The following is a 72,089-nucleotide window of genomic DNA, read 5'->3' as shown; positions in this document are numbered from 1 at the left end:
ACATAGAATCCTTGATCTCATGACTAACCTCCTTCTTAATACTTTCCAAATAGAAGAAAATAAATTGCTCATGAAGGAACGGGGCATAACTAGAAGTAGGAGGGCGACATGCCATTACCTTTTGTGCCAAGTTGAACATCTTTTCTTTGTCTGTCTTCAATTCCAGCAATTGTCCTTCCAATCTTTCCACTTTGAGTTGCTGCTTTGCATACCTCAGCCATAATATGTCCACTTGTTCTATATACTCAAAGATAGCCTGGGATGATTGTTCTTGGACCCTTTTCACCTCATTCTTGTAATGGGCCACGACGGATTTCCAATTTTGAATCTTGGTTGTTAAAAAGAATTCACGACCGTCGAACAAGTGTTCAATAGAATCTGTTTGGGTGGCAGCAGAGGTTGTAGGCACATCATCTATCTATGTTGCTTCTTCAACCACCGTAACCTTAGGCTTCTTAGCCTACCGTTTATACTTTCGTACCTACTGCTTATGTCAATGCACATGTCTTCTCAGCCTCCAAACATCCGTTTTCAACTGCATCGTGTCTTTGAACTATAGCTGATATCTCTTTTTAAGGGGCGGTCTCCTCTACTCACACTGTTCTATCCATTCCTGCTTAACAATCAATTCATCTGGTCCTACAACTGGTTCAGAAGGTGGTGGATTACTTGGAGGAGTATCCAATAGTCCATCTACTAGGCTTCCCTTACTTGGTTCCCATTTCTTGGAAGCATTCACTTCTTTCTCCCTGTTAGTGTCGGTATCTTCATCCCTCCGTCAGAGATCAAATCCTCTTGTTGCATTTCATATTAGGTGTCCTGCCCAGTCATTTGCATTCCATTAGGTGTATGGATCATCTGATGGTAGTGGCATTCCTACAATTTCCCTCATGTTATCTACCTGCTGGCTCATGTTTGTTCATCAAAGCATATACAGTCATCTTTTTGTCTTAAAGATTGCAAAGGTTTTTGTTTTAGGGTTTCATTGTCATTAGGTCTAGGGTTTCATTAGGGTTTCGTCAAAAAATTGTTTCAAAGTGACTAATAACAACTAGCAGGCCATGAGGAGGTTTCAGCATCAATAAATTTCATCATCAAGTGTTCGAAAATGTGTTTTTCCTCAAAACTCTATTTTGAGGAAAAAACAGAGTATTTTGCTTTTATTGTACAAAAATCATGAAATTTTGTTTTCTTCATTGTATATCACTCCATCTGCAACCCTGGTTTCTTTCCTTAGCCCCAGTAGTTCCAACACCTGCAAAACAAGCAAAGCTCAGGTCATTTAGTTCATCACAAAGCTCAAATGAAGTGAAAAAGTCCAAAAAACAGAGTTTGAAAATAAAGTCATTTTCAAAACATTATGAAAGTGGGTTTTGCAAAATTAAAATTTAAAAGCTCCATGTATAAATCATGTCTCTAAATGTTTAAAGCTCATTTTCACTCCAAAAGCAAAGAGGAAGCAAGGCAAAGTGATTTTGGTGAGCAAGTGAGAAATTTGGGTGAAAATCGCTCCAAGTCATTGGGCGCGGTGCACTTGGTAGGAGGCGCGGTGCACATATTAGGCGCGGCGCATTGGGCCACATTTCTCAGTGCAAAAAGACACGAGCATGAAGCATACGCTGGGCACGACGCATTGGGTTGGATGTGCAGCGCACACAGCCAGAGAGCCTGAAAAACTGCCCGAACTTGATCCAATCACCCAAAATGCATGGATTCTCACTTGTCCAAGTAGGATGACCCTTTGTCATTGCTCTTCATCCAAATTTGATGGTTGTTTGATGGTGTTTGTTCCATGGTGAATGTTTAAAGGAAAACAAACCCTATCTCTTCAAAATTTTCAAAGGAGATTGCTGTTAGGGTTTTGTATTGGCTGTTTTGCTACCAAGTATCCCCTCACCTCATCACTCCCTTATTTCATATTTCCCTTGTTTTCCTTATTCCCTAAGTTCTCCTACCCCCTAATTCACTAATCCCCTATCCCAAGTTCCCTATCCCAAAATCCCAAAAACAAACTCCCAAAACCTAGCCTCTCTTAAATCATTCCCTAATTCCCTATTTCCCTAAATTACCCCTCCATAGTCCCTCATTTCACTGTTTTCCCTTGGTGGCAGAGGTCAAACACATCATCAAAGACAGTTCAAGACAATTTAACACGTCAGCACCTACAACTCCAAGACAGTTTATCCACCAGCAGACATGGCATTTCATCCTTCATATGATTATGAAGAGGAGACCCATAGTGACTCACCTACAGAGGGACATGCACCCAGGAGGCCTCATAGAGGTGGAAAACATATTAGAGAAGAACCAACCACTCTTGCTGAATTACAGGCCTGCCCTCTTGCCATCTCTTGTTTCCAACATCAGTCATGTTATGAATTTTGTGAGAAGGTTGCTAACATTCAGTTTCATCATGAGTTGGCTCATTTGTTTGTACTGCATTTACATGGTGATCAAGCCACTCTAGCTGGTGTCACTTTCACATTAACACCAGAATCCATTTCACTAGCAACCGGTATTCCCAAAATTGGAGAGAAATGGAACAAGAGGTAGAAAATTGACCAGCAACATTATGAACCACACATCAAGCCTGGCTTCTTGAGACAGCTCAAGAGAGTGTTTCCTTTTCGGTACGTCAAAGATGAATATGCTCCTTTAATGAAAATGATCATGAAGTATTTCAGCTGTGAGGGCCGGTTCTCCCATTTGTATGCTTATCATATTAGGCTGCTGACGCATTTTACCCAGGTACGGATGATGAACATCCCTTACTTCATGTGCTGAAACATAGAGAATATGACCACCCTAGTGCAGCACAAGACTCCTCAGCAGCAGTTCAACAATATTTACCATTTCTCTCTCATCAAAATTGTGGTCATTCATCAGCTCGGCTTATAGGGCATCACTTGGGAGGACTTCATCTCTCATGAGCTTTTTAGAGCTCAACAGGGACCTTCAAAGGTTTTGCATGAGACAGGTGAACCTTCATATCAGCATGAGGGCCATGAGACATAGACCGCTAGTGTGCCGGTGTTCATCACCTATCAGAAGGGCACTAGACGATTGTTTGTAACAGTTAAGCGAGTGTTATCTCCACCCGGGGTGGAAGGGGCCTCGCTTCTGTCATCGGCACAGTAGGTTCAGGACCGAGGCAAGAGGCCACTACAGGAGGAAGGACCATTAGGTGAGCGGGAGACTGATTTCATTCTCATTGAGGGTGATGATACTGATTTGGGCCCGCAAAGCACAAATCTTAGAGAAATCATTCAGGAGTAGTAGGCGGACATTGATGCCTTGTCTACCAACTTGGATAGAGCCTAATGCACAATATAGTACTTGGAGCAAAGGAATAAGCAGCTTGAGGACCAGCGGGTGATTATGGAGTTGCAAAACATTTGGGAGAATCACCAAGCTGCCCAAAGGAGGAGGGTGGAGTTCACTTCACTTGAGTAGGAGATTAATGCCGATAGAGAGTCATGGCTTGAAAGAGCCAATATCCACTTGTAGAGGAAGCTAGAAAAGGCCATCAATGAGAAGAACATGCTTAGAAACCTGTCGTATCATTACTTGTCGAGGAACATGGAGTGCCAAGCTAGAATCAGGAGTTTAAAGGCAAAGTTGAAGAGAGCATCAAGGAGGCAAAAAGAGCATGAAGGACTTCAGATGTTGGTTGAGGCTTCCTTGGCCCAACACAATGTTTGATGGAGAAGAAGCAACCCAAATTTCAAAAAAATTGGAGCAATTTTTGTATTTTTGAAATTTTTGGCACAAAAAACAAGATTTTATGCCCTATGCGCCGTGCCACATGGCGCTCGGTTTTGCTAGGAGCCTCCAAAGCACAAAAACTCAACATTTTTGGATTTGGCATGAAAAAATATGCTTTCCTACCAGTGGCCAAGAAATTTCGACAGGTTTTGAGCCCTCAAAAAGGTCAAAAACACTCAAAAAATGACCTCACTACCCCTATTTTGACACACAAGAAGCAGTGTTGGGAGAACTGACTTTTGGAGGGGCAAATGGAGGCCAAATTGAAACATTCCACTTGGGTTCAAAAGTAGACAGGCAGCCCTTTCCAACAAGCACACTTGGAGCTCATTTAGACATTGCGAAGCCCTCCAAAAGTGAGTCCAAACAGGCGTTACGCATAGAGAATCAGGCGCGGCGCATAGAGGAAAAATTGCCAGTTTGACCAAGTATTGCTCTGTTTTTCGCCCAGCTTTGCCCAGTTTGACTTTTTCACTTTCTTAATGGAAAATTTATGATGTAATCTAATTTACATTGATGGATCATGATGTAAATATGTCAAATGTTCACTTGTAGAGGTAGATTCATCGGTATAAAAGTTGTTTGAAACTGAATGAATCAGTTCCTTTGTTTCTAGAGGCATGCTATTATGTTGCCTAATTTCTAGTTCTCAGTTTAGAATTAGTTGAAATAGCTCCTAAACATGTGATATCGGCCCCTAGAGGCAGGGATGAGCTATGGTTATCTATATTATGTTGTTTTTTAGTCATTAGCATAGTTGGACTTTTGAGAAAGCCTTGAGCTTCATTGTACATTCATATCAACATTTTGGCTAAGGAATTGAGACTAGGGTTTGCAGCAATCTTTGGGATCCATGTGGCAATTTGTCCCGGTACAGTGCTTTTCTTTTTAATTGTGAATTTTCTTATATGTCATGTATGCCATTCTCTATCTTGTTTCTTTTGAACTTAACAAAGAAGAGTGTAAGTAGAATCCATTGAAATCACAGTGCTCTACTTGAAGTTTGCTTTAGTTTCTTGATGTTTTCAGCTATTAGGGGAGGATCCATGATTGCTATTTCCCTCTTAAACACCTCACCTATCTATTCCTTCCATCTCATTCAATTTTAAGTGCCGAAAACAATTGCCTACCTTGCCCCATTGAGATCTCTGCAGGACTGAGCCTCAATCCCCGCACCCAAAATCTATATTTCCATCTGAGCCAACAAAGCATTATTTTATTCAATCAAACTCTCTTTCACATATACCTAGCCTAAGATCATTATTTCTATCAGTCATCTCAAGCCCTCATCGATCATAATTTGCTGAGATTGACCCGGAGAGAGCCCTCTCCGGACCTGGTAGGGCTAGCTACCAGGCTGAGCATGGTTTGATGTTGGCCCTGGATCATACCTTTTCAGCCTGAGGTAAATCTAGGTGCTAACATAGTGGCGACCATACTGGGGAGAAAAGTTTATTTGTTTGTTAGTGATCTTGCTTATAAACTACAGATGAAGCCTGAAGTTATGCCAGGAAGCCTTCAAACTGCACATTGCTTTGCGAGTGCATAAGTAGATAAAAGTTGCTTCAGTCAATCTCCGGTCTAGTCTTATAAGCTGAACATCTGACTTGCAAATTGCCCCAGTACATGTATCAAGTTAGATCTGATTGTTGATGGTGGACAATGATCAGACATCGGAAAGGCTGAAATCATTCACCTGGCGATTCCAAATCAGTTTCAAGATCAGATCCAAGGACTCCATTGGAGGATGAACCTGACCAAAAGAAACATGAAAGGAAAATATGGAAAGATCAGGTATTCGAGTTGGAATTGCATCCAAGACATTTTGTTCTTTTTTCTAAATTATTTCTTCTCTTTTCTCGAGAATGTCAAGAAGGCTTTGCAAACTATACTATGCTTGAGAAAAGATCCCAGGCCTGCAGTTGATTCTTTCCCTTTGAAGATTGTGAATATCAAAGATTTGCATGCCTTTGACCTTTCTTCTGAATCTTGTGATGATCGTCTTAAAACTGATGAGCCCCAAGAGACCAAGACTGATTCTACACCTTTTGTACATACCCCTATACCTTGTAAAATTCCAGATCGATACAAGCCTTTGATTTTACCTCCTATATCCCATGCTTTCCCTAAAAATCATGACCTATATCTACCAAGATTTGATGGTGAACGCGACAACATCACTGCTGAGAGGCATGTATTGAATTTTGAGTCCTTTCTTGACCTTTTTGAAGTTGATAAAGAGGATGTCAGAATTAAGCTTTTTGCTCTTTCTTTGCAAGGCAAAGTCAAGAGTTGGTTCAAAACCCTGCCTGATGCGAGCATCTCAGATTTCCAGTAGTTCGTCAAAGTTTTCCTTGACAGGTGGGTGGTCAGAAAAAACTCTTTCTTGATTATAGAAGAATATAACCAGCTAAAAAGACTGCCAGGGGAGACAGTAGAAAATTTTTCTGCTAGATTTAACCAAGTTTACTTTTCAATACCGGTTAACATAAGACCTCCTCTTGGATCCGCTCTCTTGCACTACCTAGGTGTCTTTGATCCAGAAATGGAGTTTCAGTTGAGAGAAAGGAATCTTGCAACACTTGAAGAGATGCAAAATAGTGCAGTAGATGTAGAGGCTCATTTGCTAACCCGAAGGGCAAAGTTGAAGGAAGAAGAGGTGAAGAACATAGATCCAGAGGAATCGACATCTTTAGAGGTAAAGCTTGACATTTTGGCAAGTGCAATAGAAGAGATGATGAAAAAGATCACCACAAGGAATGAGTATAATGTTCAAGCCCATGGCTCGCTGATTGAAGAAGAACAAGTTGCTGCTCCAAAACATCTTCTTTCTTATCCTAGTTGTCATAGATCTGATAATGATTGTTTTATAGATCATCTTGGAGAAGAGAGATCTGTTGATATGACATGTATGCTTGATGATGTGTTTTATACTGATGATTTGCCTCAGTTTGATCAGTATGATGATGATTATGTTCTCCAAACAAAAGCTAATCTTGCAGACAAACAAGCAGCTAGTTTGTGGGAGGAGGAAGTTCATTTTCAGCAGCTCGAATACAGTGATCAGTCGATGCATATCAGCTATGACAGTGACAAGGAAAGTGCAGCAAATTTTGAAGTAAGTGAAGGATCTTTGCCTTTTTGTTTTGCTTCGTTTCAGTTCATTAGAGACAACATTCATGCAATTAGAAATCAACTGTCGACAAGTCTTGATTTGGACCATCTTGAGGGAAATGAAAACCTTGTTCAAGACTTTTCATATCCAACGTTGCAGCCCCCGAATCCCATTGATTGTCAAATTGTAGATTAAGACTTGGAAGCTGGACCATATGATCAAATGATGCAAGATGATTCCATACCGTTTTGTTTTGAATCATTTCAGTTTCTAAAGGGAAAACTCCATAGTATATCTTCAAGTGAGCAGCCTATAGGAAATCATGTAATCTCATCGAAACCAGTAGAAAATGGGTTGCAATAGTATTTTCAAGTTTTTCATGATCCAATAGCTGATGTGTTGGATGATGTTTGTAGTCAAAGTCCTTCTCCATTGACTACATGTGAGCTTGAAATGTGTGCTGATATAAACTTGATCCGACAGCTGGTTTCTTTGTCATTTTCAGCAAGAGTCTCGTCACAAAGCTCAGATCAAAGTTTGCATTCATGGTATGAAGAGAAGAAAAGTAATCCATTGGATGAGCTAAGTCCCAGTGTGCATGAATTTCAAGATCCTTATGCAGTGTTTTTGGAGGTGGATAGAGAATCCATAGTATTCAACGGAATTCACAAGTTTTCATGGGAGTTGCCTTTCAGTAGTTCTCTCTTGTTGTTCATAAGCAAGCACTTGCGGAGAATTCAAACAGCAGCTGGAGTACTTACTTGGTTGCATTGGTTGTTTCATTTCACTTGATTAGGTGATGAATGAAATTGTTAGAGTAGGTTTTGATGAATAAGCTCTACTTTGAGCATCATTTCCAGTTTGTCAGTTGTGTTTAAGTATCGAGTCAGTTGAGTGAGAGTCAGTTTGTGTCGTCAAGTCATCAGTTTTCAGTCATGCATTTCAGCTTGAGTTTTTGAATCCATTGCCCAATGGATGAAGGCACTGTTTGCTTTCCAAAGATCTATAGTTCTTAGCACCTCCAAGGAGCTACCGTCCCCATTGGAGCCAATGTTAGTGTCTGTATCTTCATCCCTCCGTCAGAGATCAAATCCTCTTGTTGCATTTCATATTAGGTGTCCCGCCCAGTCATTTGCATTCAATTAGGCGCATGGATCATTTGACGGTATTGGCATTCCTACAGTTTCCCTCATGTTATCTACCTGCTGGCTCATGTTTGTTCATCAAAGCATATACAATCATCTTTTTGTCTTAAAGATTGCAAAGGTTTTTGTTTTAGGGTTTCATTGTCATTAGGTCTAGGGTTTCATTAGGGTTTCATCAAAAAAATGTTTCAAAGTGACTAATAACAACCAGTAGGCCATGAGGAGGTTTCAGCATCAATAAATTTCATCATCAAGTGTTCGAAAATGTGTTTTTCCTCAAAACTCTGTTTTGAGGAAAAAAACAGAGTATTTTGCTTTTATTGTACAAAAATCATGAAATTTTGTTTTCTTCATTGTATATCACTCCATCTACAACCCTGGTTTCTTTCCTTAGCCCCAATAGTTCCAACTCCTGCAAAGCAAGCAAAGCTCAGGTCATTTAGTTCATCACAAAGCTCAAATGAAGTGAAAAAGTCCAAAAAACAGATTTTGAAAATAAAGTCATTTTCAAAACATTATGAAAGTGGGTTTTGCAAAATTAAAATTTAAAAGCTCCATGTATATAAATCATGTCTCTAAATGTTTAAAGCTCATTTGCACTCCAAGAGCAAGGAGGAAGCAAGGAAAAGTGATTTTGGTGAGCAAGTGAGAAATTTGGGTGAAAATTGCTCCAAGTCACTGGGTGTGGCGCACTGGGCAGGAGGCGCGACACACATATCAGGCGTGGCGCATTGGGCCGCATTTCTCAGTGCAAAAAGACACGGGCGCGGCGCATACACTGGGCGTAGCGCATTGGGTTGGATGCATGGCGCACACAGCCAGAGAGCCCGAAAACTGCCAGAACTTGCTCCAATCGCCCAAAACGCATGGATTGTCACTTGTCCAAGTAGGTTGACCCTTTGTCATTTCTCTTCATCCAAATTTGATGGCTGTTTGATGGTGTTTGTTGCATTGTGAATGTTTAAAGGAAAACAAACCCTATCTCTTCAAATTTTTCAAAGGAGATTGCTACTAGGGTTTTGTATTGGCTGTTCTGCTGCCAAGTATCCCCTCACCTCATCACTCCCTTATTTCATATTTCCCTTGTTTCCCTTATTCCGTAAGTTCTCCTACCCCCTAATTCACTAATCCCCTATCCCAAGTTCCCTTTCCCAAAATCCCAAAAACAAACTCCCAAAACCTAGCCTCTCCTAAATCATTCCCTAATTCCCTATTTCCCTAAGTTACCCCTCCACACTCCGTCATTTCACTGTTTTCCCTTGGTGGCAGAGGTCAAACACATCATCAAAGAAAGTTCAAGACAATTTAACATGTCAGCACCTACAAATCCAAGATAGTTTATCCACCAGCAGACATGGCATTTCATCCTTCATATGATTATGAAGAGGAGACCCATAGTGACTCACCTACAGAGGGACATGCACCCAGGAGGCCTCATAGAGGTGGAAAACATATTAGAGAAGAACCAACCACTCTTGTTGAATTACAGGCCTACCCTCTTGCCAACTCTTGTTTCCAACGTCAGTCATGTTATGAATTTTGTGAGAAGGTTGCTAACATTCAGTTTCATCATGAGTTGGCTCATTTGTTTGTACTGCATTTACATGGTGATCAAGCCACTCTAGCTGGTGTCACTTTCACATTAACACCAGAATCCATTTCACTAGCAACCGGTATTCCCAACATTGGAGAGTAATGGAACAACAGGCAGAAAATTGACCAGCAGCATTATGAAACATACATCAAGCCTGGCTTTTTGAGACAGCTCAAGAGAGTGTTTCCTTTTTGGTACCTCAAAGATGAATATGCTCCTTTAATGAAACTGATCATGAAGTATTTCAGCTGTGAGGGCCGGTTCTCCCGTTTGTATGCTTATCATATTAGGCTGTTGATGCATTTTACCCGGGTATGGATGATGAACATACCTTACTTCATGTGCTGAAACATAGAGAATATGACCACCCTAGTGCAGCACAAGACTCCTCAGCAGCAGTTCAACAGTATTTACCATTTTGCTCTCATCAAAATTGTGGTCATTCATTAGCTTGGCTTACAGGGCATCACTTGGGAGGACTTCATCTCTCATGAGCTTTTCAGAGCTCAACAGGGAACTTCAAAGGTTTTGCATGAGACAGGTGGACCTTCATATCAGCATGAGGGCCATGAGACACAGACCGCTAGTGTGCCGGTGTTCATCACCTATCAGAAGGGCACTAGACGATTGTTTGTAACAGTTAAGCGAGTGTTATCTCCACCCGGGGTGAAATGGGCCTCACTTCTGTCATCAGCACAGTAGGTTCAAGACCGAGGCAAGAGGCCACTACAGGAGGAAGGACCATTAGGTGAGCGGGAGACTGATTTCATTCTCATTGAGGGTGATGATACTGATTTGGGCCCGCAAAGCACAAATCTTAAAGAAATCATTCAAGAGTAGCAGGCGGACATTGATGCCTTTTCTACCAACTTGGATAGAGCCTAATGGACAATATAGTACTTGGAGCAAAGGAATAAGCAGCTTGAGGACCAGCAGGTGATTATGGAGTTGCAAAACATTCGGGAGAATCACCAAGTTGCCCAAAGGAGGAGGGTGGAGTTCACTTCACTTGAGTAGGAGATTAATGCCGATAGGGAGTCATGGCTTGAAAGAGCCAATATCCACTTGGAGAGGAAGCTAGAAAAGGCCATCAATGAGAAGAACATGCTTAGAAACCTGTCATATCATTACTTGTTGAGGAACATGGTGTGCCAAGCTAGAATCAGGAGTTTAAAGGCAAAGTTGAAGAGAGCATCAAGGAGGCAAAAAGAGCATGAAGGACTTCAGATATTGGTTGAGGCTTCCTTGGCCCAACACAATGTTTGATGGAGAAGACTCAGCCCAAATTTCAAAAAATTTGGAGCACTTTTTGTATTTTTGAAATTTTTGGCACAAAAAACAAGATTTTCTGCCCTATGCGCCGTGCCACGTGGCGCTCGCTTTTGCTAGGAGCCTCCAAAGCACAAAAACTCAGCATTTTTGGATTTGGCATGAAAAAATATGCTTTCCTACCAATGGCCAAGAAATTTGGACAGGTTTTGAGCCCTCAAAAAGGTCAAAAACACTCAAAAAATGATTTCACTGCGCCTATTTTGACACACAGGAAGCGGTGTTGGGAGAGCTGACTTTTGGAGGGGCAAATGGGGGCCAAATTGAAACATTCCACTTGGGTTCGAAAGTAGACAGGCAGCCCTTTCCAACAAGCACACTTGGAGCTCATTTAGACATTGGGAAGGCCTCCAAAGGTGAGTCAAAACAGGCGCTATGCATAGAGAATCAGGTGCGGTGCATAGAGGAAAAATTGCCAGTTTGACCAAGTATTGCTCTGTTTTTCGCCCAGCTTTGGCCAGTTTGACTTTTTCACTTTCTTAATGGAAAATTTATGATGTAATTTAATGTACATTGATGGATCATGATGTAAATATGTCAAATGTTCACTTGTAGAGGTAGATTCATCAGTTTAAAAGTTGTTTGAAACTGAATGAATCAGTTCCCTTGTTTCTAGAGGCATGCTGTTTTGTTGCCTAATTTCTAGTTCTCAGTTTAGAATTAGTTGAAACAGCTCCTAAACATGTGAGATCGACCCCTAGAGGAAAGGATGAGCTATGGTTATCTATATTATGTTGTTTTTTAGTCATTAGCATAGTTGGACTTTTGAGAAAGCCTTGAGCTTCATTGTACATTCATATCAGCATTTTGGCTAAGGAATTGAGACCAGGGTTTGCAACACTCTTTGGGATCCATGTGGCAATTTTCTTTGGTACAGTGCTTTTCTTTTTAATTGTGAATTTTCTTATATGTCATGTATGCCATTCTCTATCTTGTTTCTTCTGAACTAAACAAAGAAGAGTGTAAGTAGAATCCATTGAAATTGCAGTGCTCTACTTGAAGTTTGCGTTAGTTTCTTGATGTTTTCAGCTATTTGGGGAGGATCCATGATTGCTCTTGCCCTCTTCAACACCTCACCTATCTATTCCTTCCGTCTCATTCAATTTTAAGTGCCAAAAACAATTTCCTACCTTGCCCCATTGAGATCTCTACAGGACTGAGCCTCAATCCCCACACCCAAAATCTATCTTTCCATCTGAGCCAACAAAGCATTATTTTATTCAATCAAACTCTCTTGCACATATACCTAGCCTAAGATTAGTATTTCTATCAGTCATCTCAAGCCCTCATCAATCATAATTTGCTGAGATTGACCTGGAGAGAGCCCTCTCCTGACCTGGTAGGGCTAGCTACCAGGCTGACCGTGGTTTGATGTTGGCCCTGGATCATACCTTTTCAGCCTGAGGTAAATCTAGGTGCTAACATAGTGGCGACCATACTGGTGATCTGAAAATGGAATGTACTTGTTTAAGGGTGCAAGGTATCCATTTCCAATAATTTCAACTGTGAGCTAGACACTCCAAATGACCTCTAAAAATGTATAAACTTCTTATTTCTTATACAGAGATAGACTGTAGGGGCATTCACTGGACATGTCACCTCTAAAAAGAGGATGAGTTCCAGATGCTACCTAGCCCTCTACAGGCTCTGCCTAAAGAAATAAACAAGTAAACACTTAGAAGTCTTTGACATACACAAACTTGAAGTTTAATGTCCTTGCGGAATAAGACAAATAACTTTCTGCAGCTGAATAGGTGATTATGTGTGTATGCAAGTTATGTATATTTTCTGTTTAATACTTTATATCAGTTTTGTTTAGCATATCATATTCAACAAATAAAGACATCAAAATGATAAAGCAGTTCACCCCCTCCTCGGCTACATCTACTGGACCAAGCCTCTCCAACTAGGCTTGTCCTCTTGTATTAAAATTGCCACAAAGGCTAATACAAGAATATGGGTGTCTCAAAGGACAGATCTGATAGTAAATACAGAATCAGAAGATAGGAATTAGCCAAACATGCTCTTTCCCAAACACTAAACAGTGAAATTTGTACCTTATACAGTACTTTCCCTAATTGGCCCTAGTGGTCCTTTAAACTTGCATGGATAATTTCGACGTGAAGATGACCTCAATTGATTCTGAAACCTCTGCCATTAGACTCAGAAGGTCGAATATAGCAGACATAGCCTTTTGAATCACCAAAAACGGATGCACATAGCCTCCAAACAGCTCAAGCACTGAAATGGCCCTAGTGGCCCTGAAAGCTTCCCTAAAGCTAAACAGTGAGAAGAATGCCTCAGAAGGAAAAACAAGCTGTAGAAATGGATTCAGAATGCTGAAAACCTTCAGGAATGACCTTCGTTCCACATTCAATGGCTGCGCAATTCCCAATGTAGCTCCCAAACTGATTTGGCCCTGGTGGCTCCTGGAACTTCCACGAAGCTAAAACACCTACAAATGACCTCAGATGGATGTGAAACCTGTGCCAATGGCTTTAGAAGGTCGAAGAGACCCAAAATCAAATTTTTTTTTGTCCAAAACGGACTTTCCTAGCCAAAGTTATGGCCATTTAATGATCCCCTCCAGTTTAGCCTAAAAGAACTCCAGCTAACTTTAGTTAATGTCCAGTTAGCTCCGCCAAATCTGGCGCCACCGCCAAAAAATCTGCCAGTCTAACTGTTACTTAACTGCCCACAAATTCCGCATGTGACCACATTGCACTTATTCTTGGATTGCGCATTGGTGGTTAGGTTTGGCCCACGGTTCTCGGCCCAAGGTCATATGGTATGGGAGGGGCTGGCTGCTTTCCTTTCCAGCCAATGAAAATTTAAAGTTTTTAAACACATAAATCCACCACATCACAAAGATCGCCTCCATAGCCTAACGGTAAGGCGGAGGGCTTGTGGCAGGCAGGTCATGAGTTTGAACCTTGCCCATGCCAACCAAAATTTTTTACAACGCGCCCATATGTCTGCTGACGTCATCTGAGGGCCACGTGGCGGCCTCCGGGCCTGCCACGTGGTAGATTTCTATTGGCTGTGCAAAGGGAATATTCCCTAGAATATTCCAAGGAATATTCTATGGAATATTCCTTTTTAAATTTTTTTTGAAAAATTTCAAAATTCCAATGTTATTGACAAATTCTTCTTTTTGCCATAACTTCCTCATACGGCGACCGTTTTTCGAACCGTTTGCGGCACCGGAATCAGGAAGATGAGCTCTATCTGGTTTTTTAGGTTCCAATCAGTTCTAAAAAATTTTATTTTTGACCATTTTACGACACTTGGTACTGAGCCCCTGATCACACCTCCCAAATGAGAAGGCTTTTGGTCCCCAAAAGCTCACTGAATCTCTGAACTGAACTGTACAACACTTGAGGAATAGAAATATCCTCTTCCATTCAGCAAAAAGAGCATACTGATGCCAAAATGTCCTGCCTTATCAATTGTCGTCATGGCGAATGTTGCTGCATAAACCAAGTACTTGTCGAATCCCGACCAAGCTTGTTCGCCAGACAAACTGAAAGTTTGCAGAAACTAGCAATGAAACTTGCTGATATGTGAGCTGAAATATTCTCCTAAACATGTGGGCTTGCCAGTTGTCATGATGCCCATCCATGGCACCTCTGCTCCAAAAGAAGAGCTGCCTCCCAAATGAGAAGGTTTTTACAAAGATGAAACACTTCATCATTTCTCCTCTTTACAATCTTGGAGATCAAATTAACTTTTTCCAAGTCAATATTACATTACATGCATGGTTAAAAACAAAGTAATCAAACCTTCAAGTTAATCACACATACATGTTTAAAATACAAGGAAATCATCATGATCCCTGTGCTCATGCATATCATTCTCATGCATGCATTTTATTCTTCAACTTTCTCTTAAGTACAATCGTAAGTACAAGATCCTCGATCACATGTACATGTACTTTCAAAGTTGAAATGAATATAACTTTCGCTGCGATAGAGTGAGTCTCATACTCAGCTTTCCATCCTGCAACTTACATTCCCTTAACATAGAAATGCATTCAATCAAAAGACATGCAACTTTAATTGGATAAGAATTCTAACCATTTCTTGCCAATCCATTTCAAAGGCGCTTCCTTTAACTGCACATCAATATCAACATGTGTATCATCCTGACACATATCAATAATGGAAACTTCCTTCCCATTCTTGCCATACTCTTTCTCCAATTTCTTCAATTTTCGTGGAAGCATTGTTGGATTCAGAGTCCAACACCTTTCAGCAGTATGTCCTTGCTTATGGCAATAAGTGCAACACATGTTCATCTTTTTGACAGCATGATTTGCATTGTTCATTAGAACTTTGGCTTCTTGCCTCCTTTCCTTCAAAAGTTTCCTGTATGTTGCCATTCTTTTCCAACATCTAGAAACACTGTGGTTAAACAAACCACAAAAAGAACATGCAATTCTTTTCCAATGCTTGTGTGGAAATTTTCCATGCTTTACATGATCAAAGGAAATATGATTGAAATCAGATTTATACTTTTCCCTTTCACCTTCATTACCTACATGAGGAGGTGAATCAAACGAAGAAGAAGCTCCTTTTGGAACACCATGAATCCCTTCAATGGTTTTAGAGCTTTCACAATTCTCTTGTTCAAGTGCATGCTTATGCACACCTTCTTCCTGCAAAGCATGTTTCAAACTATTGCATTCCTCAAGGATGCAACCTCTACAACCTTGAGATAGAGAACCTGAAATGAAACTCCTTCTAGGAACTGTTTCAATTGCCTTCATGGCTGCTTTGGAACATTCTCCATAAGATTGTCCATAACCAAGACCCAAATTCTTAGGCCTTACCTCAACCATTATTGGCTCAACTATACCCTGTGCATGTTTTCCCAATCCTTTTCCTTCATATCCCATTTTGGACATCAACTTGGACCCTATGCCCTTGGTATGTTTCTCAAAATAACCAACATAAACATTCTTATCAGAATTTGAAGACAAACTAGAATTGTTTACCTCTTCTTCAAGCTGATACTTGGCTAAGGCTTCTTTGGCAACAAGGAGTTGTGCCTCCAAATCATACATCCTTTCCAGCTTCATGTTTGCAATATGAAGTTGGCCTTCCATTTCCTGCAATTGGTTAGAAAGCAACTGATTCTCTTCCCTCATGGAATTCAACTGCTCTTGAAGTCTAGAGCTCTTTCTTTCATCCTCATACATTTCTCTCACCATATTCATCATGATGAAAAATTCTTGCTTCAAGCCTTCATCAAAGAATCTTATGAAGGAGGATGATTTTGAGAACTCACTTATGGAAGTTGTCATTATAAAAATGAACAAAAGAGCTTCAGCAAACTCAAACAACAAGTAGTTTGCAGAATAATAAAGCAGTCAATCTTCAACACTGCTTAAGACACCTTTCAAGCTACACAATCAAGCTAGTGATGTCAGTCAAGCAAACCTAGTGCTCTGATACCATCTGATCTAAAAATGGAATGTACTTGTTTAAGGGTGCAAGGTATCCATTTCCAATAATTTCAACTGTGAGCTAGACACTCCAAATGACCTCTAAAAATGTATAAACTTCTTATTTCTTATACAGAGATAGACTGTAGGGGCATTCACCGGACATGTCACCTCTAAAAAGAGGATGAGTTCCAGAGGCTACCTGGCCCTCTACAGGCTCTGCCTAAAGAAATAAACAAGTAAACACTTAGAAGTCTTTGACATACACAAACTTGAAGTTTAATGTCCTTGCAGAATAAGACAAATAACTTTCTGCAGCTGAATAGGTGATTATGTGTGTATGCAAGTTATGTATATTTGCTGTTTAATACTTTATATCAGTTTTGTTTAGCATATCATATTCAGCAAATAAAGACATCAAAATGATAAAGCAGTTCACCCCCTCCTGGGCTACATCTGCTGGACCAAGTCTCTCCAACTAGGCTTGTCCTCTTGTATTAAAATTGCTACAAAGGTTAATAAAAGAATATGGGTGTCTCAAAGGATAGATCTGACAGTAAATATAGAATCAGAAGATAGGAATTAGCCAAACATGCTCTTTCCCAAACACTAAACAGTGAAATTTGTACCTTATACAGTACTTTCCCCAATTGGCCCTGGTGGTCCTTTAAACTTGCATGGAGAATTTCGAGGTGAAGATGACCTCAATTGGTTTTGAAACCTCTGCCATTAGACTCAGAAGGTCGAAAATAGTAGACATAGCCTTTTGAATCACCAAAAACGGATGCACATAGCCTCCAAACAGCTCAAGCACTGAAATGGCCCTAGTGGCCCTGAAAGCTTCCCTGAAGCTAAACAGTAGGAAGAATGGCTCAGAAGGAAAAAAAAGCTGTAGAAATGGATTTAGAATGCTGAAAACCTTCAGGAATGAGCTTCGTTCCACATTCAATGGCTGCACAATTCCCAATGCAGCTCCCAAACTAATTTGACCCTAGTGGCTCCTGGAACTTCCACGAAGCTAAGAAACCTGAAAATGACCTCAGATGGCTGTGAAACCTATTCCAATGGCTTCAGAAGGTCGAAGAGGCCCAAAATCAAAAAAAAATTCGTCCAAAACAGACTTTCCTAGCCAAAGTTATGGCCATTTAATGATCCCCTCCAGTTTAGCCTAAAAGAACTCCAGCTAACTTTAGTTAATGTCCAATTAGCTCCGCCAAATTTGGCGCCACTGCGAAAAAATCTGCCAGTCTAACTGTTACTTAACTGCCCGCAAATTCCGCATGTGACCACGTTGCAGTTATTATTGGATTGTGGGCTGGTGGTTAGGTTTGGCCCACGGTTCTCGGCCCAAGGTCATATGGTATGGGAGGGGCTGGTCCCTTTCCTTTCCAACCAACGAAAATTTAAAGTTTTTAAACACATAAATCTGCCACATGACAAACACCGCCTCCATAGCCTAATGATAAGGCGGAGGGCTTGTGGTAGGCAGGTCATGAGTTCGAACGTTGCCCATGCCAACCAAAATTTTTTACAACGCGCCCATATGTCTGCTGACGTCATCTGAGGGCCATGTGGCGGCCTCCGGGCCTGCCACGTGGTAGATTTCTATTGGCTGTGCGAAGGGAATATTCCTTGGAATATTCCAAGGAATATTCTGCGGAATATTCCTTTTTAATTTTTTTTTTTAAAATTTCAAAATTCCAATGTTATTGACAAATTCTTCTTTTTGCCATAACTTCCTCATACGGTGACCGTTTTTTGAACCGTTTGCGGCACCGGAATAAGGAAGACAAGCTCTATCCGGTCGTTTAGATTCCAATCAATTCTAAGAACTTTCATTTTTGGCCATTTTACGACACTTGGTACTGAGCCCCTGATCAACTGGGGAGAAAAGTTTATTTGTTTGTTAGTGATCTTGCTTATAAAATACAGATGGAACCTGAAGTTATGCCAGGAAGCCTTCAAACTGCACATTGCTTTGCGAGTGCATAAGTAGATAAAAGTTGCTTCAGTCAATCTCTAGTCTAGTCTTATAAGCTGAGCATCTGACTTGCAAATTTCCCCAGTACATGTATCAAGTTAGATCTGATTGTTGATGGTGGACAATGATCAAACACCGGAAAGGTTGGAATCATTCACTTGGAGATTCCAAATCAGTTTCAAGATCAGATGTTGGAATCATTCACCTGGAGATTCCAAATCAGTTTCAAGATCAGATCTAAGGACTCCATTGGAGGATGAACCTGACCAGAAGAAACATGAATGGACAATATGGAAAGATCAGGTATTCGAGTTGGAATTGCATCCAAGACATTTTGTTCCCTTTTCTAAATTATTTCTTCTCTTTTCCTGAGAATGTCAAGAAGGATTTGCAAAGTATACTATGCTTGAGAAAAGATCCCAGGCTTGCAGTTTATTATTTCCCTTTGAATATTGTGAATACCAAAGATTTGCATGCCTTTGACCTTTCTTCTGAATCTTGTGATGACCGTCTTAAAACTGATGAGCCCCAAGAGACCAAGACTGATTCTACACCTTTTGTACATACCCCTATACCTTGTAAAATTCCAGATCGATACAAGCCTTTGATTTTACCTCCTATATCCCATGCTTTCCCTAAAAATCATGACCTATATCTACCAAGATTTGATGGTGAACGCGAAAACATCACTGCTAAGAGACATGTATTGAATTTTGAGTCCTTTCTTGACCTTTTTGAAGTTGATAGAGAGGATGTCAGAATTAAGCTTTTTGCTCTTTCTTTGCAAGGCAAAGTCAAGAGTTGGTTCAAAACCCTGCCTGATGCGAGCATCTCAGATTTCCAGTAGTTCGTCAAAGTTTTCCTTGACAGGTGGGTGGTCAGAAAAAACCCTTTCTCAATTATAGAAGAATATAACCAGCTGAAATGACTGCCAGGGGAGACAGTAGAACAATTTTCTGCTAGATTTAACCAAGTTTATTTTTCAATGCCGGTTAACCTAAGACCTCCTCTTGGATCCGCTCTCTTGCACTACCCAGGTGCCTTTGATCCGGAAATGGAGTTTTAGCTGAGAGAAAGGAATCTTGCAACACTTGAAGAGATGCAAAATAATGCAGTAGATGTAGAGGCTCATTTGCTAATTCGGAGGGCAAAGTTGAAGGAAGAATAGGTGAAGAACATAGATCCAGAGGAATCAACATCTTTAGAGGTAAAGCTTGACATTTTGGCAAGTGCAATGGAAGAGATGATGCAAAAGATCAACACAAGGAATGAGTATAATGTTCAAGCCCATGGCTCGTTGATTGAAGAAGAAAAAGTTGCTGCTCCAAAACATCTTCTTTCTTATCCTAGTTGTCATAGATCTGATAATGATTGTTTTATAGATCATCTTGGAGAAGAAAGATCTGTTGATATGACATGTATGCTTGATGGTGTGTTTTATACTGATGATTTGCCTCAGTTTGATCAGTATGATGATGATTATGTTCTCCAAACAGAAGCTAATCGTGCAGACAAACAAGTAGCTAGTTTGTGGGAGAAGGAAGTTCATTTTCAGCAGCTCGAATACAGTGATCAGTCGATGCATATTAGCTATGACAGTGACAAGGAAAGTGTAGCAAATTTTGAAGTAAGTGAAGGATCTTTGCCTTTTTGTTTTGCTTCGTTTCAGTTCATTAGAGACAACATTCATGCAATCAGAAATCAACTGTCGACAAGTATTGATTTGGACCATCTTGAGGGCAATGAAAACCTTGTTCAAGACTTTTCATATCCAGCGTTGAAACCCCTGAATCCCATTGATTTTCAAATTGCAGATTAAGACTTGGAAGCTAGACCATATGATCAAATGATGCAAGATGATTCCATACCTTTCTGTTTTGAATCATTTCAGTTTCTGAAGGGAAAACTCCATAGTATATCTTCAAATGAGCAGCCTATAGGAAATCATGTAATCTCATCGGAACCAATAGAAAATGGGTTGCAACAGTCTTTTCAAGTTTTTCATGATCCAATAGCTGATGTGTTGGATGATGTCTGCAGTCAAAGTCCTTCTCCATTGACTACATGTGAGCTTGAAATGTGTGCTGATATAAACTTGATCCAACAGCTGGTTTCTTTGTCATTTTCAGCAGGAGTCTCGTCACAAAGCTCAGATCAAAGTTTTCATTCATGGTATGAAGAGAAGAAAAGTAATCCATTGGATGAGCTAAGTCCCAGTGTGCATGAATTTCAAGATCCTTATGCAGTGTTTTTGGAGGCGGATAGAGAATCCATAGTATTCAACGGATTTCACAAGTTTTCATGGGAGTTTCCTTTTAGTAGTTCTCTCTTGTTGTTCATAAGCAAGCACTTGCGGAGAATTCAAACAACAGTTGGAGTACTTACTTGGTTGCATTGGTTGTTTCATTTCACTTGATCAGGTGATGAATGAAACTGTTAGAGTAGGTTTTGATGAATAAGCTCTACTTTGAGCATCATTTCCAGTTTGTCAGTTGTGTTTAAGTATCGAGTCAGTTGAGTGAGAGTCAGTTTGTGTCGTCAAGTCATCAATTTTCAGTCATGCATTTCAGCTTGAGTTTTTGACTCCATTGCCCAATGGATGAAGACACTGTTTGCTTTCCAAAGATCTATAGTTCTTAGCACCTCTAAGGAGCTACCATCCCCATTGCAGCCAATGTTAGTGTCGGTATCTTCATCCCTCCGTCAGAGATCAAATCCTCTTGTTGCATTTCATATTAGGTGTCCCGCCTAGTCATTTGCATTCAATTAGGCGCGTGGATCATCTAACGGTATTGGCATTCCTACAGTTTCCCTCATGTTATCTACCTGCTGGCTCATGTTTGTTCATCAAAGCATATACAATCATCTTTTTGTATTAAAGATTGCAAAGGTTTTTGTTTTAGGGTTTCATTGTCATTAGGTCTAGGGTTTCATTAGGGTTTCGTCAAAAAATGTTTCAAAGTGACTAATAACAACCAGTAGGCCATGAGGAGGTTTCAACATCAATAAATTTCATCATCAAGTGTTCGAAAATGTGTTTTCCCTCAAAACTCTATTTTGAGGAAAAAATAGAGTATTTTTCTTTTATTGTAAAAAAATCATGAAATTTTGTTTTCTTCATTGTATATCACTCCATCTACAACCCTGGTTTCTTTCCTTAGCCCCAATAGTTCCAAATCCTGCAAAACAAGCAAAGCTCAGGTCATTTAGTTCATCACAAAGCTCAAATGAAGTGAAAACGTCCAAAAAACAGACTTTGAAAATAAAGTCATTTTCAAAACATTATGAAAGTGGATTTTGCAAAATTAAGATTTAAAAGCTCCATATATAAATCATGTCTCTAAATGTTTAAAGCTCATTTGCACTCCAAGAGCAAGGAGGAAGCAAGGCAAAGTGATTTTGGTGAGAAAGTGAGAAATTTGGGTGAAAATTGCTCCAAGTCGCTGGGCGTGGCGCATTGGGCAGGAAGCGCGACACACATATTAGGTGCGGCGCATTGGGCCGCATTTCTCAGTGCAAAAAGACACAGGCGCGGCGCATATGCTGTGCGCAACGCGTTGGGTTGGATGCATGGCGCACATAGCCAGAGAGCCCGAAAACTACCAGAACTTGCTCCAATCGCCCAAAATGCATGGATTGTCACTTGTCCAAGTAGGTTGACCCTTTGTCATTTCTCTTCATCCAAATTTGATGGTTGTTTGATGGTGTTTGTTGCATGGTGAATGTTTAAAGGAAAACAAACCCTATCTCTTCAAAATTTTCAAAGGAGATTGCTGCTAGGGTTTTGTATTGGCTGTTTTGCTACCAAGTATCCCCTCACCTCATCACTCCCTTATTTCATATTTCCCTTGTTTTCCTTATTCCCTAAGTTCTCCTACCCCCTAATCCACTAATCCCCTATCCCAAGTTCCCTTTCCCAAAATCCCAAAAACAAACGCCCAAACCCTAGCCTCTCCTAAATCATTCCCTAATTCCCTATTTCCCTAAATTACCCCTCCACAGTCCGTCATTTCACTGTTTTCCCTTGGTGGCAGAGGTCAAACACATCATCAAAGATAGTTGAAGACATTTTAACACATCAGCACCTACAACTCCAAGACAGTTTATCCACTAGCAGACATGGCATCTCATCCTTCATATGATTATGAAGAGGAGACCCACAGTGACTCACCTACAGAGGGACATGCACCCAGGAGGCCTCATAGAGGTGGCAAACATATTAGAGAAGAACCAGCCACTCTTGTTGAATTACAAGCTTGCCCTCTTGCCATCTCTTGTTTCCAACATCAGTCATGTTATGAATTTTTTGAGAAGGTTGCTAACATTTAGTTTCATCATGAGTTGGCTCGTTTGTTTGTACTGCATTTACATGGTGATCAAGCCACTCTAGCTGGTGTCACTTTCACATTAACACTAGAATCCATTTCACTAGCAACCGGTATTCCCAACATTGGAGAGCAATGGAACAAGAGGTAGAAAATTGACCGGAAACATTATGAACCGTACATCAAACCCGGCTTTTTGAGATAGCTCAAGAGAGTGTTTCCTTTTTGGTACCTCAAAGATGAATATGCTCCTTTAATGAAACTAATCATGAAGTATTTCAGCTGTGAGGGTTGGTTCTCCCGTTTGTATGCTTATCATATCATGCTGTTGATGCATTTTACCCGGGTACAGATGATGAACATCCCTTACTTCATGTGCCGAAACATAGAGAAGATGACCACCCTAGTGTAGCACAAGACTCCTCAGCAACATTTCAACAGTATTTACCATTTTTCTCTCATCAAAATTGTGGTCATTCATTAGCTTGGCTTATAGGGAATCACTTGGGAGGACTTCATCTCTCGTGATTTTTTAGAGCTCAACAGGGACTTTCATAGGCCTTGCATGAGACAGGTGGACCTTCATATCAGCATGAGGGCCATGAGACACAGACTGCTAGTGTGCCCGTGTTCATCACCTATCAGAAGGGCGCTAGACGATTGTTTGCAGCAGTAAAGCAAGTGTTATATCCACCCGGGGTGGAAGGGGCCCCCTTCTATCATCAGCACAGAAGGTTTATGACTGAGGCAAGAGGCCACTACAGGAGGAAAGACCATCAGGTGAGCGGGAGACTGATTTCATTCTCATTGAGGGTGATGATACTGATTTGGGTCCACAAAGCATAAATCTTAGAGAAATCATTCAGGAGTAGTAGGCGGACATTGATGCCTTGTCTACCAACTTGGATAGAGCCCAATGGAAAATACATTACTTGGAGAAAAGGAACAAGAAGCTTGAGGACCAGCAGGTGATTATGGAATTTCAAAACATTCGGGAGAATCGCCAGGCTGCCCAATGGAGGAGGGTGGAGTTCACTTCACTTGAGCAGGAGATTAATGCCAATAGGGAGTCATGGCTTGAAAGAGCCAATATCCACTTGGAGAGGAAGCTAGAAAAGTCCATCAATGAGAGGAACATGCTTAGAAACCTATCATATCATTACTTGTCAAGGAACATGGTGTGCCAAGCTAGAATCAGGAGTTTAAAGGCAAAGTTGAAGAGAGCATCAAGGAGGCAAAAAGAGCATGAAGGACTTCAGATATTGGTTGAGGCTTCCTTGGTCCAAAAAAATGTTTGATGGAGAAGACAGAACCCAAATTTCAAAAAATTTGGAGCACTTTTTGTATTTTTGAAATTTTGGCACAAAAAACAAGATTTTCTGCCCTATGCGCTGTGCCATGTGGCGCTCGCTTTTGCTAGGAGCCTCCAAAGCACAAAAACTCAGCATTTTTGGATTTGGAATGGAAAAATATGCTTTCCTACCAATGGCTAAGAAATTTGGACAGGTTTTGAGCCCTCAAAAAGGTCAAAAACGCTCAAAACATGACCTCACTGCCCCTATTTTGAGACACAGGAAGCAATGTTGGGAGAAATGACTTTTGGAGGGGAAAAGGGAGGCCAAATTGACAAATTCCACTTGGGTTGGAAAGTAGACAGGTATACCTTTCCAAAAATCACACTTGGAGCTCATTTGGACATCGGGAAGGCCTCCAAAAGTGGGTCCAAAAAAGCACTACGAATAGAGAATCAGGCGCGGCGCATAGAGGAAAAATTGCTAGTTTGACCAAGTATTGCTCTGTTTTTCACCTAGCTTTGGCCAGTTTGACTTTTTCACTTTCTTAATGGAAAATTTATGACGTAATCTAATGTACATTAATGGATCATGATGTAAATATGTCAAATGTTCACTTGTAGATGTAGATTCATCAGTTTAAAAGTTGTCTGAAACTGAATGAATCAGTTCCCTTGTTTCTAGAGGCATGCTGTTCTGTTGCCTAATTTCTAGTTCTCAGTTTAGAATTAGTTGAAACAGCTCCTAAACATGTGAGCTCGACCCCTAGAGGCAAGGATGAGATATGGTTGTCTATATTATGTTGTTTTTCAGTCATTAGCATAGTTGGACTTTTGAGAAAGCCTTGAGGTTCATTGTACATTCATATCAGCATTTTGGCTAAGGAATTGAGACCAGGGTTTGCAGCACTCTTTGGGATCCATGTGGCAATTTGTCTTGGTAGAGTGATTTTCTTTGCAATTGTGAATTTTCTTATATGTCATGTATTCCATTCTCTATCTTCTTTCTTCTGAACTAAACAAGCAAGAGTGTAAGTAGAATCCATTGAAATTGTAGTGCTCTACTTGAAGTTTGCTTTAGTTTCTTGATGTTTTCAGCTGTTTGGGGAGGATCCATGATTGATCTTGCCCTCTTCAACACCTCACCTATCTATTCCTTCCATATCATTCAATTTTAAGTGCCAAAAACAATTGCCTACCTTGCCCCATTAAGATCTCTGAAGGACTAACCCTCAATCCCCGCACCCAAAATCTATCTTTCCATCTGAGCCAACAAAGCATTATTTTATTCAATCAAACTCTCTTGCACATATACCTAGCCTAAGATCAGTATTTCTATCAGTCATCTCAAGCCCTCATCGATCATAATTTGCTGAGATTGACCCGGACAGAGCCCTCTCCTGACCTCGTAGGGCTAGCTACCAGGCTAAGCGTGGTTTGATGTTGGCCCTGGATCATACCTTTTTAGCCTGAGGTAAATCTATGTGCTAACACTCCCTTCTAGACTCCAGGACATTTGTTATCTGAACAACACCTTCTTCAACCATTTGTTGTTCCTGTTCCCCTACAAGGTTTTCCTTCTCAATTTGCTCTTTAGAATGGTCTTGCTGAGAATTAGCAGCCAACAAACTAGTAGCGGCTGAACTCTTTACCGAATCATCAAAATTCAAAATGGGAGGAACAACGATCCCCTTTTCTGAGCGTTGGGGAGAACGAGACACTATTGCTCCTCTTGGTATGGTGGCACAAAAAGGAGAATGGAAGATGTTCTCTTCTTGGTCTATACTAGCCCTGTCTACTACCTCGAGTTCCTTCCCTTCATTAGCCATGATTCTGCTCTGGCCCGAGGCTCCTTCCTGTGTTAACTCCTGTCCCGTGGTTGACACTAGTTCTTATGGGGTAGTGTCAACCTCAGGGCTCATTCTTTTCAAATTTTTCGGGACCGGATGGGTTGGTGGTGGTTCTTGTGTGGCACCACCACCCATATCCAACGCTTCCTAAACAGGTGATGCTAGCATTGTTTCCCCTTGCACCTCATTAATGAAAGTGGATTCTTGTATCACCGTATCAATCCCATCCATCATGTCCATGATTTCCTCCTCAATTGGTTCCGTAGTCGAGGTTGGTTCTTATGTAACAGCGTTGGCTATAGGACTACCTGTCTCTTCCATTTCAAGCTCCTTTTCTTGCTTCAGTTCTTCCTCTTCTATTTCCATCTCAATTGGTTCCACAGTTGAGGTTGGTTCTTTTGTAACAACCTCAGCTATAGGACTGACTGTCTCTTCCATTTCAAGCTCCTTTTCTTGCTATGGTTCTTCCTCTATTGGTTTCTCCTCCAACCTCTCTGGCTCTCCTTCTCTACTAGCTATAGCAGCTACTACTTCCTCTTCTATTGATTCCTAAAATATCGCCCAAGGAATTTGAAATTGGGTCAATGCATGCATGACTAATAATTGAACCAACCCGTGATTGGTGATGAATACTAAGATCTGTCGCAAATGCTGAGCAGACTGTGCCATCAATTGGAGGCTTTTTAGCAAAAAGAAGGGCATGTTCAAAGAAAAGACTTTTGCCTGTGGAAATCAAAGATGAGCTAACACCCTGAAATGATACTTAAATACAGTGGTGAACTATCCTTTCCAAGTTATGTATTTCATAACAAAACCTGTTACATCGCCCCATGGATGTGGCAAAGAATTCTGGGCATACACCCAGCCTTTTTGAATGACGCTCTCGCCAGCCTGCAAAAATAATTTTAGGAACTCTGGGAGGGGAGCTCTCCATGAAAACTAGCTCTGTCCTTGCTGAGGTAATCCACTGACCTCTACAATAGCTTCCTTCGTGACAAGGATTACTATCCCTCTAACCCGAGAGTAGGTCTCATTCAAATTGAGTGTGAATTCCACTGTAATCCCCTCGTCGAATCCCTACAATCTGTTAAAGTAGACGTCCCAACCTACATTGATAAAAATCTACCACATCTCTCTATTGCTATGGACCAGGGTGGTATCCTTCGGCTTGTGATGCACAACCAACCCACCCATTGCTATAGAAACAGTAACAACACTTGGAAGTAGTCGACTATTGGGGAGAGAGTAACAACAACCAATTCAACAGTAATGGTAATAGCATGGTGGAACGCGGGGTAAAAGACGATGAAAGTGACCGGTGATTTTTCGAAAAATGTAAAGGATTATGGCGAATCATGGTAAGTGCAATGAAATGATTATGGTAATAAATTCATATGAATTGGAAAATACTAATTGGTTATAATAATGTATGTAATTCAAATTCCAATGCATCGAAATGATTATACAAAATGATTGGATTTATGAGCGTACCAATCGCATAAGGTTTAATAATGATGTATGATATGTCATTAATGTGGTTTTTAAATATGTCGTCGTTCACTTATGACGACACCCCCCTAACTTAAATGTAGTCGTCTACGGCACATAAATGTCTCGATGATGGAATATTTTAATTGAATCCATAAAATTCAACGGAGAAGTACCTTACGACCTACCTGGTGGTGAAGTAATGACAGAGTAATCAGAGAAGTAACAACAACAACGAAGTAACAACAGCAGCAAAGTAACAACAGCGGCGGAGTAACAAAACCCAAGGAGTAACAACATCTGACACTTAGAAAATTTTCCAAGAGTAACAGGAGCGGCGAAGTAACAACACCCAAGGAGTAATAGCATTTGACACTTAGAAATTTTTCCAGGAGTAAAAGCAGTGGTAGAGTAACAACATCCAAGGAGTAACAACATCTGACACTTAGAAAATTTTCCAGGAGTAACAACAGCGACGAAGTAACAACACCCAAGGAGTAACAACATCTGACACTTAGAAACTTTTCCAGGAGTAACAGTAGTGGCAGAGTAACAACACCCAAGGAGTAAAAACATCCGACACTTAGAAAATTTCCTGGAAATATCAACAGCAACTATTACTTGGAAAAATTGTCAGCTCCACATCCTTGTATTTCGATAGTACTTCCTACAAAAAGACAACAAGTAAGTAGTAGCAGCATATTATATCTATATATATATATATATATCTATATATATATATATATATATATATATATATATATATATATATATATATATATATATATATATATATATATATATATATATAGATATAGATATATATATATTAGGAGAATGCAGAGGAGGCATTCTCTGCACCAACAACCATCAAACCAAATTTATCAGAGAGATGCTTGATGAAGGCATCCTTAGAAGTTGGATGATGGTATAATTTCAAATAGTGTCCATTCACTAAGAAGGAAGCACAAGTATCATCTATTGTAACCAATCTGACTATTCCATTGTCAAACACAGTGTCCACTTCATAGGGTCCCATCCAGCGAGTGTGAAGCTTCCCTTTAAAATTTTTAATGAGGGAGTCATAGAGTAGTGCCCAGTCTCCTTTATGAAACACCTTGTTCTTGATAAATTTATCATGCCATTTCATTCTCTGTTGTTGGATAACAATAGTTTTCTAGACAACTATTGAACGGGTTTCATCCAACTCATTTAGTTGTTCTAGCCAGTGTTTCTGGGCCTCTGATAAGCCCAATCCTACTTCCAAAGTTGTTATGAGCTTGTTGATCTCAAATTTTATTGGAAACAAGGGGGATTTCCCACAGACTAACTCAAATGGTGAAAAATTTCTTGCTTTCCACCATGTTGTCCTGTATGCCCAAAGAGCTTCAGGAAGTTTCTGAGACCAATTCCGACGATGGCTTGCTATAGCCTTTGTCAAGATATTTTCCAATACCTTGTTTGTACTTTCTACCTGTCCATTCACCCGGAGGTGGTATGGAGACGTCACCTTGTGTTTGACTCGATATTTCTGCATAAGCTTTGCTATCATGTGGGATGTGAACTGCACCCCTCCATCTGAAACAATCTCCCTTGGAGTACCATACCGAGCAAAAATCTCTTCAAAAATAAAATCTGAAACCACTTGTTCTGTTGCTTTTGCAACAGCTCTGGCTTCCACCCACTTAGTCACATAATCAGTGCAGACCAGAATGTGAACCTTTTGATGAGAATATAGGTTAAAAGTTCCAACAAAGTCAATTTCCCACTTATCAAAAGGCTCGAGGACTACCTAGGGCTGCAATGGCATTTCATCAGACTTTCCAGGCTGCCCCATGTGTTGACAACTGTCGCATCCTTGGACATAATCTCGAGCATCGCAAAAAATAGAAGGCCAATAATATCCCATTTGCAGCACCTTGTGGCCTATTCTTTTATTTACAAAAAGCCCTTCACAAGGGTCATCATGGGAAGCCTTCAATATTTCATAAATGTCATCCTCAAATACGCAGTGCCAAATCTGCGGATTGGCCCTTGTGTGAAAAATGTATCTTGCCATCCATGAATATCGGGTACTATGATGAATAATTCTCCATTGTTCCCTATATGACAAGCGATGAGGTACCTTCCCTATAGCTAGATAGTTAGCAATATTTGCATACCATGGAGTGTTAGTAAAAATTGCAAAATTATGTTCATCTAGAAAACTATCTTCTATGGGTGTACTTTCAGCATTATTATCTAGTCTAGACAGAAAATCAACAACCACGTTATCCTTTCCTGGTTTATCTACTATGGTGATGTCAAATTCTTGAAGTAACAACAACCATCTTGTAATACGACCAGGAGTAATGGGTTTATTCATCAGATACTTGATTGTTGCATGATCAGTGTGTACAAAGGTAGGATACCTGGTAATATAATGCCGGAACTTGTTGATGGCGTAGATGACAACAAGAAATTCTTTTTCAGTCACTGTGTAGTTTAACTCGGCAGGAGCCAAGTTCTTACTAACATAGTAAACTGCATATGGCACCTTGTCTACTTGTTGTCCCAAAACTGCCCCAACTGTTGTCTGAGAGGCATCAGCATGGATATGAAATGGTAATGTCCAGTCTGGCCCTTGAAGGATTAGAGCTCTACAAACAAGTTCCTTGATCTTCACAAAGGTTGCATCATAGTCACCTGTCCACACAAAATCTGCATCTTTTGTCAGCAATTGAAAAAGTGGATGTGCTATCTTAGAAATTTTTTCTATAAAGCGCCTATAATAACCAGCGCAACTGATAAAGCTGCGTACCTATGTGGGTGTTTTGGGTATTGGAAAGTGCAATATTACCTCTACCTTAGCTGGATCCATCCGAATTCCAGTAGCTGAAAGCAAATGTCCTAGAACTATTCCTTCCTCCATCATCATGTGGCACTTCACTGTACTCAAAGAGACATGCATTTGTTTACATCATTCAAGAACTTTTTCAGATTTGCTAGCCCTTCTTCAAATTAGTTCCCTATGGATTAAAATTGTCCATATAGATTTCAACATTGTCATCTACCAGATTAGAGAAAATCCCTAAAATTTCCCTTTGGAATGTTGTAGGTGCATTACAAAAACCAAATGAAAGGAATCGGTATGCGAAAGTTCCCCAAGTGCACGTGAAAGTCATTTTAACCTGATCCTTGGGAGCTATCTGGATTTGGTTGTACCCACTAAACCCGTCCAGGAATGAGAAGAACTTCTTCCCAGCCAAAGTATCCAAGACTTGGTCAATGAACGGTAAAGGGAAATGGTCTTTCTGTGTTTCCTTGTTTAATTCTCTATAATCTATGCATATTCACCATTTACCATTTCTCTTGGGAAAAATCACCAATGTGGAAAACCATTGGCTGTCCGAGATGGGGTAAATAAATCCTACATCCAGTAGCTTTTGAAGTTCTTCCTTGACAATGTTTTTCAAAGCGAGGTTCATTCTCCTCTGTGGCTGTCTCACAGGATGACAATCCTCTTTGATGTATATATGATGGGTGCATAGATTGGTAGGAATCCCCTTCATGTTTGTATAGTCCCAAGCGAAGGCTTCTTTGTGATTTCAGAGAACATCTAGAAGTTGTTTTGTCTAGGATTCTGACAGATTTTGGTTAATATTCAGGGTCTTTCCTGGCTCTATCTCTACAGAAATGTTGTCATCGACACAGTTTTAGGAATTTCTTCAAATCCATTTGTGGTTTCAATACTTTCCTGTGTTTTACAGCTTAGGAAAGATTCTAGAATTCGCTGGTTTAAATCTGAAACAGAACAGGGGTCGCTAATGAAGGTAGTAATTGTATCATCCTCAGTTTATGTTTTTAGCTAAAGAGACTACCCAATAGTAAGAAATGGTCTTAATTCTTCATCTTCAGACTTGGAATCTTCCTTTGGTAGAGGTTTCTTATGACAAGATGGTTTCATTGACGGGCTAGGTTCTGCAGGAGGGTATAACACAAGGTTTTTAGTAACCTGCCCATTTGAGATAACCATATTTCCATAACGACACCCAATGTAGGCATCTGCAGTTGCCAACCACGGTCTTCCCATAATCAAGGGGTGACCACCAGCTAGCGAGTGTGTTTGTAGCACTAGGAAATCCACAGGATAATTCCATGAATCAACTGAGATTGTAATGTCTTCTAACTTTCCTACTGGTTTGGCTATAGATCTATTTGCTAATTCTAACACAGTAGGTGTATGTTTTAGGTTTCGAAGACCCAATGTATTCATAGCCTCATCAATGATGACATTTATAGCAGCACCCAAATCTACCAGTGCATTCAGAATTTCCACTCCATTAATTTGTATAGTTAGAATTGGGTTCCCCGGATCCCCATATTTCACAGGCATAGCCTTTCCCAGCATAAAATATAATAACTTTCCCATCACATGAATAGTGATTGGGTCCCTTGATCTCTTCCTAGGCTTTTTAGCACAATATTCCCTAAGATTTTTTGCATATATAGGTACAACCCTGATAGCTTGTAATAGGGGAATCTTAACAAACAGATTTTGTAACTCCCCTAAAAATTCAAACCCAGGTTGAGGGATTTGTTTACTCAAGGCCAACCTTTTAGGATAGGGTGGTTCAACTCAGTATTCTTGAGTAATTGGTAGTTGAGGAGGAGTTTGATTGTTACTATCTTGGTTTGATTTCTCATCAACTATTTCTGGCTCTTTAACCTCACTGTCAACTTGTTCAATAATAATAGGTGTGGGTTGAACATCTACTACCCGCCCAGATCTCAAGTTCATCTCATAAAGTTCTACGGTAGAGATATTGTAGGAAGGCAGGTTGAGGGTGTCAGCTTGTTGAGCCCCTTTGTTGTTAGGATTGAGATTGGGTTGGACAGGAAGTTGAGGGTGAATAGGTAGATTACCAAAAGGTATGTTAGAGGGAAACTGAAGTTGTTGTTGGGGTATCGATTGGGGAAACTGTCCAAGTGGAGAGGGTCCACGCCAGCTCGGGGCCCAATCATAATTCGAACTAGTTTGAGGAGCCCACTGTTGCCAAGGTGGAAACTGATATTGAGGCCACATAGTTGTATAAGGCATGGATTGAAGACCCATATTAAAAGCATTAAAATACTGAGATGGATCCTGAAACATACCTTGATTTACGATCGGTGACTGAGGTTGCCATGGCTTTTTGGATCCCATGAAGTATAGTTGATCCACCTCTTCGCCTGTCCCTTGAAAGACCGCCTTCAATCCTGGCAAGGAGGGGAATGAACTTATTGCATGACTCAGCTCACAGATTGCACATTCTTCCATAGAGTTCAATGGAAATTCTCTAGTTGGATGTTTCTTTCTGCACTTCAGGTAAAATATAGCCATAGTCTTTTCCAATTCCATTTGTTTTTGTTTTACTTGCAATGTGTCCATCTATGCAGACAGGGTACTCAAGATATCAGTCCTTAAGTTATCCAGCAGGTTTCCAATTTCTTCTTTCGTGACACCTCCACCAGATACTTTTGTTGATCGAATTCCTTGTTTATTCCTTGCAACTCCCCTCGAGCACTGGATGCATAGCTCACAGATGGTATCGAAGTCCTCTTTTGATATATCTCCCTTTCCTACTATGTTTAATAGTTCCAGAGAGTCTTCTCGAAAAGCCCGGAGAAGGATAATTTTCAAAATTTCCTTATCCAGGTTAGAATGACCTGACCTCTGTAGCATGTACTTAAAACATTCCACATAATCCTCCATATTCTTGTCTTCCTTCTACATGAACTTAAAAGGCTCTTCCTTAATATCCCGTGATTTGCAGTAATCTTGATAATTCTCTAGAAAAGAGGTTTTCATCTCTTCCCATGTGGAGATAGTCTTTCCTCCTAGACCCATATGTTGAAAATGGCAACAAGAAATGCTAAAAATAGAAATGCTATAAATAGCATCTCAGGTACCAGTGTTGGACATAGCAAAAAGGAATGAAAAATGGAAGTGCTAAAAATAGCATTGCTATAAATAGTATTTTGGGATAGATTCCAATTTTAGTTAGTCCCTGAACAAAATTGAGAAGTAAAATTTGAATTTGATATTAGCAGCTGTTTGTAAAATAAATAATTAATTCATCTTGAGTTAATTAGTTGTAGGAAATCAAACATGAAGTCTATGTGAAGACATGCAACAATTTCTCCTTTGATTGAGGAAGTTATCCCTTAATTAAGGAGATCAAGATGAGTTATAATTAGTTAGCTCAGTTATCTGAGATAAGTCCAATTAGATTAGTTCAAATAATTTGTTGAACTAATTGTGAGTTCAGTTAGTTAATGCATGCATGCATGTAACTGCTGCACTTTAGATAACTGAATATTCTCTCATAAATAACTCATGCATGTCACTTCAGTCAGAGACCCAGTTGAGATCAGAGGAAGGGACAATGTACTATCAGTTGGAGGATTTTGCCTATATAGGAAACTCATCCATGCAGAAGGAATTATCTCCTTCAGGATTGTGTAGTTATTTCAGAGGTCAATGTTGTGTGTGAGGTGAGAATCACACAGGTTGCAGCTGGAGGACCCAAGAGAAACTGCGCAAGGAAATAGGAGGCATGGAGGACTTAAGGAAGGCATATGTGTTGTCTATTCTATCTATGAGCAACAATGAGGGATATACTGAGAGATGGATAGCTTGAGAGCTAAAGCTTTGTGTAATCCTAAGATATTTCCACTTGTATGATAATACAGAGATGGGGGTTTTTAGCAATCCTGATATATTTCCACTTGTTGGAAATAGCAACAAGAAATGCTAAAAATAGAAATGCTAAAAATAGAATTTCTATAAATAGCATTTCAGGTACCATTGTTGGACATAGCAACAAAGAATGAAAAATGGAAGTGCTAAAAATATCATTGCTATAAATAGCATTTTGGGATAGATTCCAATTTTAGTTAGTCCCTGAATTAAAACTGAGAAGTAAAATTCGAATTTCATCTTAGCAGCGGTTTGTAAAATAATTAATTAATTCATCTTGAGTTAATTAGTTGTAGGAAATCAATCATGAAGTCTATGTGAAGACATGCAACAGTTTATCCATTGATTGAGGAAGTTATCCCTTGATTAAAGGAGATCATGATGAGTTGTACTTTGAGTTGTAATTAGTTAGCTCAGTTAACTGAGTTAAGTCTAGTTAGATTAGTTCCAACAGTTTGTGGAATTAATTGTGAGTTCGGTTAGTTAATGCATGCATGCATGTAACTGCTGCACTTCAGATAACTGAATATTCTCTCATAAATAACTCATGCATGTCAGTTCAGTCAGAGACCTAGTTGAGATCAAATGATGGGATAGTTTACTATCAGTTGGAGGATTTTTCCTATATAGGAAACTCATCCATGTAGAAGGAATTATCTCCTTCAGGATTGCACAGTTATTTCTGAGTTTGGTGAGTTGTGTGAGATGTGAATTCACACAGGTGGCAGCATTGGACTCCAAGAGAAACTGCGCAAGGAAATACGGGGCTTGGAGGGCAAAGGAGAAGCTTTGTGAGAAGCCTTTGACTATCTATGAGCAGCAGAGGGATTGTACTGAGAGCTGGATAGCTTGTGAGCTAAAGCTTTGTGTAATCCAGACATATTGCCACTTGTATGATAATACAGGGATTGGGGTTTTTAGCTGAGGCTTTCCCCAGAGTATTCTTCTATGTTCATGTGTGATTGCTTTCTCATTCTCGGTTATATGTTTTCTATATGATCTGGCTCAAAATCGATTAAGCTTCCGCAAGTTTGTTGTAGAAGTAGATCTTGTATTTTTCTTTAGTATATTTCATAATTTGTTGATCTACAGTGGGAAATTCTACATCGGTCTCCCCTCACACAACACATTAAATTCTACATCGGTCTCCTCTCATAGAGAAGAAGGAATTATCTCCTTCAGGACTGCGCAGTTACTTTTGAGTTTAATATGTTGTGTGAGAGGTAAATTCACATAGGTGGCAGCATTGGATCCTAAGGAAAACTACGCAAGGAAATGATTGAGGAAGTTATCCCTTAATTAAGGAGATAAGATTGAGTTGTATTTGCGTTGTAATTAGTTAGCTTAGTTAACTGAGTTAAGTCCAGTTAAATTAGTTCCAAATAGTTTGAGGAACTAATTGTGAGTTCGTTCAGTTAATGCATGCATGCATCAAACTAGTGTACTCCAGATAACTGAGGATTCTCTCATAAATAACTCATGCATGTCTATTCATAGAAAGATTTAGTTGAGATTAAAGACAGGGACATTGTACTATCGGTTGCATGTGTTTTCCTATAAAGGAAACTCATCCATGCAAAAGGAATAAGGTTCCTTGAGGATTGCGCAGTTTTACAGGGTGTGAGATCAGTGTGAATGATCAATGTTACACTTGGTAACAGTATGATCACCCAGGAGAAACAACAAAAGGAAATAGGAGGCTTGGAGGGCAGAGGAGAAGGTTTGTGAGAAGCCTTGTTTGCCTGTGAGCATCCAGGAGGATTGTACTGAGAGCTACCTAGTTGTGGGAGCTAAGGCTTTGTGTAATTCTAAGATATTTCCACCTTGTATTTTAATACAAATAGTGGGGTTTTTAGCTGAGGCTTTCCCTACAGTATTCTTCTGTGTTTCATGTGTATGATTTCTTCTTCTCTATTATATGTGTTCTATTTGATATTACTCAAAATCGATTAAGATTTTACAAGTTTGTTTGTAGAAGTAGATCAAGTATTTTTCTTTTGTATATTGCATTATCAGGTGATCTACAGTGAGAATTTCTACATGGTATCAGAGAAAAAGTGATCAAAGCAAAGAATATACAAAGAAGGTTGAAGTTCCTAATTATAGAATTCGAATTCTTATCACATCTCAAATTCCCCCAATGGCATTCTATGATCACAAAATCTGACCTTGATAGGCTGTTGATCAAGTAGAATCTGGGTAACTCTTTCAAACCAATCTTTTGGTTGAGGCTTAGCCTCCTCAACTTGAGAGGTCTCTCTCAATAGGTTTAAGATTTTTGATTAATGATTAGATGGCTAACTCTAGGAACAAAAATGGACAAATGTATAACTGGTTGACTGGTTGAATCAAATATTAGCAAAAATCTATTGGGCTATGGAGTCAAGATAGTCTTCAACAAAACAACATTATCAACAAAACATGGAAGTCAAGGCACTTAGAGTTTAGTTTTATAAGTAAAAATAGTAACATAGTGAGTCAACACAGTTTACAAGCATGTGAAGGAAGTTAGAGCATTTTCCAATGAATTATAAGTATCTTACCACTGCAAATAAGTAATTGAAAAAGGCCATAAGAACATCAAACACATAAACCCCTTATGAATCTTGAGTAGTCAAACTGATCTCTGTATTAAGTTTGAAAAACGACAGTTTCTTACAATAACAGAACTTTCTTTTACTAATGAAATTACCAACCCTGAGGAATTCGATTCTCATGCTTTATATAGAGTTTTTACAACCTTGGATTCTATGATCCATATTTAGGAGTATTCGAATTCCTAACATTGACACCTATCTATTCAATAAACAAAGTACTTAATTACAACTTGATAGCTAGCTATCTTTAAGAGTCCTAATACAAATAGGAGTGAAACTCCTAAAACATGCTTTCAACAACCTTATCTATGACTTAAATACATTCTTTAATCAGTTGCTAATCCATGTCTTCAAGCTTTATGATGTCTCCAATATTGTTGCAAACCCTGCTGAGTCATGACCTAACTGTCCTGAAAACAAGGAGACAGAGTTCCTCCCTTTAAAGCCCTTGATCCTTTATGCTCATCTTCGAGTAGTTTTGCTGGTGTATATGTGGCATGCATTAGTAATCCATTAAAACTTCATTTTCCACTTGTGCAAAAGGGAACCTCAAACATATGGAAAAGAGGATGAAACATGACTGTGCTACAAAAATAGTCTGTTTTCATAGCACAACTTTTATATCACTTATGGAATACTTCTTGGAACCTTTCTTTCTTCATCACTGCTAACTAAAACTTCATCTATGATCCTCATATGTCTATCAACAACATCAAAACTTGGAATTTATCAGACCTTACCTTTGAAATGCATCTATAAAGTGCTAAAGGGTCACCTTCAGCAGTTTCGTAGTGCGCTACGAAACTACTGTGTATACTCTTTTTTCAACACGACCTTTAAAAATATTATGATATCTGCCCTCACAGGTAAAATAACGTTGAATGTTGAAGAGCAAGTTGGCATAGTTTTATTTGACATAGTTTCTTGGAATTTCCTTGGTTAAGTCCGTTTCTGCAAACTCTGGCTTCAGGAACACTTTACATGATTCCATGTCAAATCTGAAGTTTTTGAACCATACATCTCGCCCCCTAGGAATCTCTATCACCAAAGCTATAATCTCTGGAGAAATTTGCAAGTTTAGGATTCCAACCGTTGTGCTTGAGCCAGTGAAATGTAGTGCAAACTCCTTTGTTACCTAGGTATGTCCTCCCTACAATTTTTTACAAAACTTCCAACACCCTGCTTTCTTGAAGGCTTCCACAAATGAGTTATCTTTGGCCAAGACCTCGGTGCTTTTAGGACCTGTTCTTAAACAATGATGAGACCTGTGACTTTTCTTTTCTTCTGTCATATTTGTTTCAGAATTCCTGTAACAAACCAGCCTCGCTTGCTTATGGTGATCAGCCTTGCTTGAATTATGGATGAGAGAAACCTTGGTAAGAAATTACCATAAGCTTACCATTCGAAAAACGATCTGTTTGAGGGTTTGCGTGCAAACTATGGTAAGAAACTAGCCAGCCCTTTCGAATTTGAAATTACTTATCATGATGACCCCTAATTTCGAAATGAAGAGTTTTGGATGGCGGCATGCTTAAGGACTGACTCCTAGCTGACACCTAATAATGAAAATTTAACGGAATCTTAACAGATTGATGTTTTGACAAGATTGTTCTACGAATCCGCGCTTTCGTATCGCGCAAGGAAAAGTGCTATGAAAGGAGCAACATTTTCGTAGTGTAAAACAGACATTTTACACTGTCTGCGCTACGAAAACGTGGTTTCGGGGGTAGTTCCAAAAATTTTCAAAATGGTTTAAGCTATGAGTTTCTAAAAAGAATGTAAGACTTATGAGACATGGAATAAGGTTGTTAGACTTTATTTGGATATGAAAAATGAGACCTTTGAGACTCCTAACCTATCACCTACCCATTAAAACATAGAAATACTTGACACTTATCTAAGACCATGACTAAGAACAATGTAAACTCTTATTTTGGTGATGACACGTGTAATGGTTTAAGACTCGAGTATGCCCTTGAAGGCAACTTGAATTATATAGCTTGGAAGGATCGCATGGAAGCAGTATTAGAGGACAATGGTATAAAGGAGTTCATTGATCAAGAAGTCCCCAAGCCAGTAGTAGCTAATGCTACAGAATTAGCGGAATGGAAGAAATGTGTGGCTAGAGTGAGGCAAATCCTCCTGGAGGGAGTTTGAGACCACATTGTCTCGAGCCTCCATGGGAAGGAGACACCATTTTCAATGTGGAAAAAATTGAAAGATCTATATCAGAACAATAACGATAAGAGGAAGCTGGTGCTGAAAGACAAGCTTCAGAAAATCAAGTGTGAAAAGGGCAACACGATCTCTACATATCTAAACAAGTTCACCACCTGCATGGATGAGCTTGGAAGTGTAGGGATCACGACAACCGATGATGACATGGTGAGTCTTTCTCTCCTCAGTCTTCCTAAGAGCTCGCATAGCTACCGAGACTCAGTAAATGGAAGAGAGAAACTGCCAGATTGGGAATGACTTTGGTCGGAACTGATGTAGGAGGAGATAAGAAGAAGCACCAGAGATGGTTCTTCATCCAAGGAGGATGAAGAAAACTACACCTTAGCGAGTAAGGTAAAGAGAGGGAAGGAGAAGGATTCTCATCCCAAATCGAGTTCTTCCTATGGTGGGAAGAATTTTGACAAATCAAAAGTGTGATGCTTTCATTGTCATGAGGTGGGCCATTTTGCTATGAATTGTCCACAGAATAAATCTAAGATGGGATCCAAGGAAGGATCTGAAGGTGAGGCCTTGGCCTCACAGTTTGAGTTGGATTTCACCCTCTTCACATGCATGGTTTCATCCATGGTGAGATGTAGTTGGTTTCTTGACAGTGGAGCTTCATTCCACATGACTGGTGATTAGAGTTTGTTCATTATCTTGGAGGAGAAAGATCTCCAGATACTCATAGCAATGGGTAATGATGAAAAGTATAGTGTCTCAGGAGTAGGCACAATTGTTTTTCAGAGGAAGCATGGAGCTCACATTACCTTGAAAGATGTGAAGTATGTACCAGGACTGAAGAAAAACTTGGTATCGATCGCGATGCTGGAAGAAAAAGGCTATGATGTAGTCTTCAGTAAGGGAAAAGTTTTCCTTAGACACATCACCACGAGATAGGTGAAGCAGATCGGTTCATGATTCAAGAACCTATATGCTCTTGAGGTTCAAGATGCATGCAAAGCCTTGAGGAGCAAGGCAACTAGTGGAGACTTGGTGGTTGAGAGGGAGAGTACATTACCTCTCAACATGCAATGCCAGAAGAAGTCTCAGACAATTGTGGAGGAGACACAATTGGTGAAGCAGCTTTAGGAGGTTGTGGAGCAGCCACAACTAGAGAAGCTGAGAGGAGACCGAGTGGAGGCATCCACTCATGTAGAGACCTCCATTAGGGGGAAATTTCGAGCCATGTGGGCAGAGGGATCACATGAATCCATACCTCCAGGTTGGAGGTGGGGCGATGTGGAGTGATAGTCCCAAGAAGGCTAGAATAGGGGCAGGATCATTGAGGTACCCAACTTCTTTGATTAGACCTTGCTACGGGAGCCCCAAAGAGGAGTAGCAGGATTAGATGAGTGGGTACAGACAGATGCAGATGGAGCTGTAGAGAGAGCTATGGTGCAGGAATCCCAAGACAGTGTAGAGATAGCAGGCTCCAACAATGCGAGAGGCACAGGTGTGTTGCACCAGTGCAGGATGGCACAAAGAAGTGCGCAATGGTGCGAGATGCATGGAGTGTTGCAACAACTCAGAGGTGACAGAGGGAGAACTTGCCAGTGGTAGAGGGAGCTTCAGCATCAGAGGATGTTTCTAGCCCAACAGGGAGGCCAGTTGGGATATTTTTTGTTTCTAGAGTTGCTGGAGTAGCAACACTTGGGAGAAGTGTTGCATGTAGAACATTCCAAAGGTTCAGGATCGGGTTCGAGTTGAATGCCTTTCTTGTTGAGAGAGTGTGTTGAAAATGGCAACAAGAAATGCTAAAAATAGAAATTCTATAAATAACATTGCTATAAATAGCATCTCAGGTACCAGTGTTGGACATAGCAACAAGGAATGAAAAAAGGAAGTGATAAAAATAGCATTGCTATAAATAGTATTTCAGGATAGATTCCAATTTTAGTTAGTCCCTGAACTAAAATTGAGAAGTAAAATTCGAATTTGATCTTAGCAGCTGTTTGTTAAATAATTAATTAATTCATATTGAGTTAATTAGTTGTAGGAAATCAAACATGAAGTGTAAGTGAAGACATGCAATAGTTTCTCCATTAATTGAGGAAGTTATCCCTTAATTAAGGAGATAAGATTTAGTTGTATTTGAGTTGTAATTAGTTAGATTAGTTAACTGAGTTAATTCCAGTTAAATTAGTTCCAAACAGTTTGAGGAACTAATTGTGAGTTCAGTTAGTTAATGCATGCATGCATCAAACTAGTGTACTCCAGATAACTGAGGATTCTCTCATAAATAATTCATGCATGTCTATTCTAACTGCGCAGTCCTGAAGAAGATAATTCCTTCTTCTCTGTGAGAGGAGACTGATGTAGAATTTAATGTGTTGTGCGAGAGGAGACTGATGTTGTATTGTAGAAGTAGATCTACTTATCATCATACAAGTGGAAATATCTCAGGATTACATGGTATTAGAGCAAAGGTGATCAAAGTTGAGAACAATATACTAGGGGAGATTTCAAAGTTTTGATTTTTGGGCCGCAAGTTTTCAGAGCAGATTTGAAAAATTTTGTGCAAATTTTTAGAAACAAATAGCAGTTCTAGATTCCTTACGAAAAAAGACCCAAATTCAAAAAACAAATCAGTTGAATTGGAGTTTAGATGAGGTACATATCGCTGATTTAAAATCAACTCTTTTTCCAGAAAATTTCGTGACTGCGGGAAAGATGAAACGGATTAGTGTGCTAGCTAATAATCTGTATGCACTTGAGGTACAAGATGCATTCAAAGCCTTGAGGAGCAAGGAAAAGGTTAGAGACTTGGTGGTTGAGAGGGAGAGTAAATTACCTCTCAACATGTAGCCCCAGAAGAAGTCTTAGACAATTGTGGAGGAGCCACAATTGGAGATTCTGAGAGGAGACCGAGTGGAGGCATCCACTCATGCGGAGACCTCCAATAGGGGGAAATTTCAAGTCAAGTGGGCAGAGGGATCACATGCATCCATACCTCCAGGTGGGAGGTGGGGCGATGTGAAGTGATAGTCCCAAGAAGGCTGAAATAGGGGTAGGATCTTTGAGGTACCCAACCTCTTTGATTAGACCTTGCTACAGGAGCCCCGACAATGAGTAGTAGGACTAGCTAAGTGGGTAGAGACATATGCGGATGGAGCGACAGAGGGAGCTTCAGCATCAGAGGATGTTTCTAGCCCAACAAGGAGGTCAGTTGGGAGATCAGTTACTTACTTCTCAGTAATTGAGTTGCAGTGCAGCAGTGGGCAGCACGATGCAACATGATGAGAGGAGGTGCAGTGCAGATGTAATGCTGAGAGACAGGACCAACAACAGCATGGATGCAGCAGGAGGAATTAGTGTGATTGATGCATTCAGAGATCAAAGTGACAGAGGCTAGAGCATTCATATGTTGAAGAGCATAGAGGTGCAGAGTTTTCAGACAACAGAGGCAATATCAGTCAGAGACTTTGATGATAGAGGCATCATTCTAATTTAGGTTGGATTTTTTTTGTTTCTAGAGTTTCTGGAGAAACAACACTAAGGAGAAGTGTTGCATGCAAAACATTCCAAAGGTTGAGGATCGGGTTCAAGTTGAATGCCTTTCTTGTTGAGAGGGAGTGTTGAAAATAGCAACAAGAAATGCTATAAATAGCATTTCATGTACCAGTGTTGGAAATAGCAACAAGGAATGATAAAATATAAATGCTAAAAATAGAATTTCTATAAATAGCATTTCAGGATAAATTCCAATTTTAGTTAGTCCCTGAACTAAAATTGAGAATTAAAATTCGAATTTGATCTTAGCAGCTGTTTGAAAAATAATTAATTAATTCATCTTGAATTAATTAGTTGGAGAAAATGAAACATGAAGTCTATGTGAAGACATGCAACAGTTAGTCCTTTGATTGAGGAAGTTATCCCTTAATTAAGGAGATCAGGATGAGTTGTACTTTGAGATGTAGTTAGTTAGCTCAGTTAACTGAGTTAAGTCCAGTTAGATTAGTTCCAACAGTTGGTGGAACTGATTGTGAGTTCAATTAGTTAATGCATGCATGCATGTAACTAGTGTACTTCAGATAACTGAATATTCTCTCATAAATAACTCATGCATGTCAGCTCAGTCAAAGACCCAGTTGAGATTAGAAGAAGGGACAGTGTACTATCAGTTGGAGGAATTTTCCTATATAGGAAACTCATCCATGCAGAAGGAATTATCTCCTTCAGGATTGCACAGTTATTTCTGAGTTTGGTGAGTTGTCTGAGTTGTGTGAGAGGTGAATTCACACAGGTGGCAGCCAGAGGACCTAGGAGAAACTGTGCAAGGAAATAGGAGGGTTGGAGGATTGAGGGAAGGCATATGTTGTGTCTATTCAGTCTATGAGCAGCAGTGATGGATTGTACTGAGAGTTGGATAGCTTGAGAGCTTAAGATTTGTGTAATCCTGATATATTTCCACTTGTATGATAATACATATAGCGGGGTTTTTAGCTGAGGCTTTCCCCAGAGTATTATTCTGTGTTTCATGCGTATTGATTCTTCTCTGTTATATGTGTTCTGGTTGATCTTTCTCAAATTTGATTAAGCTTCCGCAAGTTTGATTCTAGAAGTAGATTATGTATTTTTCTTTAGTACATTGCATAATCAGTTTAATCTACAGTGAGAATTTCTAAGAAGATCTTGTTGTAGAATTAGATCTTTTATTTTACTTTAGTGTATTGCATAATCTTTTGATCTACAGTGGGAAATTATACATCAGTCTCCTCTGTGTTCATGTGTGATTGCTTTCTCATTATCAGTTATACGTGTTCTATTTGTTCTTGCTCAAATTCGATTAAACTTCCACAAGTTTGTTGTAGAAGTAGATCTTGTGTTTTGCTTTAGTATATTGCATAATCTATTGATCTACAGTGGGAATTTCTACACCATAAACCATCACGGGGTTGTCCCTTTTAATGTAGCAAGGAATACTTTCAGTTTCTATTCATTGGTTATGTAGTCATATCCCTGACACAGAATATCAAATTCAAAAAGGAACATGTCGGGGTCTTCAAAAGTTAGCCCATGAAAGCTAGGTAAAGCTGCAAAAGGAATGGGCTTCGTTGGTGTGCCAGTCCCAAGATCCCCAATTGGGAAGTCAATAGTAGAGGTTATTGGAGGTGATCTCCAATAATCATTGGGAATTTTAGCAGGTTCTACAGGGAATGATGGAGGGGGTCTTATCACAGAGGTTTGAGTTGCCTTAATAGCACTCCCCTTATCCCGTGGTGATATGAATACCCTAAAAACTCCTTCCTCCCTGCCACAATGGCTTAATTCCTCAAACCCGTTCCTTGCAACTTCTACTTCCCTACTAGAATGGGTTGGTTCCTCAGATCTTCTGTTTACAACTTCTTCTTCCTTTGTTACCAACAACGGTACTCCTCCATCAGGTACATTGCTGCATACTTCTTCTGCTGCTGGAAGGGTTTGATGTGTTAAATCAATAGGAGGTACTGTAGATAGCACTAATTGTTCAACAAATTGTCCCTCTGATTTCGTTTGAGTCCTAACCCTCATAGCAGCATGAGACGATGCCTTTGATTCAGCTCTTACAATGATTTGTTGGATGTAAGTGCTCCTTCCCAAATCTTGTCCTCCTTTCTTCCGGGCTTTTCCTCTGCCCCTTTTATTCAAATATTTGTTCATGCAAATTGGTAAGAGAGAAACATCTAAATTAAATCACTATGCTCAAGACCTGGAGCAGGGTGTCAAAAGACCATTCCCTCCCCAAGATGAGAGGTTGGGTTTTAATAGACAAGAAAAGAAAACAGCTGAAAGGAAATCTAAGGCTCGGGACCTGGAGCAGGGTGTCAAAAGACCATTCCCTCCCTAGGATGAGAGATTGGGTTTTAACAACTCAGGAAAATTCAGAACAATCAACCAAAACAAAGCGACTCAGGCCCAAAAATGATAAAAAGCAACATAAATCAAAATACTAAGCTCAGGACTTAGAGAAGGGTAGCACTTCCCTCCCTAAGATGAGAGATTGATCCTTTGGTCAATGCAGATCATGTCTTGCACCTTGTTAGCCTTCCCCGACAATGGCGCCAAAATGTTGGTGTCTGAGTGTGAATAAACTATTCCACCCTTTTTTCCACATTAATTTATCAATCTGGGTGCGTACATTTTTCAAGGTAACGTGCAAGGTATATGAAGGGGAAATGTTACAATCTAACATAAACCAAAGATTCACAACTAAAGAATAAAATAATCACTGTAATAGTATTTAAAAATAAATTGCAGGACTTAAAAAGGTATTCACAACAATTAATTAAAGAGTTGTAACAACAATAAGAAATTATCACACAACAGAAGAAACAACACACATAAAGAAAATATGTAGCACCTGATCAGGAGAGCGGGCCCAACTCTCTGATCAGGGCTGCGTCAACTCACAGCTAGGAGAATAACAACAAACTTGCTGGCATTCAAATAATATATGAAGAATTGTTACAATGTCTGGCTCTACCCAGTCCCCTTTGCACAGGAATGAAACCTCTTTTATACAAACACAAGGGAAAGACATATTCCCCCAAATCTGGAAACTAATGCCCAAAAATATACAACTATTAGAACATCAACTAATTGCTGAGAGAGAAAAATAAATATCTAAAATAATCCTGTGAGCAAATGGGAGTTGGTTATGTTGTTGCAGTGTTGTCGAACAGTTGTTGTAAATGCAAGACTGCTGCTACGAGTTGTGAATGCGATACCTATTCACCGAAATTTGCAGAAATAACAAAATTTAGTAGTTCGCATAGGAAAAACCATGTGACCTTACTTCATCAATTAAATATTCCAAGAGACGTTAGAAGGGAGGTTTACCTTGTGAGTTTATCACAATTAATGCATATCATTGGTGCAAAAAGGATGAAAGGATAGGTAAAAATGTAAGGAAAAGACAGGAAGATTTTGTACCCAACACACTACTCATGTCAAGATGATAGAATTTGGCCCAGAAAGAACATTGAAAATCAACCCCTCTCTCTTTGTACATCAAGAAGAGGAGTTATGTGACATGCTAAGAAAACATTTGGATGCCTTTTCCTAGAGTTACAAGGAAATGAAGGGAGTGCACCCTTCGGTGTGTACTCACCACATTTACATCAAGGAATTCTGCAAGCTAGTGCACCAACCTCAGAGGAGAATGAACCTAGCCCTCAAGGATATAGTCAAAGAAGAACTACAGAAGTTGTTGGATGCAGGGTTCATTTACCCCATCTCAGATAGTGAGTGGGTATCTCCTCTGGTTCTGGTTCCAAAGAAAAATGGAAAGTGGAGGATATGTGTGGATTACAGAGAGCTAAACAAAGCAAAAAAAAGGACCATTTCCCTCTACCTTTTATTGACCAAGTATTAGATGGACTGGCATTAAAGAAGTTCTTCTCTTTCATGGATGGATTCAATGGTTATAATCAGATCCATATCAGCTGAGACAACTAGGATAAAACTAACTTTAGCTGTCCCTAGGGTACCTTTTCTTATAAGGTCTTTCCTCTTGGGTTATGCAATGGCCCTGCCACTTTTCAGAGGGAAGTCATAAGCATCTTTGCAGAGCTAGTCCATGACTCTGTGGAAATTTATATGGATGATTTCACCCCCTATGGGTGAGATTTCCTGGAGGTTCTCTCTAACTTGGGAAAGGTATTAAACAAATGCATTGAAATGACCTTATCCTTTAGTCCCAAGAAGTGTGAATTATTAATGACCGCAGTGTCTAGTCTTGGTCACTCAATATCCTAGGAAGGACTGCAAGTAGACCCAAATAAGATAGCTATCATAAAGAGGGTCCCTACTCCTCAGAAGTAGAGGGATGTCAGAAGTTTCTTAGGCTTAGCTAGATACTATTGGAGATTCATAAAAGAATTCAACAAGGTAGCCTCACCTTTGTTTGGGCTATTGGCCAAGGACTCTAAAGTTTTATGGTCATAAAGCTACCAAGAGGCCCTAGAAACCCTAAAGGAAAAGTTGACTACTGCACCTATAATCCAAGGCCCAAATTGGGCTCTTCCTTTCCACATCCATGATGATGTCTCTGACAAAGCTATAGGAGCTACTTTGGTCCAGATATAGTAAAATCTACCTTATGTCGCTTACTTCATCAACAAAAATCTATCCAAAGTTGAGTTGAACTATACTGTGACTGAAAAGGAGCTCCTAGCTATTGTACATTCCTTGAATAAATTTAGACATTGCATTATTGGTTACCAGGCCTTTGTACATACCGACCATGTTGCTATTAAATATTTGATGAACAAACCTGATGTGAATGCTTGAATTATTAGATGGTTTATTTTTTTACAATAGTTCAATCTAACTATTATTGATAAGCCTGGCAGAGAAAATGTAGTTGCAGATATTTTGTCCAGATTGGGTTTGCCCATAGGTGAGGAACGAATGGTTGATGAATAGCTACCACATGAGCATTTATTTGTCATTTCAGTTCTCTCTCCATGGTTTTCTGACATAGCCAACTACTTAGTGGCTGCACAGTTCCCTCCAAATCTTCCCTCCAAGGAAAAGAGCATAATTATAAGGAAAAGCACCGCATTCACTTGGATTGGGGACAATCTCTTCAAGCTAGGCCTAGATCAAATTCTGAGAAGATGTGTTAAGGACAAGGAAGTTTTTGACATACTTTTGGCCTGTCATGATGGGCCTTATGGAGGTCACTTTGCAGCCAAAAGGACATCCTTCAAGAAACTACAAGTTGGCTACTATTGGCCCAATCTCCACAAAGATGCAAGAATATATACTAGCCAATGTGACCAGTGCCAAAGAATGGGGAAACCTACTCCCAGGGATGAAATTCCTTTGCAACCTCAAGTGACGTTTCAGCCATTTGACAAGTGGGGCATGGATTTCATTGAACCCATTGATCCTCCATTAGGGCAGAAAAAGTACATCATTGTGTGCACTGACTACTTAACAAAGTGGGTTGAAACCAAAGATGTCAAGGTAGCCACAAAAGAGAAAGTGGTTGGGTTCTTGAGGGAGAATGTGGGTTACAAGTTTTGATTCCCTATAGAGCTAGTCACTGATCAGGGAATTCAATTCACCTCACACATGATTGAGAATATTTTAAGCCAGCATAAGATCAAGCACAGGAACTCCACTCCTTACCACCTTCAGGCCAATGGACAAGTAGAAGTGACCAAGAGAGCATTGGAAAGCATTCTCACAAAAGTGGTGAGTAGCAGCAAGAAGGATTGGGCTGACAAGCTAGTGGAGGTGACTTGAGCCTACAATACAACTTGGAAGACAACCAATGGATTCACCCCTTATGATTTGTTCTATGGGAAGAAGGCTTTACTCTCCATTGAGTTTGAGTACAACACTTTAAGGATGGAAGCATAGTCGGATCTAGATTTTACAAGGGCACATCAAGAGAGGTTGCTCCAGCTCAATGGGTTAGATGAATTTAGGATGAAGGTCCTCCTGCGAAAAAAGGTGACTCAAGTACAAAGAAAGGTCTGGCATGAAAAAAATATCAGAGACAAACTTTTTCAAGAAGGTGATTGGGCCCTGCTCTATGAGTCCAAGTTCAAGGATTTCAAAGGCAAGTTAATGACTAGATGGCTGGGCCCATATATGATAGAAAATTTCAATGAAAACGGGGCTGTTCAGATGAGAACCATTGATGAAGAAGGTATCCCCTTGATTTTCAATGGGTATAGATTGAAATTCTACAAAAATAATTTGTCAAAGAAGGAGTTCATTAGTAGTATTAGTCAGGCAGTAATGGTGATTGGTGGAGTCTCGGCTTCCACCTTACCAAATTGTTGAAGACCATTGAATCTTAAAAAAAAATAGAGAGAGAGAAAAAAAGAAAAAACAATAAGAGACCCAGGTGAAAACCTCCATGAGGCACCTGAGGCCCACTCTTGGATTGAAAACCTCCTTGAGGCAACCCAAGAGTTAAAAAAGGGAAAAAGAGAAAAATAAAATACCCCTGGGTGAAAACCTCCTTTGAGTCGCCTAAGGTAGGCAACTAGGATGAAAACCTCCTTTGAGGAAACCTTGTTGTATTTCAAAAAGAAAAGATAAGAGAAAAAAACACAAAATTGATGGCAGGGACCTCAAACCTGCCCACTCATAACAGTTCTAGTTTTTGCAGGTTTCAAGAAATTAATGGACACAAAGTTCAGAGGGCGGAAAGCCATGCAAAACCCCTTTTTCCTTCATTCATTTCATCTCCTCCATGACCCCATGTTTCATTCATCCATACTCATCTCCATCCATAACAAAATCCACTTTTTAGGCAATTATGTGACTTCTACAGGATTTCCTGTAGTTACTACATGAGTTTCCTGTAGTACTACAGGAAGTCTTGAAAATCTACAGGAAAGGAAGTCTGATTGAAAAATCATGATGCAGGCTTGTTTTGGATTGAAAAAAAAGTTCATTGACTTCACCACATCTCAACCAACACCATTTCATGACTATGTCACCCTTTGTGTCCATCAAGAAATCCACTTAGAAGAAGAAAAAATATAAAAAAAATATAGAAAACAAACAAAACGAAAAGAGAGGAGACAAAGAAATATCAAAGGAGCATACCACTAGCAACCTACCTCACCTATCACTCCATGGCCACATCTTCCACTCCCTTCAATATCTATTCACCCTCCAAGAAAGAGAAAGACCACAAAAATTCAAAAAAAAGGCAGCTATAGGATTTCCTGTCGTACTACAGGAAACCCTATAGCAACCTATTTTGAAGCAGCAACAATCTCCAGGTTCATCATTCAACACCCATGGATTGGAAGAATAGTAGAACACCTACAAGCACTATAACACCTCTCCAAATCTCAATAACAATAGAAGAATCCAACACCTGCTGTTATACAATGAGCTCAGAAAATAGAAGAAAATATAGATCAACGACTTCAAAATCAGCCTCTTTGAGGGGGCAACCTCCTTTACATTACACAAATGAAAAATTCTTGGATGATTCAAATGACACAACCTCCTTTCTATATATATAGGATTCTAAGGGGTCACAATATAATCAAAGCTGACATAACAATAATAATGTAAGGGCACCACAATAACAATAGTGGGCTTCTATGGGGCACAATAATAACAATAAGGGGGCTACACTATTAACAATGAGGGAATAGTGGGCTTCTATGGGGCACAAAAATAACAATATGGGGGCTACACTAATAATAATGAGGGAATACACTATTATTATAGGGACCTAACATGCATCTCTCCTTTAAAAGAAGCATTGTCCTAAACACTCGAGTAGTTCTGGATGCTTTTATATAAAATTCTCATCCTCCCATGTGGAATCTTCTGCGAGTAAGTTCTTCCACTTGATGAGATACTCTGAAATTAATCAATTTCATAGCTATCGAGTTCTTGTTTTTGTGACTGCTTCAGGTTCCAATATGATTTTTCCTTCCTCGTCAAGTTCTAGCAATATTGTTTGAACTGGGATCTTGTCAACTATAACCTTATTTAAGCATGAAATATGGAAAACTGGGTGCACTCGAGAAGATGTAGGAAGCTCCAATTTGTATGCCATAGTACCAATGTTTTGCAACACCTTGTAAGGACCATAATACTTGTGTGATAATTTATTATCCTTATTAGCTTGTTTGAGGGACATTTGTTTTTATGGTTGTAGCTGTAAAAATTCCCAGTCGCCTACATCAAAACTTCTTTTGCGACAATGTTGATATTCCTGTTGTTTCATTCTACCCTGCGCCAAAGTGAGGTTATCCTTTAAGAGTTGGAGGACTTGATGTTGATGCTCTATGTGACCTTCCACTGCTTGAACCTTATAATTTTATCTTAAAGATGATGTCATGGATGATGGATGATATCCATAAAGTGCCATAAATGGGGTCATTTTTGCTTAAGTATGGAAGGAAGTGTTATACCACAATTCAGCCAGAGGTAACCACTTGACCCATTATGTTTGTTTATCAGATACCAAGCAACGAAGATATCCTTCCAAACATTTGTTTACTATTTCAGTTTACCCATATGATTGAGGATGATAAGATGATCTATGAGCTAATTGAGTACCCATACAAGAAAATAATTCCGTCCAAAAATTTCCAGTGAAAATAGGATCTCTGTCACTTACAATAATCTTTGGGTTTCCACTAGCTTTTGAATTGTTTCCATAAATGCAGTAGCAACTGTACTTACTTTAAATGGATGAGATAATGCACAAAAATGTGCATACTTGGTATGTCTATCAACTACCACCATGATGACACTCTTTCCTTTGGACTTGGGTAAACCTGTGATAAAATCCATTGAAACCTCCTCCCAATATTGACTTGGAATGGATAAAGGTTGTAACAGACCCGGGGTCTTAATTGTCTCAACATTATTTGTTGGAAAACCAAACATTCCACCACAAAATTTTGAATATCATATTTAAGGCCATCCAAAAAAAAATCCTTCTTAATCCTGTGGTAAGTTTTTAAAATCCTGAGTTCGCCACTAAGGGAGAGGTGTGCAATTCCAGAAGAATATTTTGTTTGAGTTGGGAATTCTTACAAAGGTATAAGCGATCTTTGTACCATAATGAATCATTTTTCCAACTAAATGTATTAAATGTAGTATGATCTTGCTGCAACTTTTGAATGAGTGCCTACACTTCTTCGTCATTCTTCCATTCATCCCTCACTTGGGTTATCCAATATGGTTGGATAATAGAAATGGCACCAAGAAATGCTTCCACATCCTCATCCTTGAGAGTGCATCTGCAACAACTTTTTGCTTCCCTTATTGTAGATGATTTCAAAGTCATAACCCAACATCTTTGTGACCCATTTTTGTTTCTCGTCTGAAGATAATCTTTGTTCTAAAAAGTATTTAATATTATCATGATCTTTTTTACCTTGAAGTTCCTTCCCATCAGGTAAGGTCATCATTTCTTAAGTACATGTAGTATTGCCAACATTCCCTTCTCATAAATAGCTTTGTGTAAATATTTTCCTTTGATTGGACAACTTTCAAAAGCAACGGGTCTTCCTTCTTGCATTAAAATAGCACCAAGTCCACTTCCTAAGGCATCACATTCCACAATAAAGGCTTTTGTGAATTCTGGTGTAGCTAAGACCGGTGCTTGGCACATTGCCTCTTTAAGATTCTCAAAGGCCTTAATTGCTTCTGGAGTCCAAGAAAATGCATCTTTCTTTATTAATGTTGTTAGAGGTGTTGTTATTCTCCCATAATTCTTAACAAACTTGCGATAATACCTTGTCAACCTGAGAAATCCTTGGAAATGCTTTATGGATGTGGGGATTTTCCATTCCTTAATAGCTTTAATTTTGTTAGGGTCTACCTTAACATCCTCATGAGATACAATATTACCCATATATTCCACCTCTTGTACTCTAAAGAAACATTTGGAGCTTTATGCATATAATTGTTTCTCCTCTAATAACTTGAGCACCCTGTCAACATGGTCAACATGATCCTTCCAAGACTTGTTGTAGACTAGTATATCATCAAAAAATACTAACAAAAATTCTCTAAGGGTTTGAAAATGGAATTCATCAAACCTTGAAATGTAGAAGGTGCATTGGTAAGGCCAAAAGGCATGACCAAAAATTCATAATGACCTTCATGAATTATAAATGTTGTTTTTGGAATGTCTTTAGTCTTCATTCTTATTTGATGATATCCTGAATGAAGATCCAACTTGGTGAAGTAAATTTCTCCATGTAATTCATCCAATAATTCATCAATGATAGAATGGGAAATTTATCTTTAATAGTGAGCTTGTTGAGCTCCCTATAATCCAAACACATAAGCCATGATCCATCCCTCTTGTGCACCAATACTAATGGAGCAGAGAAAGAACTTTGACTAGGTTAAATTATACCAGCCTCTACCATTTCTGCAACCATATGTTCAATTTCACTCTTTTGGGCATAGGGATATTTGTAAGGCCTGAGGTTTGGAGGAATACTTCCTGGAATCAAATGAATAGCATGATCATGATCACAAATAGGTGGGAGGCCTTTGGGAGTCTCAAATACCTTAGAATTATTTTCCAAGACTTTTTGTAGGTCTGGAGAAATAGATGATTTTGATGTTTGAACCTCTAGTGAACATAATTGTGTAATTACACCATGTTTTTATTTCTTTAGAATATTTGTCATGATATTAGAGCTGATTATATTTATTTGTTTCCCTGTGATACCCTTTAATTCAACTTCCTTTCCTTCCCAAAAAAAATTCAAGAAAAGCTCTTGAAAATTAAAATCTATCATACCCATATATTGTAACCATCGGACTCCTAGTACAACATCAACACCACCCATTGGAATGGAAAGCATTGGACTATTCAATAAATATTCTCCCATGGATAGCTTGATATTATGGCACTTTCTAGAGAAATTTATTGTTCCTCCATTTGCAACCATCACTTGACACTCTAGTGTTGGATATAGGAAGAAATTTAATTCCTTTGATATCTTACAATGAATAAAATTATGGGTACTATCCAAATCAATCAACAATATTACCTTTTTCTTCTTGATATGTCCTTCTATATTGAGAGTTTGAGGAATCGTAGTTCCTGCAAATGCATTACAAGATATGGTCATATTCATTTCTTCTTTCTCTGGGGTTGATTCCTTGTGTATATCACCCTCTTTTGTTGTTTCTTGTTCCTTTTCTTCCTCATCTTCACAATTATGTAGAATAATTTCTTCTCAGCACACTTATGACCTTTAGTGTATTTGTATCGCAACTGTAAGAAATCCATTTTTATATTTTTTCCTCCAATTGTTGTGGTTTCAATCTTGTAGGTTGTGGAACACTAGAACCAGTAACACTTCCATCTTTATAGGTGTGATTGGTAGACTTCCTTGTTGCCATAATTTTTCTTTCAACTTTTCTTGCCACCCTGAATGCCTTCTCCAATGAATTAGGTTCCCAAAGGTGAACCTCATGTTGGATGTTATATTTTAAAGTCCCTATGAAGACATCAATCCTATGCTACTCTGGGAGTCTCAAAAATCGTGATTGATATTTCTTTTGTCTTCATCGTGATTTTCATGGATTGCCTTGTCACCAATGGGATGCCTTTCTTCTAGAAACTTTGCCAAACCTTCTTCCAATCCTTCTATCCTGACATTCATCATTGCTTCCATGTCTGATTTTAAGCCATCATTCAAAACTACCATGTCCCTTTCTATACTATCTATCTTAACATTCATCATGGCTTCCAATTCATTTTTTGTTACTTTTTACGAGAGCGAAATTTTTGCATTTGGTCTTGCAATTTTGATATATCATGTTGCATTTCTTCCTCTTCTTCATGTCTCATAGTGGAGCTTGCGGGTTGCTTACTAGGTGTTTCCATTTTCTTTCTTCGTGGCATCAATTAATGATAATTATGCTTCACTATTCCCTTTGAATCACTTCAACATAAGTTTTCAAACCAAACTTATGCAAACTTTTTAAAAAGACTACAAAGTTTGTTTTTTGCTTCGTAGGATCTCGATATTGAATATGATGTATTTATGTAATTGCGGATCTACAAGGTTTGAAATTTCATCCTATGGTAGCCCTTTGAGTCCTATTTCCAACCCCACATGTCTGATCAAGATTGGAGTCTTCAAGAAAGCGTTAGGCCAAATCTCCCATGATTACTTGATTATAGACTTATTTAGTAGAGAAAACTTATACGAAGTTCCATGTATCACTATTTCAACCTTTGGACTTGAAAACATTGCACAGAAAAATAAATTTCTTCCTTTTATCTGTACATTTTTATGAAATTTAAATTTGATACTCAGAGAGAACGTTATGACGATTTTCCCAAGGTCACCTGTTTGGGAGGTAATTAGGGATCTCGCAAAAAGCTTAACTTCCTTGGATCATATCGCCGAAACTGTAGCGAGACAAGATCTAAAATTTGGACCTGAGGTTTCGCGAGATTTTGGCTCAAATGGATTTTTTTTAGCTTCTAAAACGTTGCAGAAATAAAGTTATAGTGAAAATTCTATGATGACTTGTTTGGAGTAGCGAAACGCTAGAATCCAAACCTATGATACCAAATGTTATGCAACCAACTCACAAAATAGAAGAAAAGATAGATCAACGACTTCAAAATAAACCTCTTCAAGGGGGAAACCTCCTTTAAATTACACAAATGAAAAATTCTTGGATGATTCAAATGACACAACCTACTTTCAATATATAGGAGTCTAAGGGGTCATAATATAATCAGAGCTGACATAACAATAATAATGTAAGGGTACCAAAGTAACAATAGTGGGCTTCTATGGGGCACAACAATAATGATAAGGGGGATACACTAATAACAATGAGGGAATACACTAGTATTATAGGGACCTAACACCTACACATCACAACAAGAAGACAACCTATCAACAGAATAAAATCAACAAAAAGAGAGCAGAAGAGAAGATGTACCTAACCCATAAGAAGCACAATAGAGCCACCCTCCATCATGCATCAACAAAGCAAAGGAACCATAGGTATGTCATCTCATCCACACTCTCTCATAAGTACGAATATGAAAAATTTAGTTTTATAAGCTGAAGGTGGCCAGTTAACTTGGCCACCCTCAACCCGATAACAAAAAGTTAAAGTGCTAGTCAACTGAACACGTGGCAAGGTCACATCAAAGGGAATGAATCGGAAGGTGGTCGAGTTATGTTGTACAGGAGTGGATGATGATTATGAGGAAGAGTTGCATGATAAATAATAGTGGGCCACTTGTCCAAAAGGAGAAATATGTACTCAACCATCCAACACATGGCTCAATGAAATCGACCATAAATAGAAATATTCCCTAACTTTCAAGAAAGACATTGTTCATTTCGATATTTTGATAGTTGGGACCACCTAGAGAAGCCATCGAAGGAAAATCTAGTCTTGGTCATCCTACAGTGAGAACCTATAGGAAACATAGGAAAACTACAGGAAATAGTGAGGAAAGCTAGTCTTGACCATCCTACAGTGAGCACCTACAGAAAGCACAGGAATAGTATAGGAAACATTGAGAAAAGCTAGTCTCGGCCATCCTATAGTGAGCACCTATAGGAAAACTACAGGAAATAGGGAGAATTGTCAAAAGAATTGTGAGGGGGTGCCTATGGCCCATCTATTCAAGAATTATCCTCAACCAAGGCATTGCAGTGAAAGTTAGGTGCCATATCCTCTGTGATTTCATTTGTAAAGAGAAACAAAAAAGAATTTGTCATTTCTTTTAGTAATTACAGTGTGCATAGAGATAGGTAGAATTGTGTGGAGGATTTTGTAGAGTAAAGGGAGAATTGTAGTCATCGCCCTCCTAAAATCTAAACCCTTATCACCTGCGAAAGCTTTTAAGCTATAGCCACCAAAACTTAATACAATCAGATTGACAGAGAGAGAAGATCACAGGGGGTTTCAATAGAAAGGAACCCACTAGAACAACTAGAATACATCAATATTCTCTTGTGGTGGAAATCTTTACAAAGAATCAATGGTTGGGATTCTTCAAGCTACTTAGAGGCTATGATGATGATATGGCTAGGGAATCTTCAATGTCACTCATACCTCAAGCTAGAGTCAGTTCCACTGTTGTAGTGAGGGGATTGTCAATAAAAATTACCCCTAAAAGCATTAGCAGGATAACTACATTTCGTCTAGGGTTACAATGGAGAAAAGAGGATAAAGCTAGTAGTACTCTTGCCAAGAAGATTTTTTTCTTGGAAGGTGAGGAACCAATTGAGGACATCAATGGGATTAGAAGGGAGAGAATATCATATCCTTGGGATGAAGTAAGCTATCAAATTCTCAATTATATTTCTTGTGAGGGAAGGCTCATTATAGTTTATGGTTACCAATTTAGACTCCTCCATGAGCTGAGATTTGTAGAAGTGTTACCTCCTCATAGAAGACTTAGTGTGCCCTACTTTTTGTTACAATCAGTGATAGAAATGAGCATCAAAGTACAAGGGAAGCATCAGGAGTTGGCACATCATGAACTGGTCAAGCTCATACTAGAAGATGCCCTAAACCAATTAAGAATCCCTATTATGTGTTCAACATTTGTAGACATGAACAGAGAAGTTGTAATTCAATCCATTGAGTATGAAAGAGACCCTACTTCTACTGGTGAGGAAGAGGAAGAAGCCCTAGAAGAAGAAGAGCCTGAAGAAGAGGAGCATGGAGAAGAAGAAGAAGAACAAGAAGAAGAAGATGAGACACAAATAAATGAAACAGAGGATGAAAAGGATAGTAGGGAAGAAGAACAAAAGGATGGGTCAAGTCCTGAAATACATAGCAAGGAAGGAGAGGAATCCCTAAGAGTGTCTCCTGAGCCCATAGAGAAGGAGGAAGTTCCTGCCTTGACTGCTCTAAGTACACCTATAAAATCAATAGGAAAGAGGTAGAGGCAGACTCCCCTATACTTAAAAACAAGGAGGAGCACCAAGATGAAACAAGGGAGACCTCAAACACCTACCAAGACTCCTATAATCATTGAGGACTCACCAAGAGAACAAGAAAAGCTAGTCCCTCTAGGAATGAGAGGTGAAGAGGGCACATCAAAACATTCTTCCCCAAGGTCACCAATCACCTATGTTAGGAGTCCTATCACTAGGTAAACCTCAGAAAAACAAATTAAATAACCTTTGACCCCTTTTTAAAAAGGGAAAGGCATCCTACTGGAAACACAGGCAGTCTTACAAGAAACATAGGCAGTTCTACAGGAAACTCTATCAAAAATACAGGAAACACAAAAACAGGAGCAGGAAGGAGAGAAGGGACAAAGGGAAGGAAAAGAAGCAGTGACACAAGTACAAGGGAAGATAGATACTTAAAATACAATAAAGGGAGATTCCCAAGAGCTGCAAGAACCTAGCCCACAACCAAATCTTAGCTCCTATTATAGATTCATTAAGGGAGGAAAAATAATACCACAAAAATTTTCCATCCCTCTATTCTTTGAGCTTCAAAAAGAGAGAGAAAGGACACATCGATGGATGAAAATTTCTAAATCAAAAAGTGTAGAGGATGCGGGCCATATGGAGGACAAGTTGCTAGAGATGGGCATAGGGTTGAGTGATATAAGAGAGAGGGAAAGAGTGATGAAAGCTCAACTAGAGGTTGGGAACACATGGCTAAGGAGGAAAGTACATTAAAAAGAGAGCCAATTGGAAGTGATGGAAAGTATATCCATGGAGGCACTCCAGTGCAAGATTCCAGTAAAATCATATGCCTTGTACCTCAAATAGTAATGGCTACAGTTTCATATAAAAACCCTAGCACAATGAGGGACTATGCCTTTCCAAGACTATAAGTAGTTTATTGAGCTCTGTGACCAAAGCACCCTAGAGGATAGTGCCAATATATCAAAATTCTACTTACATAACTTGGCCTTAACATACTTGAATGTGTGGGACCCCAATCCAAAGCTGTAGGACTTACAAATGATGGCCTTGGCATCATGGATCAGTCATGAGGAGGCCAGGGCTAAGGAAGTAAACATAGTATTTGAAAGAGAAGAAACATAGCCCCTTTACATGAGAGAAGAACACAACAATTATATGGCTGTCATTAGCACCCACAACCTCATCGCCAATGATCCCCATGTTGCACCAAGATACCTAGCTACACAAGAGCAAGAAGTCACTAATTTTGAGGACACTTTGAGATGGTTAGGGGATGAAAGCCATCAAGCATGCCAAAGGAGATGGAAAACCTTACCCTACAGATTAAATATTAGGGAGTATCATTCCCCTGAATGAATAAGGGATGCTCTAGAAAGGACCCCAGTGTATAAGAAGGCACTCCAGAGACTCAAAGTCAATTGTATTGGCTTAAAACTCAGTCCGCCATTGCTCTTGGGTATGTTAGAAGGGAGAAGGGAACAAGAAGAAAGAAAGCATTGGGAGGAAATAGAGAAGCATGCAGGATTTTATCCATAAGAGGAGGATACAACAACAGAAGCCTGGAATGTTAGGGAGGCCACCAAAGAAATGAAAGACATGGACATAGATTGAGTTTCTCAGAGGATGAGAAACACTTTCAGTAGGGGGGTGATGATGAGGCTCATCAATGGGTAAATTATATGGACCTTAATGCCACTCTCCAACTTATTAAAATAAACTTTTCTCACATTTCTTTACATTTTTTGTTATATTTTTCTTAATGAGAAGGGTAAAGATGAGATTGCATGTCTTGTGATCTAATGTTCATTGATTGCAGGTTGTGGAGAAAATTTTGGCTAATTAAAGTGCAGGAACTCGAAGTAGACACACAAGAGGGATTTTAGGAGATTGGATCTCCTTCCTTAATTCCTCACTCACTTAAAGATTCCTTCACCAGATATCGTCATCTCAGAGTTACAAGTAGCTGAGCCATTAAGTCCATTAGTAGCTAAGCGAGTGATAGTTGAAGACCATTTGATCTCAATTTGGGAGCCAAGCCTCCCTAAATTTAAGGAAGTCATTGGTAGCTTCATTTGTATAAATAAGAAGGCCTAGAGCCTCATTAGGATTCAAATTTTTTTGTTGTAGCCAAGAGGCATTTTCGAGCTAAGATATTGTGATTGATGACTCCTATGTATTTTTTACATTTTAATGAAGATGAGAAGCGTTTCCTTGATCCAACACTGAGTTGACTCAGAGGGCTTAAGATCTTGGGTTAGGTCCCAACCCTAGCAGCAAAGGTTCCTATTTTTGTACATGTATGCTTAGATTACATTCATAGTTAGCTGCTGAAGTGATTTTGGTTTTGTTAATCTACAAGCATTTGGGAGATTTATTAGTTTTCTTCCATTTGTGGATAGTTATATTAGTGGTATCACAGTGATAGTAAACACTTCAGAAAATATTGTGGGAGTGGCTTTCACCTCATCTCCCTTATGGGATCATGACTTGAGGGTTCCATTCACATAGCCCAAAAACAAATTTCCTTTTTGATTACTGTGTATTCTAGCATTTCTTTTTGAATAGGTCATTATCTTTGAGTTTCTTATAATTATTTGCAATTTTCATTTTGATCTCTTGAGTTTTTCTAGGGTTTAGCAACACTTCCATTCATGAAATTAGCCAGTAGCCAATAATAACTTTGTTTTCCTCCATTCAATAAATATTTTCCATGTATAGATGAATTTGTGCATAAATGAAGACAAGAGTGTATGTTGTTACAAGATATTCTAATTTGTAGGCAGACCTCATCTCATTTGCCTCATCCAAGTCCTATCCATCCATGCTGCCAAGGTCCACCAAACCCTAAATACGAATTCTTGTTTTATAAGAAAAGTTGTCATTTCCATTGAGAAAATCCAACCATCTTGAAGCATTTGACTAAGTGTTGGATAGTGTTTACCTCCTCCATGCCTTATTTCTCCATCAGACACCTTTCCCACACTTCATTCTACCTTTCCTACCATCTCCTAAGATTTCAGCTTGTTTCATGTAGTAAAACTGGGCATCCTGTAGTAGAACTAGGACATCATATAGTAGTACTACAAGAAACCTTGTAGTAGCTTGTTTAAGCTCACATTTAGCAAAAATTGTCATCTGAGCATAGATTAGGCCTCCACTTAACTTCCATACCCTTGAGACTAGTCCATACCTTTCCCTCCATACGTGTCACCCCTACCAAAGAACAAGTGAAAATTAGCATTTTCATTCAAAAAACTAAACATAAAAAAAAAGAAGGAATTTTCTACAATTTCTAAATTAGCATATGCATACAACAGTCATAATACTTCCTAGTGTTGGGTTGTGTTATATTCTTTCCACGACTAGTCCATGTAGTTAATTAGGGGGTTAGGAGGGGGGCGAAGCCCCCCTTCACTGCGCCGATTGCGTAGTATGGGGAGTCACAGGGGTTTTGAGGGGTGCAAGTAACCCCACTCTATGGGGTCTACGGCAGTGCCCTAAACAATTTTGGTTTTGGACCCTATCTTAGGTTGGGTGGACCTACCTATGGTTTTGTGCATGATTTTCACACATGGTTTTGGATGCGATGGTTTTCGGTCCATGGTTTTGGGCGCAATGGTTTTTGGTCCATGGTATTGGATGCTTTGGCATGTATAAATATGTATTGTAAAACTGAAAGGAACATAATGAAAAATCAATCTGGTAGTCCCGGTTTTGGGATCCAGGGGAAAATCTCTATGTATATGTGTTTTATGTGTTATGCTCTAGCATTGTTTATTTTCTGTGTTTTAGAATTTCTATGCAGGTAATTTCTGTATAGGGTTAAAACCTAAATTTGGTATCAGAGCTGTTTTGGCTTCAAGGGGATGCCTTTGGTGCTGGAGGGTTTCGCTTGGGCCTGTGGTAGACCCTATTCAGTGGGAGATCTATGAGATTGATTCTGGTGGTGAAAGAAGATGGTGAGTAGTGGAAAGATAGAGATCGAGAATGTTAATGATTAGAGTTTTGAGTTGTGGAAACTCAAGATGGAGGATCTGTTGGTGGATAAAGATCAGTGGATCGTGGTAGATCTAGGTACTAAACTAGTGGGAGTGTCCGATGAAGAATGGAAGAAGCTAGATCAGAAGGCAAAGAGCACAAAACGATTGTGTGTCTTAGATTCAGCATTGCTGAATTTATTAGGGGAAGCTACAGCTAAGGCTTTGTGGGACAAGTTAGGGACTTTGTACCCATCTAAGTCTCTGGTGCATAAACTGTTCCTACAGAAAATTTGTATAACCTGAGGATGAAAGATGGAGACTTGGTGACAGAGTATCTGAATGCATTTAATACTATGGTAAGTCAGTTATCGTCTCTGATAGCAAAATTTTAGATCAAGATAAGTGCATTAGTTTTTTGTTTTCCCTACCAGATTCGTGGGATAGTCTAGTTATTGCAATAGGTAGCAATGCAACTGCCTTGCAGTTTGATGAAATAGTCTCATCCTTGCTGATGGAGGAGATGAGACGGAAAAATATGGAGAGATAGAATGGTGATGCTTTGTCTGTACGAGGACGGTCCTAGAATAGAAACAATAATAAGTCATTGAATGGAAGATCTAAATCTCCAGGAAAAACTGTAAAGGTGGTGTGCTGGAAATGCGGAAAGGACGGGCAATACAAAAGGGATTGTAAATATAAAGCTCCTAACAAAGGAAAGGGATCTGATGATGCTCCTTCTGCAGAGGCGAAAACCACCTCAGATGAAGGTGGGGATGTGTACTTGGCTTCTTCAAGTACACATGTAGATCATGAGGCATGGTTGATTGATTCAGGTGCATCCTTTCACTTCACTCCCCATAGAAAGTGGTTCTGCGAGTATGAGAAATACGATGGTGGTGATATCTTCTTAGGGGATGATAGGAAGGCTAGAATCGTTGGTCGCGGAAAATTAAAGTTGAAGTTGCAAGGTGGAAGGGTTAAACACTTCTGGGTGTTCTACATAATCCCGCATTGGCTAGAAATTTGATTTTTGTAAGCAAGCTGGATGATGTAGGTGTAAAAATAGTGTTTGAGAAAGATACCTGCAAGATGGTTCAGGGAGCATTGCTATTGATGTGGGGCCTTCAGATTGGAACTCTTTACAAGCTGCAAGGTAGCATTTTTGTTGATGGGTTCAATAGTTATATGGTTCCTAAAATTGGAGAAAAAAATCTAGTAGTCTCTAGAGAGAAGACCATGCTGTGGCATCAAAGGCTTGGACACACTGGAGAGAAGGGCCTTCGAATACTTCACGATAAAGGTATGGTAGAAGGTATGAGTAATAGCTCTCTAGATTTTGATTTCTATGAAAATTGTGTATATGGGAAGCAGAATCAGGTGAGTTTCCCCTCTGGTAGTACGAGGGTGAAATAGATATTAGAGCTTGTGCACAGTGATGTGTTTGGACCTGTGAAGGTTCCATCACTGGGTAAGTCTGTGTACTATGTATCATTTATAGATGACTTCTCAATGAATACATGGATATATTTCCTTAAGAAGAAATCTGAAATCTTCGACAGGTTTAAATAATTTAAGGCTCCGGTGGAAAACCAGACAAAGAAGAAGATAAAGGTGTTGAGGACAGATAATGGTGGAGAGTTTTGCAGTAAGGAATTTGAAGAATTCTGTAAGAAGTGTGGTATAGCACAGTAGAAGACTACTCCATATACACCTCAGTAAAATGGAGTTGCAGAAAGAATGAACAAGATGTTGATGGAAGGGGCAAGAAGCATGCTTAGTGGTGGTAGGTTAGGATAGGAATTCTGGGTAGAGGCGGTGGAGACAACATGTTACCTGGTCAACAGATTACCTTCATCAGCGTTGGAGGATAAGACTCCACAAGAGGTATGGATTGGTAAGAAACCCTCTCTTTCACATATGAGGGTATTTGGATGTGATGCATATGTACATGTTCCAAAGGAGAAACGAACCAAGTTGGATAGTTTAAAGGATGGTTTAAAGGGTTATAAGCTTTAGAACCCAGTAACAAGGAAGGTTGTGTACAGCCAAGATGTGGTGTTCAAAGAGGTGAAATATGTTACTAAACATGAAGTCAAACCAAAGGAACCTGAGAAGATAGAGTTTGAGCTAAAGGAGGAAGAATCAGACTCTACAGTAGAGGAGGAATTAGAAGATGAAGAGCCACAAACTCTGGGTGTGCGAACATCAATTTGAGAAAGAAGGCAACCAGAAAGGTATAATCCATTTGCTTTCTATTCAAATTTTGATTTATCTATTACTAATGATGATCCCAGAACCATGAAGGAATCAGTAGATTCAGAGGATGGAAAACTCAGGAAAGAGGCCATGGTTGATGAAATGGCATCCTTGCACAAAAATGAGGCTTGGGATCTGGTGGAGTTGCTAGCTGGAAGGAAACCCATTGGCAGCAAATGGGTGTTCAAGAAGAATACAAATGCAGAAGGAAAGGTGGAGAAATAAAAAGCTCGGTTGGTAGCAAAAGGTTATTCCCAGGTGCCGGGAATTGATTTTGGTGATATTTTTTCTCCTTTTGCCAAGGTAGCTTCTATTAGATTACTTTTATCTATTGCTACTGCTTTTGATTTTGAGGTAGAATAGATGGATGTGAAGATGACATTTCTTCATAAGCATCTGGAAGAGGAGATCTACATGAAGCAACCTGAAGGTTTTGTGGTGAAGGGTAAGAAAGAATTGGTATGCAAGTTAAAGAAGTCTCTGTATGGGTCAAAACAGTCACCAAGGATGTGGTATCAAAATTTTGATACATTTATACGAGGACTTGGCTTCACCAAAAGCAAAGCAGATCACTGTGCGTATTTTAAATTAATTGGTGACCATGTTATTTATCTGGTCTTGTATGTGGATGATATGTTGCTGGTTGGAAATGACAAAGAAATTATCTAGGATTTGAAGACCCAATTGTCCTCCAAATTCGACATGAAATATCTTGGTGCTGCAAACTATATTTTGGGCATGGAAATTAAAAAAGATTGGGAAACGAGGAAGCTCTGGTTAAACCAGAGGAAGTATGTCGAGACAATATTGCAGAGGTTTAATATGCAGGATAGTAAACCAGTGAAGGTTCCTATTCCTGTAGGTGTAAAGTTATCTGCTGAACAGTGTCCCAAGGCACAAGAAGAGTAAGAGGATATGTCCCATGTTCCATATACAAGTGTAGTCGGTAGCCTAATGTATGCGATGGTATGTATTAGACCAAACATTGCACATGTAGTGGGAGTATTGAACAGGTTTATGTCAAAACTAGGGAAGGAGCATTGGACAGCAGTGAAGCGGGTTTTCAGGTATTTGCGTTGAACTAGTGATTATGGTTTGTGCTACCAAGGAAGACCAGGATTGGACAGAGTTTTGGATATCCGTGGCTTTGTTGATGCAGACTGGGCTAGAGATCTGGATTAGAGAAGATCTACAAGTGGGTATGTGTTTAACCTATTTGGAGGTGCCATCAGTTGGATGAGTAAGAAACAATATGTAGTGGCACTATCAACTACAGAGGCAGAATACATGGCAGCCACTCATCCAAGCAAGGAAGTAGTTTTTTTGCAGAGATTGGTTTGTATAGGGAGCTATAAGGGTAGACTGTGACAGCCAAAGTGCAACTTTCTTGGCAAAGAACCCTGCTTACCATTCAAAGGCAAAGCACATTGATGTTAAGTATCACTTTGTGAGGGATATGATAGAAGACAAAAAGGTGTTGTTGGTAAAGGTGGACACTTTGAAGAATACTAGATATGCAATGCCAAAATCTTTGAGCTCTGAGAAGTTATCTTGGTGTAGAGAAACAATGGGCATTGCAGGGTTGGTTAAATGATTAATCTCTCTTGTGGCCCCCTGTGAAAATAAAACAACAAGTGGGAGAATGTTGGGTTGTGTTATATTCTTTCCACGACTAGCCCACGTAGTTAACCGAGGGGTTAGGAGGGGGGCGGAGCCTTCCCTTCGTTGCGCCGATTGTGTAGAGGGGGGAGTCACAGGGGATTTGAGGGGTGCAGGTAACCCCACTCTATGTAGACCTACCTATGGTTTTGTGCATGATTTTCACACATGGTTTTGTGCATGATTTTCGCACATGGTTTTATGCATGATCCACCAAACTGTAAATCCAAATTCTTGTTTTGTATACAAAGTTGTCATTTCCATTGAGCAAATCCAACCATCTTGAAGAATTTGAATGATCCTTGGATAGCGTTCACCTCCTTCATGCCTTATTTATCCATCAGACACCTTTCCCACAATTCATTTTACCTTTCCTACCACCTCCTAAGCTTTCAGCTTGTTTCTTGTAGTAAAATAGGGCATCCTGTAGTAGAACTAGGAAATCCTATAGTAGTACTACAAGAAACCCTGTAGAAGCTTGTTTTAAGCCTGAATTTAGCAAAAATTGTCATTTGAGCTTAGATTAGGCCTCCACTTAGCTTCCATACCCTTGAGACTAGTCCATACCTTTCCCTCCATACCTGTCTCCCCTGCCAAAGAACAAGTGAAAATTAGCATTTTCATTCATAAAACTAAACATAAAAAAAATTGCTTTTTCTACAATTTCTAAATTAGCACATGCATGCATGTAGTAGTCATAATACTTCCTAGATCAAATTCCATGCTCAGTTAGTCTAGATCATCACATGTTATAAACAAGGTTAAGCTAGGTTTCTTTTGCAAGAAAAATGTGTAAATGTGTAGCTAGATGATTTCATGTCACTTTATAGCATCTTCCAATTTAGTCTTTCATTCCTTAAAGTAGGTAGCATTCCTTTTATTTCATTAAGGATAATTTTCGCTTCTCCATTTGGTAGTCAGACTCCTTCTAGTCCATAGAAGACTGGTTTGAAAAACCCTAGTGGTCTATCACCCCAGTTGAAAAGTGACAAGAGTAGACCATTATATCTACTGTGTATACAAAATTGTCACCTCCAAGTTTGTATGAACCTCAAGTTGATGGAGTAAAGTTTGTAGCCCCAGGAGTTGTAGCATTCTTGCTGCAATACTAGCGCTCATGACTTATGCAGGCTTAGGAGTTTTCTCTAGTAAATTTCATTCGTATTCATTTTTCTTGGTAACAATATTGTTTCACATATTAATGTAATTCATTTCAATTTTACATATCTTCATGATCGCTAACATGTCGGCCTATATACAATAATTTCATGGGGCTTGTAATAAAAGGCTATCATGGATGTAAATGTTATGGACCTTCTCTAAAGGATAGGTGGTCTGGCCACCTATGAAATCCAGTATATGACTACTCCAAGATATTCCTCCCAGAAGAGCGCCCTTACAGAAGAGTAACATCTGCTTTCAATGGGTAAACCAGAGAGAACCCAAAGGCTTGTAATAATGACACTAGCTGGATGGCTTAGAGCATATGAGAGAGGGAAGGAGAAGGAGTTTACATAAAAAATTTATTCAAATGGGGAGCTTATGTTTGATGATCCAAGATTCTTCGACACCTATGTTGAGAAATTGCCCAATGGGATGAAAAGGAAATCTATCTTTTACGAGCTCCCATATTGGGAGCATCTTAAGTTTTCCCACTTACTATATCCCGTGCATATATTTAAAATTGTTTCATATTCTTTATGGAGGCACATATAATCAAAATAAAGTGACACATTTCTTGTTAGGAGATATCTTATTTCTTCAAAAACTAAAAAGATACATTGGCCAAGGCAAGAAACTAGAGGATATGCTAGTCCCTCTTGGACTTTTAAAGAAAGATGATATTTCTTTGGCAAAGGAAGTTATAATGAGTGTGAGGTTTCCTTCTTTATAGGGGTCTTCACTACAACATTACTTCACTGTGGAAGCCCATTTATTGGGGTTGAAATCGCATAGCCATTTGAACCTTCTAAGAGTACGTGTGTTAAAAACATTTTCTTTTATGTAATGGGATATTTCATAATTATTTTTTGTATAATGTACTATTTATTTTGCAATGGCATTACCCTCTTCTTGTGCATGGGTGTTTGAAAAATTACTACCCCTAAGCCCTATGACATGCCATATCTAAATTATCTGCATTTCTATGTTGGACCACATCAAAGAATATTCATATGGATAGCATTCCACGATAGCGTCAAGAGATAGTTGAGATTGTTTGTATGTTTAAGAAGGAGTTGCCGATGAGTTTCATGGACTTGCAAGTTCATCTTCTAATTCACCTAGTAGATGAGGTTGAGTTAGTTGTGGTCATTTCTTGTCATTGGTTGTTCTTAGAGAAGTACATGAATAAATTGAAAGGTTTTGTTTGACAAGGAGAAAAACCCGAGGGTTTTATGGCAGAGGGGTATATATAACATGAGTCTTTCTATTATGCCAGTGAGTCTATCAAGAAAATTGACAACATACCAGGTGTGACTATTTGAGACGACAAAAGGGATGAAGACAAAAGAGAAGGGGAGCTTCTCGAAATGAATGGAAAGAGGCGCATGATAAAGAGTAAGTGCAGGCTTATCATTTGTCAAAGTACTACACAGTAATTATTTACACTGAACTTAATATTAATGCATATTTTAATCTCATACATACTGTGTGTGTGTGTGTGTGTTGTTTTGGTTTCATCAGTGAATTTAGAAATTGAAGCCATCAACAAATTCATTCTTTACAATATGGAAGCGACACAACTATGGGTCACATTATATGAACAGAAGAGGAGGAAATGGGATAGTGACATGAAAGAATTCAAACGGTTGAATGGTAGAATCATGGTTGGGTTTTTGATTAAGTCAGAGAGAAATACGTTGCATTTGGTCATTACCCACATGCTGAAGTGGATGCACTAAACATAGGGATTTGGTGCAGGAACTTCATAATTATAACCTCTTTCTGTACATTTTTAACTTCATACAACACCTTTGAATTGTAACATATATATATTTTATATTTTTAATTATTTTCAGGTTATTAGACACATGACACTGTGATTTTTTCAATTTTTTATAGGGGCATTTGTTCCCATCTATGTAGACATATGGACATGATTTTCACATGAAGGATCCTGATGATGGATGCATGACACAAGACTGTGGAGTGGAAGTCGAGTTAGACCTATCTATTCATGCTAGCCACCGCGATCAAAACCTAATGCAAGCAACATTAGGCTACATTACAAAGATACAAGAGATCATTCAAGTGGACTTCTCTTCATTCCAATGTGTTATTTTTAGGTGCAAGTGGTGGGACACCTTTGATCAGAATAATGTAAAGGAATATCGGGATAGTGGGTTGATATCTACTAACTCTAGAAAGATGTGGCATGAAGCTAGGGGCCTTATGTTCTCCGAAAACACTGCAACCAAGTGTTTTTTTAACGTGAACCTACATCAAAACCTATTTTTGAGAACAACAATGTTATCATGCCTTGCGAGGAAGATAATTAGGGTGATGACAATGGAGAGTGAAATGTACTTGTGTTATTTCTTTATTTTGCTAATTATATTGTTTTTTTATTTGTCTTGTTGGCATTTTTTATTATAATTAGTAAGATTCACAAACATTTTTACATGTTTGTTTGCAGTGGAAACATTTTTACACTTAAAACTAAGTATTTCCAATTGTTTACAATATCTATGATAATAAATATTCAAGGTCACAACCCTTCTCAAATAAAAAAATGAGATCAAAATAGTGAATTTAGAAATAACATTGAATATTTAGTCTCGATTTAGATACTTATTGGTTTATTAATCAGTTCACATGTTTTTTATTCTTGTTTAGTTCAAAATAAATAAGAGACATTTGTGGTGTGAAAGGCAGTGGTTTGAAATGCATGCCTACAAGTTTTCACGGTGTTTGGTGTGTGTATTATATGACCCATGAAACCCTAATTTGATATATTTTATCCATACAACTTCCTTCTACTTTCACTCTTATTTTACCATTTGAACTGGCAATGCTTAAGAAAGCATAAAATTTTTATAGTTTTGTTTTTGAAATCCATGGCATCATGGCGGTTTGTAGCAAGGACCTCTGATATCCAGGTAAGACACCTAGAGTGTATATTGCAGGACAATAATTAGGTGTTCTCCCTCTCTCTGTCCTCCCATGGTTGGACCATATTGTATGGATCCACCATTTGCTCCTGCTCCTGTTTCTTCTCCCTTTTTTAACATCTAAGCTACATGATTGACACATAAAATACATCAGCCTCATACATAGCATACACTTTTTTTTATTAAACAAGAAATGTATTTATTAATATGGAAACATAAATTTTAATTAAAAAATAAAAAATAAATTAGCGGTGCACCAAAAACACAGTCATGCACCGTCTCCGGTGCATTATAAAAAAAATCACATTGGCATCAGTGCACACACATGTATGATGCACCGCTATTGGTTCACAAATTTAAATTTTCATAGCGGTGTGTCACACTTACACACCAGTGCACACATATATCCTTTGCACACCCATACAAAATGTTCATGTTATCAAATGCACCAAGCTATAGCTATATTTTTAAATATTATTTTTACGGTGCATTTGGTAAATATGATCACTTTGTTGCATGCATAACATATCAAGCACACCGCATTTGTGATGGTGATTAAGAGGCATTTGTTTGACTTTCAAATAGACTTGGTGATGCATTTTTGTTTCCTATTTAGATTATGTAAAATAAATATCTATTTTTATGTATTTATAACTAAATTATTTAAAGTAGAGATGCCTTTATAATTATGAACATGATGTAATATTAGCTAGGAAAATTGTGGAAACATGAATTTTAGTGACTATCTCGTGATAAGTATGTGGAAAAAATAATACTTTTTGAGTTGTTCATTAAGAAATAATCAAATATATTATTTTTCAAAAGTTTAAATCTAACATAGTATCAATTTTGTATTATTTAACTTGTATTTATTATTAAAAAGAGTTACATTTAAACTAGTACAAGAGCAAATAAAGAACCAAAATAGCACCAAAATGTTATATCTTTATTACTAGAAAAAAATCACTTGCCTCTTTAAGGGATAACTTCCAATATAGCAAATGCCTAACTACAAGTAGCTTCACAAGTCGTATTTTACATGTCTTGATCCTCATCTTTAGAGAGAGAAATTCAGATTTAAATTGGTAAGAGTTGATATAAATATTAAATCTAAATTTCTTGAAAATCTCATGACTTTAGTAATAAATTAAATTTGATAAAAATATAATTTTTTAAGTTTTATTAAATATAAATTAATTGTGCCAAGAGGTGCTCTACACCTTAGTATTGGAGAGATGTTGTCACACAACATTACATTTAAAAATAGTAAAATAATAATTTAAATTAACAAATTAAAAATAGTAATAAAAAAATATTACTAATATTACATTATGTGTAATTCATTCTACATTCCATTTACATGTGATATTTAAAACAAAAATATACTTATAACAAAAAAGATTTTAATATCCATATTAAATAACATAACTTTATAGATACTTTATATAGAGAAAAATAAAGTAATTTAAATTGAAAATTTTCTTATATTTTCACTTTAGTGAGAAAGATTGAGAGAATTATTATTCCATTAATAGTTGCTTTCTAATTCCATGTATGAGGAATATTTGTAATTTTTTTAATGTTTAATATGCATTTGATATGTAATATTTTAGAAAATATTGATAATAAAAATAATTAAATGTATGCATACATGATGAGCCCTGGTATTGCATCAAGGATGTTGCAACTTCCAAGGCTCTTAACTTAAATTATCAACCCGGGGTTCATACAAACTTAGAGGTGACAGTGTTATACCCACATTAGGTTAAGATTTATTCATGTCACCCTCGGTAATTAGATCAGATCAAGGTATTCAGAGATCACTCGTTCAACTAACTACAAACATAATTTATTATGAAATCATATCATGATTGCAAGGAAATGGACATGGTTCTAACTACTGAAATGAAAATGTCATTCATTAAATGTAAAGGCTAATTGTAATTGCATGAAAGGAATAGACTAGTATAGTTGCAAAAGTAAACCATGCTACTCTTCTTGCACACTAATAAAATCAATAGACTTCTTTCATGAATCATTTATCTAATTACAACTTGCTTGAAAAGGAGGAATTCAATCTTCTACACAACTATGTAATTCAAAAATACCATGTCTAATTCTACTTCTTGTCTTGTGTTTGTAGTGAGGAAAATACGGGGTTGGAATAGTCTTGGTGTCTTCCTTAATCATGAAATCTAAGCCTGGAGGCCATTATTCAATGTTAAGATGCATTGAGTCAAGGTTTAGAGAAAATTTGGTTGGATTTAAGCAGTGATATAGGACTACTACAAGAAGTGTTTTACGAGGCCCTATTTTGATATAGGAGTGGGTCCAAGAGCTTTCTGAGAGAAAGGATAGTATCTTGAAGGTGAAGCAAGTTGGATGAAGGTGAATGAAGGGTGTGGGAGCCCTTTTACCAAGCTTAGTACCCATCGGAGGCCTATCTTACACAAAATGTTTTACCCATGGTGTCCTTCATTGGCCCTGGAAGGGTGATCTCGGTGGAAGAGTTTACGAGCAATATGAGGTGTCCAGGAGGAATATGGAATGGTCTATGTTGATGTGGATGAGTGTTACCACCCTTGCAAGTCAAAAATAATCCCTGCAGACTAATCAAGTACATGCATTAAATGATCAATATTATAACAAAATAAATCAAAGTGGAAAAGATGGGTTAAATTTTGTAAAGATCTACTCTATCCTACAACACATACCTACCCTAATTACCAAATCAATTCTAGTACTTGTAAGTTGTAGAAACCAAGCATGCAAAAGAGTTACAATCCAACAACTAGTAATTTCCAAGAAATCGTAAAAACGTGTTTTGGCTTG

At 38.8% G+C, this 72,089-nt stretch overlaps 1 protein-coding gene across 1 annotated transcript; it reads right to left on the bottom strand.

Moving 5' to 3' along the window:
- Positions 1–31,185: 31,185 nt before the first annotated feature.
- LOC149158328 (uncharacterized) lies at positions 31,186–31,704 on the bottom strand. The gene has a single exon (XM_089433947.1). The coding sequence runs from the start codon at positions 31,702–31,704 to the stop codon at positions 31,186–31,188; it is 519 nt and encodes a 172-aa protein (XP_089290073.1).
- Between the last annotated feature and the right edge of the window lie 40,385 nt (positions 31,705–72,089).

This window comes from Pinus tabuliformis, chromosome 5_2 (genome assembly GCF_031772625.1).
Source record: "Pinus tabuliformis cultivar Carrire ecotype Pingquan chromosome 5_2, CPIR1, whole genome shotgun sequence".
Taxonomy (NCBI): Eukaryota; Viridiplantae; Streptophyta; class Pinopsida; order Pinales; family Pinaceae; genus Pinus; species Pinus tabuliformis.
The sequence above is the reverse complement of the archived record's forward strand: the minus strand, read 5'-3'. Positions and strand labels throughout refer to the sequence as shown.

Bases quoted from the DNA above. Each gene is read 5' to 3' on its own strand.
- LOC149158328 (XM_089433947.1), bottom strand. From the start codon at position 31,704: ATGCCTGTGAAATATGGGGATCCGGGGAACCCAATTCTAACTATACAA.